At 46.8% G+C, this 60,948-nt stretch overlaps 1 protein-coding gene across 1 annotated transcript; it reads right to left on the bottom strand.

Moving 5' to 3' along the window:
* Positions 1–3,675: 3,675 nt before the first annotated feature.
* Positions 3,676–35,017, bottom strand: L3MBTL1 (L3MBTL histone methyl-lysine binding protein 1). The gene is given in 22 exon segments (XM_058287120.1): positions 3,676–6,416; positions 9,726–9,788; positions 10,230–10,387; positions 13,474–13,523; positions 13,613–13,810; positions 14,018–14,117; positions 15,151–15,265; positions 15,739–15,849; positions 16,033–16,118; positions 16,705–16,781; positions 17,234–17,385; positions 18,898–18,989; positions 19,320–19,455; positions 20,339–20,443; positions 20,954–21,042; positions 32,529–32,613; positions 33,260–33,380; positions 33,532–33,682; positions 33,943–34,035; positions 34,038–34,083; positions 34,403–34,629; positions 34,785–35,017. Coding segments are annotated over 22 exon segments (2,526 nt in total). The 5' UTR covers positions 34,921–35,017; the 3' UTR covers positions 3,676–6,281.
* Between the last annotated feature and the right edge of the window lie 25,931 nt (positions 35,018–60,948).

Genomic DNA, 60,948 nt, shown 5'->3' with positions numbered 1-60,948 from the left:
GTTTATTCTGCCAACTTACTCTCTAAAAAGTTGTACCAACTGACATAGCTACAAGGGGTGTTTGAATTTGCCCTTTCTCCTCAGTGATGCCCAGGAAATGACCATGCCACTCTTGCAGTGAGGCCACTGCGGATATGCCTCCCCTGCCCACCTTCATCTCTTTCTCTCCCCTTCTAGCCTCCCCACCCCCTCTGTCTCAGCTGGCTGGGTTCTGTTGTTTGGCAGTGAAGGTCAAAGAAATGTTCTCAGGGATGGGAAGAGACTGAACCCATGGGAGCCACCTTCACGAATAGTCCTTCCGCCTTGGCGTTCCGCAGCTCCCTTTTCTGTCCATTGTCTGGCCCTCATCCCTACACCCACGACTACTCCCACTGGCACATACCCCTCTCATACCCGCAGCTTCATCCACAGCAGGGGAAACTACAGGTACAGGGTCAGTGCAGTAAAATCTGTTGGGAGCAGGACAGACATGGGTACAGTCACAGGTCCCCAATTTTCTTTTTGAAAAAAAGGTAGATTATTTTTAGAAAGTGTAAAGGTTTAAAATTTTAAAAATCAAATAAGACTACTGGGTGGATAGAGAAAAGGATCAGTTCCTTGCTCCATTCTTCAACTCTTCTAGCTGTTTCCTTTGGTACAATCTCCATGTCTAAACAGCATGATTATATGACATTCCTTGATTTTTTTCGTTTTAAAACTGAAAGTGGCTTCCTTCCTACTATGGAACGTGAATATTTAGATCTAGCCCATCCAAACACATACTTGTATAGCCTTTTGATTTTCTTTAATAATGGCCTCATTTAATGGTTTTATATCTATATAAATTCTCTAATAGAGCTAAAGATATTCTTTTTTTAAAAAAAAAATTATTTATCCCCCCCCCCCCGACCCCCTCAAGGTTTGAGGTCACCTTCTGCTCTCTGTGTCCATTTGCTGTGTGATTTCATGTCTGCTCATCTTCTCTTTGGAGGCACCAGGAACTGAACTTGGGACCTTACATGTAGAAGAGAGGTACTCAATCACCTGAGCCACCTTGGCTCTCTCGTTTGTTGTCTCTCACTGTCTTTCCTCTTTGTGTCTCTTGTTGCATCATGGTGTTGCATCAGTTCCCCGTGCCTGCCTGCTGCACCCGCTTGCCTTCTCTAGGATGCACCAGGAACCCAACCTGGGACCTCCCATGTGGTAGGCAAAAGGCCAATTGTTTGAGCCACATCTGCTTTCCTAAACATATTCTTTTAATATGTTAATATATGTATCCAATTTGTTTTCTTCCTTTCTGGAAACTTTCATCCTCCTAGTTTCACATGGACAGCTGGCCAGGTATTCATCTGAACTTTCCTTCCCCCTTCCCCCTGGAAATTCCCTTTCTCTATCTCTTTGTTGGATCTCCAGCTTCCTGGATCATATGTTTTCCTCTTTAAAACCAAATTTTTTTAACATTTTATTTGCTCTCTCATTCTGATGGAGTGAAGCCTCCAGTGGCTTCCCAAGGAAAGGTGAATGTGATGTAAATTTCTGAGACCTTGTATGTTTGAAAATATTCTACCTTCACACTTGATAACTTGGCTAGGTTCAGAATTCTAGGGTGGAAATAATTTTTCCTTTAGAATTGTGAAGGCCGTGATCCACTGTCTTTTTATCCCATTGTTGCTATTGGGAAGTCAAATGCTATTCTGATTTTTGTTCCTTTGGATGAGACCTGTTTTGTTCTCTCTGGAAGCTTCTAGGATCTTCACTTTCTCCTGATTATTTTCTGACATCTCACAGTAATATAACTTGGAGTCATTCCTTTCACATCCATTGTGCTGGGCACTGTCTACCCTTCAGTTTGGAGACTAGTGTCTCTCAACTTTGTGAAATTTCCTTTTTTCAAAAAATTTCTTTTGACTTCGGTTTTCTTATTAGAATTCCTACTAATTGTATATTGGACTTCCAAACTAGCCCTCTAGTTTTCTTAACCTTTTTTTCCCAATTTTCCTTTCTTCTTTTCCATTTTTGATCTTTTTATTCTACTTTCTGTGATATCCTCAACTTTATCTTTCAACCATTGTGTTGATTTTATTCTGCAACCACACTTGAATTTCCCAAGAGCCCTTTTTTGTCTCTCAGTGCTTCTCTTTTACAGCTCAGGCAAGGCTGGTAGACATTATCTTCTGACAACTGGAAGGGTCAACTCTTCCACCATAACTGGAAGGAAAGAGGGAAGGGTGGATGTGGATGGGAGTACACCTGCAGATGTGGTGGCAGGAAGATGGGCATGTTCATCAGATGACTTCCATTTTCTCTATGACATAGATGGACAGAGCATCTATTGAAATGATAGGGGAGGCTCTCCACCGAATCTCCTCCGAGAAGGAAGCCCATTCTCAGCAAGCAGACTTCCGACCTTCCAGAAAATGTTGGCATCAGGCTGAAGGGACACAAAGATATTGTGAAGGGCCCAGAGGAACTCTGCAGAAGGACTTAAATCATGTCATTGTTGAACTCAGTCTACTTGGAAGAAAAAGAAGAGGTTTCCGTTTGACAAATGGTGGGGAAATAGAAAGGAAGGGGCTTCAGTCTGCAGTAGGTATAGTCATGTACAGAGCATGAGCCAGGGCTTTAACTGGGCTTTCATCACCAGATGAGGTCTGTGTCTGTTCAATTCCCCATCAATGTTGTTATTCAGGAGAGTGGGTCTCTGGTTGATATTAGAAATTTCTTGGGTGAAAAATACTCTCGCAGGGTTTGGATGAGGTCAGGTGTTGCTTGTTCAGTACCTCAAGCCCAGAAATATGAGTTAATTCTTGAAGGAAATGATGTTGAACTTGGATTCAGCAAATCACAAGTTAAAAACAAGGACATATGAAAAGTTTTGGATGACATCTGTCTCTGAAAAAGGAACAGCTCAGCAGACTGATGAGTAAGATCTAAGAGCTGTGCATCAGTAGAAACAACAAGATGCCAGACCTCCTATTTGTGACATTTTAAAGACGCAATAAAATTCATGTTAAAAAAAAAAAATTATGGGGGAGGTATTTGGGTAAGAGGCTTGAGAAGCCTGAACAGGAAAGTCAGTGCTGACCCCAAAAACAGCTGCTCCCTAGGCAGCCCTGAGGGTTCACATTGAAGCTAGGGACTCAGTCTTCCATGGTCTCACTCCACTGGGTCATGAAAGCAGCCGGTCAAGGTGTGGAAAAGATGGGCTCTTAGACAACTCCATGGCTGTTATTCTTACTAAGTAATCTAGAATGGCAGCAGTACAAAGAAGTTAAGGATATTGACAAGAAAGAGCTGATGTGATCAAAAGTAGCATTTCTGCCACTTTTCCACCTGTCCACAATCTCTAGGAACCTTCACAAATTCTGTCTGTTTAACTTGGTATTTCCCTACCTGAAAGTTTGTATTATTTTAAGAACTGGAGACTTCATTGAATTTTCTGCCCCTGACATTTATTAGTATGTCAAGGCCCATTTTCACCCTGATTTCTGGGGCACCCATTGCTGACACTTCTCAATCCAGACATGTATACCATTTACCCTTATCCTTCAGCTTCCTATATTTAAAATAGTATGACAATCAGATCCATTGGGACCCCTAATTAATAGCAAAGACAACTTTTCAGTCACTTCGGTATTGGCACTATCGATAAGCCTTTTGTGTTTTCTCCAGGAAAACAGAAACAGACTCTGCATATCATTTGATTGTTCAAGTTTATTCATGTTGTTTCAAAACACTGATGAAACACACATTTTGTTTGTAACATTTTCTCCTCTGTGTACCTAAGACACAGATTCACAACAGTCACTTTAGCTTAAAACAGGATTCTTTTAAAGCACACACATACACAGACACACACAAGAGGCAAATACAAAAACGCAACCCCACCAAAGTGCATATGAATGAAAGTGCAAGGAGGCTTCATTTCCAACTCTGGAAATCATTCTTTCAGCTTCAGAAATTAAACAAAAATGCTCCTCCTTGCCCTGGGCCAGGGCTGGGCAAAGACTGGGTGCGGCTGACAGCGGCCAAAGTGTAAGCGGTGCTTCCGGAGAACATGGCCACCAGGAAACGCCAACTCCCTTCCCTCGTTCCTCTCCCCAGGTCAAGGTGCAATGGTCACATGTGGGGACAGAGCAGGGGTAAAGGGGCAGTGAGGTGGACAGAAGCAGAGTTCTTTCTATCTTTTATGGTTTGGTTTATTTCCAGAGTTTGACATTGGTACAGAAAGTGCTGAGACCTCAAAATTTGGAGGCCTAGGGCCCCTTTTTCTAAGACCCATCTTGCCTATCCCATAGCCAAGCACCAACGAGTGGCTGGCAAAGCCCATCTTAGCCCTTCTCCTTAGAAGCTGGTGAGGGCCCACAGCCCCAGCTGGGAGTACTTGCAGCTTTTTCCTCTCACCACAAAGGAGATGAGCATTTCTCCTAATTTTGTAGAGGAGCAGACTACGGCTGAGGAATTGATGAGTTTTGCCCAGGAACTAAAGATAAGAGAGGCTCAGATTTGCTCAGATAAGGGGGCACCAGTGTAACTTCCGTAAACCCACCCTCGCCCCAGGACAAGGCTCTCAAGTTTCCTCCCAGAAAGGTTTGCTCAGAGCCACCTCTAAGGGGACAGAGAAGGATCCTCGGAAGCACTGTGGGAGTCCAGCTGAGGGGCTAAATGGACGCCCCAGCAAAGCAACTGGACCCACATAAAGGAGGGGTCCTACTGGGTTTTGGCGGGAAATGAGCAGAGCTTTGGGTTTCCTACTTCTAAGGGGAAAAAGTTTCCTATTTAAACAGTAATAGCCCTTGACATTGTCCCAACACTGAGCTTCCTATCTGCACCCTGCCCAATACTTCGGACAGTTCCCTCTACACACACAGACACAGACACACATAACTGAGAGGAGCGGCCTGGGGAGGGACCACCTGGCCCCACACCCCACAGGCCCTATCTCAGCACCTGGGGGTCCTGGAGCTTGGCAGTTACTCCTCACCTCCATGTGAGGCTGGCTCCTGCCAGGGGCTCTGGCCCTTCCCACCCAGACTGCTTCTCAGAAACAGAGGGCTGGGAGGCCGGTTTGGCAGTGGCACAGTGGAGCTTGGGCCCCCACTTGGACAGAGAGGTCCAAGTCCCAGAGCCCCAGCAGGGGCCCAGCTGGCAGTGCAAACAGATGGAGAGTGATAAGAAAAGGTATAAGGGACCTAGAAAATTCAAAGATAGTGAAGCTTACTTTCCTAACTCCTAACTTCAAGTGATCTTTGTGAGACTCCTCAAGAGCAAACAGTAGACTTCCAAGAGACAGGTCCTCTATGACCTCATGGTATGTGTTAGAGTGCGTGGACAGCACCTGGCTGAGATCCACAGCCATGGAGAAGGATGCCATGCCCAGCTCTGAGCATCACCCCGCTTGCTGGAGCTGCCCCCTGGCCAAAGATCCAGAGCTTGTCTGATGTGCCATTGGGTTGGCCTCCTGGCGTGTACCACCTGCTGGGCCAAGCTGCCTCCTCGCCAGACCTGACTGGGAAAGGTGTGCAGAGAACATCAGTGGATGCTCAACCTCCTTCAGGTATAAAATAGACTCTAACCATACTCACTCTGCCTGGAACTAGGACCTGGCATAGGGCACTAAAATGTCAGGTGGTCCAGAAGTGGGCATTTTCAAGAAGTCATCGTGGCTCAGAATTCCCCACTTCTGGACAAAAGTGAAAAAGGCAGCTGAAGACTCCCAATGGATCCAATGAAAACTTGTCTGAGGCTCACATGTCTAAGGGCTTTCAGCCAGTGGGATCTGTCTAGGCCACAGGGGCACTGTCTAGGAAACCAGGCAGCAAAACCAGCAGACAGAGAAAAGGAGAAGTGTCTTCATGAGAAAATATGTTTGCGGCAGGCTCATATCTTGGTAAGAGGAAAAGAGACGAGAAAAAAGTGTATAGAGAAGCCTATTCGATCACACTGTTCTTAGGTGCTAGGAAAAAGACCCTTTGGTGATAAAACAAAGTGGCTGCAGATGTGGGGTTAACCTCAGGCAGGGCACCTCCAGCCTATCCCATCAGGAGTGCTGCTCCCAGCCCAGCTTCCCCCTCATCAGTAGGCCTTGTGCCAAGTGAGCGCCTCGGCTCAGGAGCGAGGACTCCACCTTCCCCAGCTTCTCTGCTCCCATGCACTTTCTGGGAAGCAGTCCTGGAGGAAGAGGGATGGATATAGAAGGTAGTGGGGCACAGGTGGGGATATGAGGAACTCAAGTCAGATGGAAGCATCAGCTGGAGAGGGAGGCCTGGCTATGGCTGGAGGAGGGCCCAGCCCAGCGCCAGTCACTTTAAGGTGTCATCGGTGTTTTTGAACATGAGAATGGCGTTATAGATCTTCAAGGCTGGGCCCAGCTTGACACTCATGATCTTCACAATGTCCGCCTGTGTCAGCAAAAGGAAGGCCTCGCCGTCAATCATCTGAGGGGTTGGGAGGGGAAGGTGGAAAGTGGAAGAAGTGGAAAGGGTCAAGGGGAAGGGGTGAAGGAAAAGGTAGGGATGTGCATGGGGAATGGGAGGAGAAAGAAACAGGAGAAAAGGATACGTGAGGGGAAGGAAAGGAGAAGGGGGAAGGGAAGAGGAAGGAGAAGGAGAAAGGAGGGAGAAAGGAAAAAAGGAAGACAGCAATGGGGATAGAGAAGGAAAGAAAGACATCCACTGACTCCCCCATATTCACACACGCATACTCTCTCTCTTGCTCTCTTTCTGATGACTGGTTTGAAATTCACTCTTTTCATTTACAAATGTCTTTTGTGTCCTCATGGCCCCCAACAGTGGCTTTAAAAAAGCCCTGCTGCTGGCTGTCCCCCTACCAAGCCACTGGCCGATCCTGGTGCTGCTAATAGTGAGGCAGGCAGGTGTTGTGTGCATCCAGGGTGATGCAGTGGGAAGTCCACATTGCCGTGGATGGGACCAGGGGCAGTCCCAGAAAAAGCCTTAGAAAACCACACATGGAATGTTTAACACAGGCCAGGATAAAACCTAACCAATACTACCAAAACCTGACTGAGGATGGTCCACAAGGAGCCCAAGAAAAAATGAGCATTCAAAGAGCAAGAAGTTGCCAGTGCTTTCTTGCTGCACTCTCAGCCCATCTGTCCTCCTCCTCTCTGAGGCCACATGACCCCCGGCCCACACCTCTTCCAGAGCCCCTGCCACAATCACTAGTAGCAACAATTTGTGATTCTGTCTCCCCTCCTACATATGGATCCTTGAGAGCAGGGACCTCTTCTTGTTACTTCTTTGTCCTTATCACCCTACACTGAGCCAGGCACAGAGCGGACATCAATAATTATTTGCAGAATGAATTATACAAGTATATAAGGGCTACAAGAAGGGTGATAAGGGAGAACTGAACAGACTATCCTTAGGACCATCAGACTGGACAGACTACCCAGAAAACCATCTATCTGTTTTGCTCTAATTTCTCACTCAGGAAGCAACCCTCTAATGACTGGTCTGTGCCCTGGCAGGAAAACAGCCTGACCAGGGTCCCTGGCTGCTAGCTCATCAGTTCAGCTAGAATGCGTCCACTCCCTGGAGCATGGTCTTACCCTGGGAAATTGATGATGTGGACCAGATCCTGGGAGAAAGGTAATTCGCAGCCCCACAAGGGTTCTGTTCCACTCTGAGACCCAATTTAATGCTAGGCAGTCCACCGGCGACCCTCTTCTCCCTTCGGTTACTGTAATTTTTAATATCACAGACCCTGCATGGAGAGATAACCCTTCTCCAAAACCCTGGGAGAATGCAAAGGCAAGCATGGACCGGCTGACCAAACTCTTCTGCGACTATGCAGCTAGCTGAAAACTTGCTCACCAGGAGGGCTGATTTATGACCTGTCAACTTAAAGGAACGTCTCTAATGGGGTGCCGCATGATTCTGTTCTTTTTCATTAAACACGTGTGCTGAAGACTTGGATGAAGACACAGAAGGCTTAGTTATCAAATGCGCAAGATATGGAGGCTGGAAAGGCTTATTAACATCAAAGATGACAGAATCAAGATTTAAAACAATGAGACTATGAAATGAACAAGATAATATTTAATAGGGATAAGTGTAAAGGTTTACATTAAGTTTAAAAAACAGCCAGTGGTACAAGTACACACTGGAAAACTTGGTTTGACTGTAGTTGATGTGAAAAACACTTGGAGGCTTTCAGGAACCCCAAACTGTTGTTATGTGGCTATAATAAAGCTAGTGCAAATTAAAGTGTTACTCATGGAAGTACTGGGCTCAAATCCAGAGGAACAGAAAACAACCCAAATGTCCATTAACAGGAAAAATGTGGTAGATTCATTAAATGGAACACAGCTCAGCAATAAAAATGAAAAACTGCTGGTACATGCACCAACATGGATGAACCTCAAAAACATTACATTATTCAAAAAGAGACTTAGAAGAGTACCTGCTACATGATTCCATTTATAATAAGTTCAAGGATAGGCAAAACTAACCTACGGTGCCAGAAATTAGAAGAGTAGTTGTTTGTGGGGGTTGGGACTTATGAAAGGAACCAAGAAAAATTTTCTGGTTGCTGGAAATGTTCTATATCTTGACTAAAGTGTTGGCTTCAGGGTGTATACATTTGACAAAACTTGTGGAATTATCTGGGCACTTTTACTGCATGTACATTTTATCTCAACTAAAATCATCTAGGGAAGAGCAGCCCCATGTTTTCAGAGTTGATCATCTGGCGTCTGGAACATGGGGTTCAGCCCTGGACACACATTTAAAAACAGAAGATATCATTCCAGAGGCCAGCAGAGCACCCAGGATGGGGAAGAGTTTGGGAGCTCCACCAGGCCAGGCCAAGGTGAAGAAGCTGGCTGTGCTGGGCCTACCTAAGAGATTCCTCCAGGGAAGGAGGAGTAGCCTTCTTTCTTGGTGGCATCTAACCTTGAGGGGACAGCTCTGGGCAGCTAGGATCACACTTTCCCCGGATGGATGGGATGCACAGGAGCGAGGTTTGTGCTCTTTGGAAGGAAGCCCTAAACAAACCCAGAGGTCCCTTCCAAATTCTACAAATTAGGAAACTCATGATAACGTTCTTCTTTACTTGAGGACAACTATCTAGTGAAAATCAGAGCTACCTTTTGTTAAGCCCCTGCTACATCAGGCACTCGGGGACAGCAAAGTGATTTGTATGTTACTCTACAATATTGCTATGTAATAACATATTTGGTAGCGAGATAATTATCCTAGACATTCATTCATCCTAGCCAAAGATAATAATGACCTTAGAGGTCAATGACATACTCATTTTATCTCTACTTTATAGATAGGAAAATACAGGCTCAGGGGCAGTCAAGGGCTCAAAGGAGCAGAGCTGGGATTCTTTTATCTACAACTCACTATTTCTTATCTTTGATAAGCTCTTGGGTCTTGATTTTAAGTTATTTTAGCAGTTGCAGTAAATAGCGCTATTCAAAAGAAGCTTTAATTTTCTGATTATCACCGGTGAAGCTACGTTTTGAAAACAAAAGATTGGGCGGTGAGCAGCACAGGGAGAGGAATCCTGATTCCAGGAGGCCTTTTCCTTGCTGAGGATTGTCTGAGCACAGAAAGCTCCCAATGAGCCCCAGCCCATACTGGATTTTCCCAGAGCACAGGTCCCTCTGACTGGCCCCTCCCCGCGCTGGGGGGAGTGCTGGTGAGGTCACCTGCTTCCTGCTGGCTCAGTGACACAGTGACCCCTTCTCTGTCTCCCACTCTGCACGTGCACCTTACCTCATCTTTGAAGAGTCGTGCTTGGTCCTCACAACCTGTCAGGGTCTGAACAAAGCCGAAAACCTTGGAGACCAAAGAAAACATGCTAACAAGGCGACAGGGATTTGGGAGCACAGGGGAGAGGCTGGTCTATGCGCCTCGGTGCCTTCTGGGCTGCGACAGTGTTGCTTTCTTATGAGCCTAAGAGGACCCTTGCATCTCTGCTGGGCGTGTGAGGGAAGGCCCCCTGCTCCCGGGACCAAAGGGCTAAATGTGGACCATCCTGCAGGATCTCCAGCGGGACTAGCGGCACGTCCCCCTCCCCACCCACCAGCACGGACCTATCAAACAGGTCAGGCCACACTGGACAGTTTGAAGGGACAGTGGACAGGAAGGACGAGCAGGAGGTGGAGCTGGGAGTAGTGTCGGGCTCGGCCAGAGCAAGGCCTTCCTGAGCCCAACTCGGGGAGGAGGAAGAGGAGAGCAGGGAGAGGAAGGGGAAGAGATGGGGCGCTCACTCCTCACCTCATCGATGGTCCACTTGGCGACTGTGGAGGCCGAGATGCCTGCCACCCCGGGCAGGAGCTTGCAGTGTTGCTCCCAGCACACGGACAGTGAGCGGTCGGGGTGGGTGGACAAGGCCGACATGAAGAGGGACTGGCGCACGGCATCGGCAGGCAGTGCTGGGAAGCAGAGGACAGGCTTGCAAGCCGACCAGAAGACCAACCTGGCCCCCGAAGCCCGCTCGTTCCTGTGCCACCCAGGAGGCTGCTGGCAGAGAGGACAGGTGCACGCCCCTGTCCGACAGCCTGCAGAGCCGACAGGGTGATCCGTACCTCCTTTGAGCTGGTGGTCGCTTCTTCTGGTAAAGTGGGTCCCTCACTTGGACTCTCGGGCCAGCTGTTTGGAATGACCCTATCCCCACCCTCGGAGGCTACAAGCTTCTGGTAAAATGCCCCATCGCCCTGGACCCTCCAAGGATGCTCCCTAAAGGTACCACTCTCTAGATACTCTGCATCAAAATGGTCCCCAACATTCTACCAAGCTCAGTCCTGACATCAAAACTCCATTCTGTTGCCTTTGTTTTCCTAGGCCCTTCTGGACCCCAATTTAATCTCTCAGCGCCGACAATTCCAAAACAGATGCCTGGCCTGAAGCCCACCCCTCTGGCAACTGCCACTGGCCTTAAGCCCCAGATCCTTTCCCTGGTGCCATCAGCCTGATCTGGTCAGGCTACATACCGGCCCTTTGCCTACCCTGGTACCTGGAAGGCGATCCCTGACCCCTGCACCAACTCCACCTCGCCTGTCAACTTGCTTCCTGATCTGTTCCTGGAATCCCTGGCTCCTGCTCTCCAGCCTCAAAGCCGCTCCATGGATCTGACGGCTGACACTCTCCGTGGGACCCCCTCCTTGGCCATGCCTGGCACTTGCCCACTGGACCTCGTCTACCTCTGGCTGCTCTGATAAACCTGGTCCCTACCCACCTCTGCCATCTGTGGCCACTGTCCCATGGGGCTGGTCCAGCCTCTGCCCAGAGTCCAGGAGAGCTAGCTCTTTCCTGTTGAGTTGGTACTAACTCTAGACACTTGTAAAAAACAGCATCTCCACTGCCCTCTTCTCAAAGGCCCTCCCCTGCTCACCACAGATTGTCCTTCCCTCTTTCTCCTTGGCTGCACCTCACATCATACTCAGAACCTCTGTGATTCCATCACCAGCCCGACTGTTTTTGTTGCTGTTTTCCGAAGCTCTGTTTCCTCGCTGCCCCCTTGGCTCGTCAGTCCAAACCTGAGCTCCTGCCCACATCCCAAACAGCCCCACCATCAGTACCACCAAGGAGCCTGCCACCTTTGCACAGCTCTGACCAGCCCCTCACAGCCAGTTTGGGGTGCATCCATGACCTCTCATGGGAGGTACCACCACTAGCACTTTTTGTCTTCCTGTCCACAGGTTTAGCCTCCCACCACCCAGGTGCTCTCTCTTTGAAGCCCTGTACCTGGTCCTCCGCAAACCCTGGTATGGGGGTTGAGTTGTTGGGGGACAACATCAAGTTTTAGGCAGCTTCCTTTCTAATCTTTCTTCCCCAGAGCACAGGACAGGAGCTCTCACGGGCATTCATTTTCTCTTATCCAAATACAAACCACCTAGCTGCAGGTCAGAAACACTCCCTCTTATTCTTTCAAAGAGCTGGCTCGCAGGTGCCTCGAATGGCCCTACAGCCCTGTCCTCCTCTCCAGGTATGGGGGAGGCCCCCCGGGGATGTGTGAGAAGGTTCCTCTGGAACAGAGGCCAGGGTCCTCTGTGTGATGGGCAAGCTCCTGGGCCAGGGGAGGCCTGCACAGAGGTCAGACGCCGGGCTCTATCCCCGCTGGGTCCTCGAGAGCCTCGAGGCCTCCTGAGAGTTCTTGCTGCCCTTCTGTGGGCCGCAGCCTCAACCTGCAAGAAGGGTCTTAACTACAGCATAATTTTGGAAACAGCAGAGCAGGCAAGCGCCCTCCGGTGGTCAGAACCTAGCCGGCCAGCAGAAGTCGACCAGGTGTCCCATGCTCAAACTACAGTGGGACCCTCTGGAGCACCCTGAGGGTCCTGGAAGCAGGACAAGACCCTCATTGCTCAGGCCTGAGGCTGCAGGAATTGCCTTCTGTTTCCACCAAGAGGAAGGAGGGTGGAATGAGCGTGAGGGAGGGAGGCCAGGGAGCTCTGCTGAGCTCTTCACGTGGCTCCTTTCTGTTGAGCCTCGCCCCGCCTTCCGAGGGACATACCATTTAATACCCACACGCCATGGATGGGGAAGCTGAGGCACAAGGGGAGTCACCTGCCCAAAGTCTCACCGCCCGTAAGAGGTCATCTGATTTCAGAAGTGTCCTCTCGCTCACTAAACTATATTCTGCCCAGAAACACAGAGACTGTTCCTGAAGAGCTGGAGTAGCTTGGGTCCTGTACAACGAACCAGGCAAGGCGCACTCGGTTCAAATGAGGCAAGATACCCGCCTCCCCGCTGCGGGTCAGGTCCCATGCTAACTGCGGAAGACGTGAGATGAGCCGCCACCTAGTGGAGGGCTCAGGCGCTCTGCCCCTCCCCTCGAAGGGGGCTGAGAAGGGAGCAGACACTACACCAGCAGCAGTAGCAGAAGTCAGACCCGAACTGGAATCCCAGCTCTGCCCCTTACAAGGTGAATGACCTTGGGCAAGTAACTTTACCCTCTGAGCCTCAACGTTTCTCATCAGGAAGTTGACGGGAACAATATCCACATGACCAGATCTTGTGAGAGTTGAGACAGCACACAGAAAGCGCCTGCCCAGTCAATGTCAGCAGCAACCACCATTGTTTTAGGTAGCGGACTCTTAAAAGGCAGGTGTTACCCATGCTTTCAAATGAGGAAACTGAGGCTCAGAGAGGTTAAGTGACTTGCTGAAGGTCACACAGCTAGAAAGTGACAGCCACAGCCTCCCTCCCAGGAAGCCCAGAGTCAGAGGCTGGCAGAGCTAGGAGGCATCATCTTAGTAGAGAACCAGAAGCCCAGAGAGGCTCTGTGGCTTTTCCATAGACTCAAAGCAAGGCCACGGGTGAAATGGGGCTGGAATGCAGGCCACTCAAGGCTGTATCCCATGCTCTTGCCACCACTCTGTGCTCTCCAAGTATCTCAAATGAAAAGGCAGCCTCCCTCCCTCTTCTCCCCACTGGGCACACCTGGTTACTCTCCCCATCAATTATTAACACCCTGTGGACACTCTGTGGAGGACATGGGAGTAGATAACTGGGGACTCACTCTGGAAATCTTCCTGTAGGATTTTCCGGTACTTTGGAGGGCGTCCGATCCTGGAGAGAGAGGGACCAAGTTGGTGGCAGGGCATCAGTGACTGGCCTGAGCGCGGGAAGCCCGGGCCCTGGCTCCCTGCTCGCCGCACCGGCCATGATGGCGAGGCTTCTTCCTTGGAGAGAAGCCCGAGAGATTCCTCTTACGGGCCGAGGCCTCCGTGTCCGACAGCTCTGCTTTCAGCCGGCTCTGGTTCCTCTCAGCCAGGGGGCAGCCTGAGAGGCAATGGTGAGCTGTGAACTTGCCGGTCACGTGGCCAGAGCCGTCACAACCAGGCGTGGGGCACTTCCTGGGAAAGAAGAAGGCATAGGTTGGGCTGAATCCACTTGTGCCCACTGAGTCTTCCCCAGCCCTAACCATTAAGACAATGTCTTGGTGAACCCTGACTGGCTGGCACATAGTAGATGCAAAACCGTATCTGCAAAAAACAGTAGATGCAAAACAAACCCTCCTTTAACAGAGCCTGAGGGTCTCTCAGCATGGGTCCTCCACTCACCGGTGGTGAAAGCTGTACTTGGAGGTCCTAGTGTGTGGCAGGGTCTTATAGCTGAGAGGGGGACAGCCCCCAGGGGAGGCAGAGCTGGGCTCTCTGGGCCCTGGAAGAGCAGGGAGAAGAGAGTCAGCATAGGCTCTAGGAGTTGGGAAGGGAGGGCAGAGAAGGAATAGTCTCTTTGGGGAAAATCAACACCAGGAATTAGTTCCTCAGGCACACAGCCCCTGAGCTAGGCTGTGACATCATTTCCTGCTACTGGACATCTGCCCCTCTTTTGAGAATGAGGATTTGGCTTTTATATATATATTACACACATATATTTAAAGATTTATTTTATTTATTTATCCCCACCTCCCTCCCCCCCACCTTATTGTTTGTGCTTGCTGTCTGCTCTCTGTGTCTCTTCATTGTGTGCTGGTCTTCTTTTTAGGAGGCACAGGAAATCAAACTCAGGACCTCCTCCGTGGGAGCGAGGTGCCCAATGGCTTGAGCCACCCCCATTCCCTCATATATTTTGTTTGCCTTCAGTCCCTAAAAGGTGAATCTTCAGGGAGATCAACCCAGACTGGAATGGGCACGGCCGTTCCTTAGAAGCCATATCAGGCAGATTCATGTTAGTCTCTGTGACCCTTTTTGGTCTCTGTCCATGCTTGGAAGAGAACGTCAAAGAAGGGTGAATGCTCCAGAGGAGACAAACGTGATGGCAAGGGAATCCTGGAGGTGAGAATTGGGGTCGGGTATTCCAGTGACCTGAACTCCAATCCCTGCCTACACAGAGGACTGACATTTTATTTAAGGGAACAGCATTCTCTTACCAAGCACAAGTTCATGCTCTGTGTGGCTCTGCTAGATGTAAGAGAATCCCCCAGCACATCTCCTAAGCATATTCTCCCAATGAGCTGGGCCCCTTCCCAGTTCAATCCCCCAAACCCAGCAACTAGGGGAGCCAGAAACAGTGCTTACTGTAGCAGAGACTCCTGGGGTGGGGAGGATGGGGGATCCCAGAGCTCACTGTGGAGTGCCAGAACCCTCTGTGTCAGACCTAGGCCTGGTGGGCAAGAGTTCCCTCTGGGTGAAGCTACAGGAAGGGAGCTTTCAGAGGGGGGGAAGGGTCAGAGCTCCCCAGAGGTACACACGGAGAGGAGGCTGCAGGGGATGTCCTGTCTTGGAGCACCAGCCCGCGGGGTGGATGTCTGGGTGGTCAGCGTCAATCCAGAAGTCATAGGCATGGCTCCAGCCATCAAAATGGAGCTGGGGAAGAAAGGCCCTTGGAGGTCAGGCGTTCTTCATGGAGCCCAGCTCAGCCAGGAGGTCCTCCAGGCTCCAGGAGGCTCTCCCTATCCCAGAAGCAAGATCCTGGATTGGAAGAACCAAGGAGCCAGTCCTAGAATAAGCCCCCTCGGTTACCACATTTTCTAAGGGTTTCATTCATTAAGTCACTGGCATCTCCCACCAATCCTTTGGCAGAAGAAGAATTATTATATCCATCATATAGACGTGAAGGTTAAGATTCAGGGCAAGGAAATGATTTGCCCAAGTTCGCAAATGTAGGCCAGAGATGGGGCTGGAACTAGAACCAAGATCTTTGGCCTCCAGGCTACAGCTTTCTTCCCCACTGCAGCCTCCCTATGTCACCTCATGCTGTGCCCTTGACCTCTAACCAGTCTGCAGGTTTCCTGACCAACCAGCCTGGCCACTGCCCCAGCCCTAGTGCCCCAGGCCACCTTTATGCGGTGGTCCTCCACATCCTCCACGCTGGCCACGCGAATCAGGGCCGGGGTCCTGCGGTCCACGGCCTCCAGCTTCATGTTGACCAGGAAGCTGTGCGGGGGTCGCTGCGGGAGACAGCTGCTTTCAGGCCAAGGCCCAGCTAAGCAAGGCTGAGGCCCCACGGGTGGAGCCCAAGCGCTGTGCCTGGGGAAACTGCTGCTGTTGCAAAGGGGGAGGACCTATCCGGGTCGCCTGTATGTGCCACGTCTTCCTGAGCTCAGCTCTGGGTACAGGGAGAGCCAACGTACCACCTTGAAGGCCCAAGTGGGCACAGGAGAGGTGCTGGTTTCTTCCAGATACTTCTCCCAACAGAAGGTATCAGGGTCTGGATAGTCTGGAGGAGAGGATGAGAACAATGTCCAGCCACCCAGGTGCTCCTGGGGGAGCTCTACTCCCAAGCACGACCGGGAACAAAGAAGGGACAAAGATGTTTGGAGTCCACCCCTACCCCCACCCTCAGCCCCCTGCGCTGGGCTCCTGAAGCCGATGGGTGCTAGTCAGAAACAAGCAGCATCACTATCCCAGCAGTGCACAGGGCTGTACTAGAAATTCTGGCTCCCATCACCCGCCTGCCTTGTTGCTCCCATTCCAGTCCCAGCCCCACCAAGCCTTTATTGTACTTGGGCCAGTGTGATATTCCCGGCAAGGGAAGGATACGCCTTTCTTAGCTGGGGACTCCCTGCTCCCTTGCCAAGGTGGTCACCTAACTTTCTTCCCTTACATCTCGACATGGTCAGGCTGGACAGAACCCTTGAAAAACCTGAGGAGTTCTCAGCTCTCAGGCAGAGAAGCTGAGGCTCCAGGACTCATCTGTCCCCTCACCCTAACTCTAAAACCCGGGTCATGAAGTATGAGTGAGGGCTCAGGAGGGGTGGTGGGGCCAGGCCTGGGGAAGGGAGTCTGCTCAGGCTGCAGATCACCTTGTGGAGGGGTGAGGGGCTTTCCGTGCTGCTGGCACCAGCCCACCGGGTGGATATAAGGGCTGCTGGGATCACACCTGAAACCCAAGGATACCTCACTGTCCCAGGCGCATCTCTGAGGCCCTGGAACTGCCATCCCATGACAGCATGGCTGCAGGGCTCACTCTCCTCCTATTCTTAGTGAGAGTTAGACCGAGACAGCAGATGAGAAAGTCTGAAAATTGGAAGATTAACTGAAAACTGACACCACCACCATATCTGAGGAAAATCGCGATTCAGAGAGGTTTGCACCATCTTCATCCTGATGTTTTTAGACGAAATGTTTAATATTGAGCTGTATTTCTTAACATATACATCAAGTCCACAGGACTTGTCAGTTATCCCCACCCCATAGCCCCCCACCCCTCGGGAGCAAGCTCTGAACGTCAGGACGAGGCCAGGGCCACACAGTGGCGAGGCATGAAAGGACCTGCCCCTGGCCTCCTGCCACACCCTCACCCCCCAGGCCAAGTCGGGGCCCTCCCACTACCAGTAGTCATAAGTATCGTCCCAGTTGTCAAAGTGCACCAGGAAGCGGCTGTCCACCACGTCGGTCACGCTGGCCACACAGATGAGAGACGGGTTCATGCGGTCAACAGCCTCCAGCTTCATGCCCACCTGGAAGCCCAGGGGTGGGGGGCTCTGGGGGCAAGAAGAGGGGCTGCCATGGCTAGGGCCAGGCCTGTGAGGGCTAGCCCCAAGCCTGCCAGCAAAGGAAGGAGCAGGTGCTCTAGGGGTCATGGCTAGGGGGTAGGGGAGGGGGAAGGAGGAGCAGGCTGGGGGAAGAGGGTCTCTCCAGGACAGGACCATAACCCCCCAGCCCTGAACCACTCAGGAATGTCCGGCCACCAAGGTGCACATGGAGAAAGCCTCACTTGTGGCAGGAGATAAGTGACTGGCAGGAGGGAGGCTATAAGTTTACCCAAAGAATCTGGCAGGTGGAGCACAAGTCTCTCCTACCTGGACAAGCCTGGCTTAGCATGTGCTGAGGCAGAGAGCAATTGGGGAAGGAGGCAGCTGACATGTGCTGCAGGGAGGGGGGAAGGGCCAGGATGACCTAGGCCCCTGCCAGAGACCAGGTGTAAATTTCCCCTTCAAAAGGTATCACCTCACTTGATCTTACAACAACCCGATGAGATAGGGATTATGTTCCCATTTTATAAGGCAGATAACTTGGCTGGAACCATACTGCTGGGCAGTGGTGTGGCCAGGATTTAAATGGGGTGACTTAAAAGTCTGTAGTCTGGGAGTGGCTGTGGCTCAAGTGGTTTAGTTCCCGCCTCCCACAAGGGAGGTCCCGGGTTTGGTTCCCGGTGCCTCCTGAAAAAACAAAAAAACAAACAATAAGCAAAACCAACAAAAAACCCAACTCAGGAGAGCCACTGTGGCTCGGTGGTTGAGCGCCGGCTTCCCACATAGGAGGTCCCGGGTTCAATTCCTGGTGCCTCAAAAACCAAAAAAAAAAAAGGCTGTATTCCCCATCACAACAGCGAGTGGGAGCCCACCAGTCACCTGAGAACCTGCAAGGATGGTTTCTGGGGCCAGACTGCTGTGGAGAGTAATTGCCCTGGGCCGAACAGCATGATGGAGTTGGGGCTATAGGGTCCCTGGTCCCAGGGGACTCTGGGCCTTCAAAGTGTTAATATTCTTAATGGGAGTTTTTCATTTCTCCCCGTCCTTTTGCTTGGAATTATGTGAGGGATTTTAACTGCTGGGTAAAGCTGCCAGGTGCTTTGAACAGAGAAAAAGACAAGAGGTGAGGTTTGAGAATTAACAGGAGTGAAAAAAGAGAAAGTAGTTCCCAGAAGAGAGACTTTGACCTTACACCAGAGAATGGCAGAGCAAACCAAACCAAAGTGAGGACACAAGAACGACGACATCTCAGGGACCAGTGAGAGTGGGCCAGGCACTCTGAGGGGATGTGCTGAGGAGAGGATTTCTGCAGTATGGAAGGAGGGAGGGAACTGGGGGAAAACCCATAACCAGCTTCCCCTCTTGGCACTCGGCCCTGCCTGGCTGTGCTCCCATTTGTGTGAGACCATAACAAAGCTGAGAGTGCCGAGAGCTCTGTTCTCTTGTGATGTGTCAGATCCCTGGGCCGGCTGCAGTGACTGTCCCAGGGGCTGGCGTCCACTCTCACTCGGGGGCACTCACGTGGCTCTGGCTGGCAAACAGGTGCTTGGGGGCAGCCTGAGCTCTTGAGCTGCGCAGGTACTGGCTCCAGCTGAACTCCTCCTCCTTGTAACCTAGGCCCCTCGGGGGGGATGAACAGAGCGCTGTGCAGAGGCTGGGGAGGCACCCCACACTGAGGCAGCAGAACCAGCCTGAGGACCCCGTTCCCCACAAGCGCCTGCCCAGGGAGCCCCTGCCGAAGCAGGACTCAGCCTGGCCAGAGCAAAGCCTGCGGCTTGTGACCGTCGTGGCCCCGGGACAGAGGCATATCAAGGTGCAATGAGGAGCAGGGTCAGAAAACTCAGAGCTGCAAAGAGGGCTGCAGAGGGGAAGATGGGATGGGGAATGAGCTCTGGAGGGGAGGACTCACCGCCTCACCATGATCAGCTCCAGCGAGGCCTTACCTTTGGGGGGCTGCAGCTTGTGCCCAGTCTTCTCAAACCAGCCAGCGGGGTGAATGTCAGGCGAGTTGGCATTGATCCAGAAGTCATGGCACTCGGAATACCCATCAAAGTGCAGACGCAGGCGGTAGCCACACACCTGGCCCCATGAGGGGAATCACAGGGACGCCAATGCCAGCAGACTCCCCGCTCCCCATCCCTCCCTCTCCTGGCTCAGCCTGTGGTCTGAGGCTCCCTGCCCCCACCATTCTTCACTCCCGGGTTCCCCCATCCTGAGCTTTGCCTGGCTCTCACCCGCCCTGCAATGAGGACAGAGCTCAACAGTCCATGTACTCAGTGGACTCTCCAGGATGTCCTCCTGCTCAGGGCCCCCGATGACCTTCCCTTCTGCCCCCTTCCCCTACTCTACCCTCCCCCCCACACACACACACACTCTGCTTTGGTCTCGCTGAGCTAATTGCACCTCCTTGAATGTGGCAGCCTTTTCCTTGCCCCAGAGCCTTGGCTCACTTCGCTTCTTCTGCCCAGAATGCCTGACTCATTTCCAACTCATCTCTCAGAACTCAGCAAAGGAGGCCCTTCTAGGAAGGTTTCCCTGTCCCCTCAGCAGAGCTGATCACTCCTTTCCTGTCCCTCCCTGTTCACATCTGTCACCGTCCCTATGGCAAGTCGCCAATGTGTTTATCTAGAAGATTTCTTACACAACCATAACTAGAGAGCAAGGGCCTTGTCTGACTCAAGCCGTCTCCCCTGCCCTTGGGATCTCTCCCCTCCAATCTCTCCTAGCACTCACAGGACACCCTCATTCATAGCATTACCACCGGGACACTTGGTCTGGCTTTTTGTTTCTGTTTTTCAGCCTCCTGTGTTTTCCTGGCATTGTCCCCTACTAGACTGTGTGCTTTGGGAGGGCAGGGCAGTGTCTCCCTTGTCTGAGCCCGTGCCCTCCAGGCCCCCAGCAGGCTCCATCGATCTGCACTGCGAGATTATCATGGGAATAGTGGTACCCAGCCTCGGCTCACCTCGGCCACAGTGAGGATGAAGTACATGGACGGGTGCTGAGGGTCAAGGCCTTCCAGCTTCATGCCCAGTTTGAAGCCATTCTTGTTATGAGGGACTGCCTGGTACTGTCAACGCACAGATTGGAGAGGACCCAGGTTCCATCCAGGCTTATCCTTGCCTAATGAGCTTGGGGTGAAGGAGCTGCCTTTAGGCCCCACCTGCCTGGTACTGCCAAAGGGGTAGCTTATTGGGGGATCTTTAGTGCAGGAATCCAGGCAGGGATAGACGAGCTCCCAGACCCCTTGAAATGTGTGGGCTGAGTGAGGGTTGGACTTAAGGACCCCATCACCCGAATCATGGAAAGATCAGGGTACAGAACTGGGTAGAAGACACAAGAATTCAAAGGAGTGCAGGCCAGTGGGAGGGACAAGCCTGGCTTCCACCTCCCTATTCCTTCCCACCCTGGAGCCCCCGACAGTGTGGCCTCTTCTACTCCGGGCCCCTAACCAGTCTCTCCCCCATCTCTACTCTGCCAGTCCACTGAGGGACATCAGGCAAGAAGATCCTGAGGAGCTGGTGCTGAGTCCCTGGGCTGGAGAGCCAGGCTCGTCCTAGATGGAAAGTGTCCAACTCACGTCCTGGAAGAGGCTGACAGGGGCGGTGATGGCCTTCTGCTCCTCTAGGTAGGACTCCCACGACCAGCCTTCCTTCTTCTCCCCTGACGCTATGGAGGGGAGACAGACAGGCTGACCATCGGGCTGCCTGATGCGCGGCTTTCCTCAGATGCCCCTGACGGAGCTCTAGCCTGACCTCTACCATAAGCCTTTGTCTGTGGTCACATGGTGCCCTCATGACCCCATCCGGCATGACAGTGCCAGACACAGGGGGCTCAGAGCTGAGGCCACACCAAGACCTGTCCACCCCACCCCGGCCTCAGGCACTTCAGCAGAAGTCCTTTGGATTATACCAACTGCTGCTGGGTATGATCTGAGGTTACTCAGACATACAGGACACAGCTGAGTGACAAGTTCTGAGGGAGAGGACTTAGGGCCACCCAAGCACACAGGGAGAGAACAGGAAAGAGAAATGAGAGGGAAAACACAGAGAGAGAGAAATGGGGGAGGGGGACACTCAGAAATAATAAACCCTCTTTTGTCGATTCTTTTTTCCCTGAACACGTATAGGCACACAGAGACACAAATGATGTGTGCCTGGTGGGCCCAAAGAGCAAGCAAACTGATTCCACAGCCCTCCCAGCATACACTCTGTGCACACACATTCACTGCAGACACTATCATCAGACCCCCCAGCCCAGGTCCTGCCCGTACCTGGGAGTCTCGTGGTCCTATGACTAGGGAGATAAATTCTCCTGCAGGGCCCTCAACTTAGCCTGAGATGGAGCTCCAGCTAGACCAGTTGGCTACATGTGAGTTTTGATCAGGTCAGCCTGAGCTGCCTTCAACTGAAGGTCACAGGCAGCCCCAGACAACTAAAGAGGTAACAACTAATAAGAACCAATTCAGAGCCCTTGGCTATATAGCTCCAGCTTCTTCTAGAAACTTCCGAGGCTCAATTTTGCCATTTGTAAAATGCAGATAATTTTACCTCCCACCCACGGTCCTTCTGAGGATTAATGAGATGCTGTGTGTAAAAGATCCTTATGAAATACAATGTCTTGGACTTGTGATAATCCTCCTTCCTAGGCCTCAACTACGTCTGTCTGACTCAGGTATTAGTTCTGCCTTGCTCTGGCCCACTTGGCCACATCTGGATCATTCAGGCTTGCAGTGATTTGTCACTTGGAAAGAACCTTATCTCCTTAGTTGGAATCTATGTGGCTAGAAGCATCTGTTACTGTATGGAAACCTGAGATTCCATTGCCTGCCCCAGCTTGGCCAAAGCAAGTGTTTTTATCATCAACCAATCAACTGAGCCATTAACTCTCTCAGAGACATACAAGGACACATCAGCCTATGGCACACCTCTTCCTGCTATCCTTAGTCTTGGGTGAACCCTAGATTGCCCCTTAGAACAATCACCTACCATGTTCCCTTAAGAAAGCCTCCACTTGTCCCACTCATCTTCATCCAGACTTACTGAGCAGGGAGGAGAGATAATTCACGATGTTAGGCTTATCACTACTGTCTTCCTGTTTCTTGCCACTAGAGCTCCACATCATCCTGCATAATACTTCTTCACTTTTTCCAAATCTACTACCACTACCAAGTCCTTCATAATACCCATTTCCTCTTTCCTGGATGATAACATTCTTTTCTGTTATTGTTTGTTCCACCTTTTCCAAACTAAACTTAAGCTAAGGAACTGATCACTTGGTAGATATTTCAGGCACCTCTGGTCTTCCTTGGCTCCTCAACTCTGAATTCACCTCCCATGAGCCATACTCCAACATGGCCAAGCTCCAAGATCCCCTGCCACAGTAGAGACCTCTGATCAGCACCCTCTGCATCTGCCATCTCTTCCCCTCCCACTCCCTAACCCTGCCACTTCCCTTGTGGGCCTCTAATATCTCCATCACTCTCACTAATCACAATGGATAACAAGTATACAGTCTTTTTGGCTTACCACCATCCAATACTTTTTACCTTAACCATCGCTTTTATTTTGTGCTATGCCTGGTATCATGTGGAAAACAGAGATGCCTCAGATACTTCATAAACGTGGTCTCCTTGAATCCTTAACAATGCCTTGACATGATAGGTAGGACTTGTAGCAACACTGTCCACAGATGAGAAAACAGATTAAATGCACTATATAGGAGAGGCCTGACCTGTTTGTGTAATTCTGGATTCTCCCCCTGATCAAGCCCCCAGCCTCTAGTTTCCCGCATTCTCTTTCTTTGATGAACACTGGGTTGGACCTTCAGGCATGTCCCCAAGCCTGAATAAGTTCCAAGGTTCCTTTTGGTGTGTGGTTGTGCAATTCATGCACTATACATAGGGGTGAATGGAGGCTGAAATCTAGCCCAGGCTCCTTGCTAAGCCATGTGCCTGAGTCTACCATGAAAAAAGGTGGCCTTTTACTAACTGGTCTGCTAAAAAGAGGAACCATTTTACAATCTGTACAAAGGCCATGTAGGGTGGCTGTGGCATGTGCCTTTCTTGCCTTTCTTGACTTCTAGAAACGCTCTTTTGCTTAGATTCCTGTCTCCTTAGACCAGATGATCTGGGCTAGCACTCTCCTCAGCAAACTCAGTGTGTCTAAAACCAAACTCATAACTTCTCTGCCAAGCCTGCTCCCTTTCAGTATTCTCCATCATAGTCAATGGCACCACCATCCATCTACCCAGTCACACAAGCTAGAAACTTGGAATATGATACTTTACTCCTTTTTACTCCCCAGGATTCTACAGTCACTGAGTCCTACTGACTCCAACTCTGAAATGTCTTTTGAATCTTTCTCCAGCTCTCCAAGTCCACTGTCCTTCTCGAACCTAGTCCAAGAGCCTGTTTTTAAAAGGCTACTCATAACATGGCAGCTTGCTTCCCCCAGAGCAAATCAACTGAGAAAACGAGAGTAAAAATGCCCAAGGCAGAAGAAGCCTGAGGGTCTTTTATAACCTACTCTTGGAAGTGATGTGCCACCACTTCTGCTCTAATATTGGTTATACAGACCAACTCTGGTACAATATGGGGGTGGGGGGGGGCTACACAAGGGAGTGAATATTGGGAGGTGGGGATCATTGGAGGCTGGCTACCACAATGATCATTAGGCTGGCTGCCACAAAAAATTTTCTTCTTTTATTGTTTATTTTCATAAAAAGTCTTTTGGGGGGAAGTGGATGTGGCTCAAGTGTTTGGGCTCCCGTCTACCACAGGGGGGTCACTGGTTCTCAGTGCTGCCTAAAGAAGAGAGTGAGCTGGCATGATGAACAGGTGTGGCGAGCTGACGCAACAAGATGATACAACAGAAGACACGAGGAAAACATAATGAGAGACAACAAAGCAGGGAGCAGAGGTGGGTCAAGCAATTAGGAGCCTCCCTCCCACATCAGAGGTCCCTGGTTCAGTTCCCAGTGTCTCTTAAGGAAACAAGGAAGATGAACACACTCAGCTACAAAGAGTGGGTGGGGAGAAAGAAATAAAAATAAAATAAATCTTAAAAAAAAAAGTCTTTTGGGCCAGTGAGTAAATGGGCCAGCATTTGCTTACATAATCACATCCTTCTGAATTATACAAATAATAATCGCAGGAATTCTGGGGCTGGAAGGGACTGTAGAGAAGATCTAACTCATTGCCTCAATTTCTACTAAGATTCTTTAGGATAGTGTGATACTTGAATCATGCACCCCAATAAAAGGCATAATCTTAATCTTACTCCGCATTCCTGTGGGTGTAGCACCCATTGTAAATAGGATCCACTGAAGATGTTGTTTTTAGTTAAAGTGTGTCCAACTGAATGAGGGTGCGCCTTAACCCATATCCCTGAAGGCCTTACAAAAGCCAGGAGGCAGAGAAGGCCACCCAGGAGGAGCCAGAAGTCAGCAGAACCCAGAAAAGCAGACAGGAGGAGAAAGAGATCGCCACGTGATGGAAGACAAAGATGCAAGCCAGGAGCCCCAGCGATGGTGGCAAGTCAGCACCAAGACACCACAGATCCACAGGAGAAAGCACAGCCTTGCTGACCCCTTGACTTTGGACTTCTATCCTCAAAACTGTGAGACAATAAATGCTTACTGTCTAAGACAACTCGTTGTGTAATATTTGTCATAGCAGCCCTGACAAACTAAGACAGATGGAATAGGGAAAATAAAGCTGATTCAAAATTTTATCTTTTGAGTTATCAATACCTTTTTATTAAAAAAAAAAAACTGAATCCACATCATTTGTTATAATTTACAAGAACCCAAATGTTGAGTTAAATTTAACTTTCACAGGTGGTCAGTATTCCTTCAAGTCAATATTCTTTTTCTATTTTTGAAAAAAGTGTTGAATACTATTTTGTGCCAAGCATGTGTTAGACACTGGTACACTAGTTAAATAAGAGAAATAATCCCTTTCTTAATAATCCTATAGTCTACTGAGGGAAGGAGAAGACATATTTTGCCAAGCACTGAAATAAGTGCTATGTGAAATATAAAAATGAGGAAAATATGATTCTTGCTGTAAAAAAGTGTAAACTCTATATAATTAATTTTTAAATTATGCATGTAAAATGTTAACTGGTATAATTTACCTTTTCATATGACTGGTCTCATGGCCCAAGGGCCTCTTAATTGATCTCTCTCAGACTCATTCTGCTGTCAGAACGTATCTAAAATAAAAACTTGCTTATGGTATTTCTTTGCTTTAAGCTGCACAACGGCTTCTTATTGTCAAACAAAACCCAAAAATTCACAGCCTTCCTACAGCATACAAAGTCTCCTGTGAACTAGCCAGTCCCTATCACTCCAGCCTCATCGTCCTCGCCCCTGCGCTTCTGAGCCTTTGTGCAAGCTGAACGCTCTGCCTCAAAGAGTCTACCCTCATCTCGTCACACTCCTGACTATCTTTTTCTCATCGTTCAAGACCCAGCTATAGTCTGGCACTTAGCACAGGGCTTTACACAGAATGGATGCTCAACAAATAATTTGTTAAATGAATGAGTGGGAGGGAGGGAGGGAGGGAGGAAGGAAGGAAGGAAGGAAGGAAGGAAGGAAGGAAGGAAGGAAGGAAGGCCACTCACCTTCCCCATGAAGACTTCTCTGACTCCATGAGGCAATTTATGCTGTGGCTGTCATTTTATCTACATTCTGCAAATACAACACTTACAAAATAATTATTTAATAACTATGTCTTTACATATTTAACTCTGCAATTAGACCATGAGCTCTTTAAATGCTGGTATTGATTACCCTGAACTCTTAGCATTTAGCACAGTGCCTGGCATACAGTAAGCACATAGTATTTGTTAAATGAAAGAACAATAGGAAATACTACATATTGAAACTGTGAGACACAGTAAACAGTGCCTCAAATAATGGGGCTTCTGGGGGCTCTAGAGACATCTAGAAACTATAAGCAGGACAGACAGCTCAGGAATTCAGCTTCCTGTCAGTGGGCCTTACTTTGGAATTTATGCTCCCCAGTGTGAGAGAGTTAGTCTCATTTATAGGTTCTCTATACATGGCTCTTCTGTGCCTTTTATTTAAACCCATAATTAGCACTATACTTGATTAATCTATGTCCCAGAGACTTAATCTTTGGTCTGGCCACGTGCCAGTTGAGCCCTGAATTTCAGCAGAGTTGCAACATCAACTCTGCAGTTCATTGGACTCACCCAGGACAACTAACAAGGAGATGATGATGAGTAACACCCATCCCAAGGAACAGAGAGTGTCTGCAATTGCAAGCAAGATAGTTCATCCATCTGCCCCATGTGATCTAAGCTCCCTCTCATTTAGAAGCAGAGTGGGCATCATCACCCCAAAATCCTTGAGATTGGGGAATGAACAATGGACTAAAGTAGACATTATTATTCTACTATAGACTTATTAATATTATAGCAATGAAAGAACTTCTATCATTGATATAAAGGCAGTGGCCACAAGAGGGGAGGGAGAGGGCAGAATAGGTGCAACTAACATGGGGGTATTTTGGGAACATTGGAGTTGTCCAGTATGACACTGCAGTAATGGATAAAGGTCCTTGTATATTTTGTTATAACCTACAAAGTTATGTGGGGCAAAGTATAAACTATAATGTAAAACTGTAATCCATGGTTAGTAGCAATGCTTCAATATGTATTCATCAACTATAACAAATGTATCTCAGTAATGAGAGATGTTGATGTGGGAAATTGTAGGAGGGGGTAGACGGGGGCAGATGGGAATCCCTTATATATATATATTTTTAAAGATTCATTTATTTATTTAATTCCCCCCCTCTCCCCTGGTTGTCTGTTCTCTGTGTCTATTTGCTGCGTCTTGCTTCCTTGTCCGCCTCTGTTGTCATCAGCGGCACAGGAAGTGTGGGCGGCGCCATTCCTGGGCAGGCTGCACTTTCCTTCGCGCTGGGTGGCTCTCCTTACGGGGTGTACTCCTTGCGCGTGGGGCTCCCCTACACGGGGGACACCCCTGCGGGGCGCGGCACTCCTTGTGCGCATCAGCACTGCGCATGGGCCAGCTCCACACGGGTCAAGGAGGACCGGGGTTTGAACCGCAGACCTCCCATGTGGTAGACGGACGCCCTAACCACTGGGCCAAGTCCGTTTCCCCCCTTATATTTTTTATGTAACATTCAGGTAATCTAAACCTTCTTTAAAAATAAAATAATTAATTTTAAAAACTGTGGGAGGTAGTCAAAGCAGCATTTAGAGGGAAATGACAGCCATAAAGGAACATATTAGAAAAGAAGAATGGCTGAAAAGGAGCTAAGCATCTGTCTTGTGAAACTGAAAAAAGAAAAGCAAAATGAACCCAAAGAAAACAGAAGAAAGGAAAATAAAATTAACAAGCTTCCAGCAAGATAAAGAAGAGAGAGAAGGTATACCTAACAAAAAGAGAAATAAAAAAGAGGATATCAAGACATTAAAAAGGTAAGAGATTATGAGCAACTTTACTCTCTTTTGACAAATTCCCTTCCTAATCATCCACTTTCGTGCCTGTACACACTACTGAAATTGCTCTCTTGAGTCACACCAGTGCCAAAATCCAATGACCTTTGCTCATTCCTCAACCTTCTTGATCTCCATGTACCACCAACCATCTTAAAATTATCTTCTTGCTGCACTCTCCTAGCTCTCTTCTTCTATTTCTATCACTGCTTTCTTCTTTATTCCACCCTAACCCTGTTCCTCAATGGTGGATACCCCAAAATGGTGACCATACTTTTCATCCATTTTCTCATCCCATTCACTTTGTTAGAAAGCTCCTTCAACATAACTTCATTTATTTCAGTATAGTTGATTTGCAATTAACATGTCTAGCCTATACCTGTCACTATAAGGAGAGACAAATTGTAAAGAAAAGAAGTGAATACCAAGGTTCCAAAATGACTACAAACAATCATCAGGGAACCACAGGGTGCTGGGCTTTTCTGTATTAAATTTCCTACACAAATGTCTCCATATTTGTCTGTCTATATTGGTTCATTTTATTATACAGAAAGTTTAAACAAGAACCTAATAACTTGCATTTAGCATGTGTCTCAGAGTGATCCATGCCTGAGAACCACCAAACTGAAGAGGATGGGCTCCACATGCTACGGTCTATTGTTTACCTGGTGTCAGACATTAAAACTGCCATCATGGTTTCTAGGAAGTATTAGTGGACTTTTTTGAATATCTAATAAGAGTCATGGACCACTTCCCTAGAAAAATAAACAATTCATGGAAATTTGCATGTAAATTTAGACTCATGGACCTCAGTTAAGAAAGTCTTACTGTAAGAGGCATATTGACCAATACAACTTATACTCTTGAACTCAATCACTCATATTCTCAACTTGTTTCTTACCTCCTAATATTTCCATAGAAAATCTGTGTCTTATAAAAATATACATGTAAAGCACTAACCATAAAAAAATTGATAAACTGGAAACAAATGGAAATTAAAATGTTCTGCTCTTCAAAAGACATTGTTTGGGAAGTGGTTGTGGCTCAACAGATAGAGCATCCACCTACCATATGAAGGGTCCAAGGTTCTATACCCAGGGTCTCCTGATCCGTGTGGTAAGCTGGCCCATGTGCAGTGCTAATGTGAGCAAGGAATGCCATGCCACGCAGGGGTGTCCCCCACATAGGGGAGCCCCACACGCAAGGAGTGCACCGTGTAAGGAGAGCCGCCCTGCGCAAAAAAAGCGCAGCCACCCAGGAGTGGCACCGCACACACGGAGAGCTGATGCAGCAAGATGATGCAACAAAAAAGAGACACAGATTCCTGGTGCCACATGACAAAGAATGTAAGCAGACAGAGAAGAATATACAGTGAATGGACACAGAGAGCAGACAATGGGGAGGAAGGGGAGAGAAATAAATAAACAATAAATCTTTTAAAAAAGGCATTGTTTAGGAAAAAAACAAAAGGCAATTATGCATGATTTTTCTATAAACCTATAATTTTGCTAATTAAAAAAAAAGGCGATCTACAGCCTAGGATAAAATATTTGCAATATATATACCTGACAAAGGACTAGTATCTAGAACATATAAAGAAATAATAAGAAGATAAACAACTCAATTAAACTGGGCAAAAATTTACTTCTGAAGTAACTTTAAGGAAAGAAAACAGGATACTTGTAAGATTTTTCTGAATCTGAAAAGGTTATGAGAAGTTGGTCCTGAATATTGCCAGTATGGTTACTTGATTTGGCTGTAGGCAGAACAAGAGACAGCATGAGAATATCAGGAATTTTCTGTAAATCTATAACTGCTCTAACCAAAAAAAAGTTTTAAAAAGAGAATCAGAATAGGTTTTATGAATAGACAAATTGAAAAGACTTTTGTGATGGTGTGTTAGCAAATGACCATCCACACAAAAGGACCATTGACATGGTGAAGGAGATATATGAGTGGCTCTCAGCATATATGAGAAGTACATGAGTTGTCTGACATCAACCAAATGATGAAACAAAGACTTCGCTCATCACAGGACACTACCTTGCAGAGCATTTTCTGCAGAGTTCCATCAGAGGCAGAAATCCCAAGAAACAAGAAAAAGTACCCTGTAGTATACGTTTCTAACTGCTAAACTATTGGAAGACTCCATCAGGACCAGATCCTGCAGGTCTGTAAAACATGAATCTGATAGCTGGCTATCAACTTACCAAATAGAGAATAGATGAAACAGATTCTCCACACACACAGGGAACTCAAGCAATCCCACTACCTCCATCCCAGTCTCAGATACTTCTGCTCAAAAGAACCATGCAGGATATCTGAATCTCTGGACTGACAATATGATAGCCAGGCCCTGAGCCTCAACAGACTTCAGCTCCTACACTCTGGTTTATTGGACTTACCCCACTCAGCTAACATGGAGTTGAAGAATGTCAACCACCACACCATGGAGCCTAGAGTGCCTACAACTGAAAGCAGGAGGATTGCATCCAGTATCCATGTGGAATCTAAGCCCCCTGTTGACATAGATGTGGAATGGACACAACCAAGCCAAGGTCCACAGGAAGGAGGAATACAGTAAGGATTAGAGTGGACTTACTGATATTCTATTCATGAACTATTGTGGTTAGTAATCGAGAAAATGTGGCATTGGCGTGGAAAAAGTGGCCATGGTGGCTGCTGGGTGCGGGGAATGGGAGGAGGAGATGAGATGTGGAGGCATTTTCAGGACTTGGTGTTGTCCTGGGTAGTGCTGCAGGGACAATTACCGGACATTGTAGATCCTCCCATGGCCCACTGGATGGAACGTGGGAGAGTATGGGCTATGATGTGGACCATTGACCATGAGGTGCAGTGATGCCCAGAGATGTACTCACCAGATGCAATGGATGTGTCATGATGATGGGGGAGAGTGTTGCTGTGGGGGGAGTAGAGGGGTGGGGGCAGTGGGGGTGAATGGGGACCTCATATTTTTTTAATGTAATATTTTTAAAAAATGAATAAAATAAAAAAAAAAAGAACCATGTAACCTTCTAGCCACTGATAGTTTTTCTTCCCTTGAGAAGGAAAAAAAAAGTGGAGAGGGGAAAAAGCCTAGAAGCTAATGTCATATTACTGTTCACGGTTGAGATGGTGAGTGGTAGAAATCAAATGATAATTTGCACTGGTCAACAGAACCCAACTAAAAGAATGTTGATTTATGAATCTACTTCCCTAAATAAGATAGAGCAGTTGAACCAATACTAGTTGGACATCATCTCCTTCTTCTGCTCAAGTATTAAGAGCCTATAACCCATGAGGGTTAAGCCCTCAGCTTCTGATGTGACAACCTTGGGAGAGAGACAGTAGTGAAAATCTGACCTGGCTACTGTGATGGGCAGAAGTTGGAGAGGTACTAAAAAGTGAGCCCTGGAAACAGATCGGGCTCCTCCAATTAGATCCATCAGGCAGGATGATGTCCTGAGAACTGATCTCACCTTTCTGGCTCTCAATGGGACAGGAAAGACAGTGACTCACACAGTTCACCTATGGTCTAAGAGGAGCTATCAATATTCAACTCATCCATTCATCTACTGAACAAGTTTTTATTGTGTGTGTCTAGTCTACACTAGGCTCTTTGCTAAGCATCAGGGATACAAGGATAAATAAAACAGATTCCTGACTCTAGCAATGGAAGAAACCGTATCAGATGTGGAGACAGTGGCCACTGGAGTTGCTGAGGGCAGGGAGAGGGAAGAAGAGGTGTGATATGGGGGCATTTTCGGGACTTGGAGTTGTTCTGAATGATATTGCAGGGACAGGTGCAGGACATTATGTACCCGACCATAACCCACTGAATAGACTGAGGGAGAGTGTAAACTACAGTGTGGCAGTGCCCCAAAATGTATTTATCAAATGCAACGAATGTGCTACACTGATGAAAGAGGTTGTTGATGTGGGAGGAGTGGGGCAGGTGAGGAGTAGGTTATATGGGAAACTTTTATATTTTTTAATGTAACATTTTGTGTGATCTATGGATCTTTAAAAAAAGACAATAAAAAATTTCAGTTTCCAAAAAAATTAAAACAAAATAAAAATAAAATACTGAGAGAAAAAAAACAGATTCCATCTCTGTGTTCATGGAGTTTAAGTCTTGTGGGAGGTAGACAGACGGTAAACAAAATATTACACAGTAACTAGGTCATTACAAGTGTGATAAATGCTACCTAGCTTCAGTTGACAATCATATGGGAATGTGGAGATGGAAATGGAGAAGGCTGGCAGGACAGAGTTGACTATGACCTCCCTTCCATTTTGCTTAGAACCAAAGAGTCAGAATGGGAGCCCAAATAGGAAAGTCTGGTGTGGGCTTGCCCACCCACCAGAGGGGAGCAATGGCATGTGGTGCCAGTAAAGTCTGCTTAAGTCTTCAGATACTGAGCAATGACCTCCCTACTCAGAAGTGGGTAATAGAAAATATACAAACACATGATATAATTCCAAGAACACACATATACTAGTGCACAAACCAGAAACCCTGTCTCTCTGTCATGTGCACTAATCTGTGCTCATCTACATATGCACAACATGCCATCACCACCATAACCCACACTCCCAGGCTCACACCTTTGGGTGTATACACACCTCACATGAACATACACACACAGGCCACCATACCAGGCTGGCTGCTGCTCCACTCCTCACTCTCTGGGGTGCTAGCAGTGGGTTGTCCCTCTGGATCCTTTCCTTCTTCTTGCTTCTCCTGTAGAAGGCAAGCCTGATCCCAGCTTCCTGGCCTGGTGGGTTGAGTTTAAGCCCCAGCCTCTGACTTTGATCCCTGCTTGGTTCTCTTGTCACATGGTATTCTGCCCAAATGGGTAAAATTTCTTCTAGGCCATTGGCAGGAACATAGCTTCAGGAGACAATCCCCTACCACCCAGGCACAACTCACATGAGCACCTACATCCTATTTACACAGCCTGCCTATAGTTCTCATTCTCAGATGGAAATGAAGACATCTGAGAGTTTAACTGCCCACTGAAACCTTCAAGTTTTCTTCCACTCTCTTTGCAGCTAGAACCCTGTGCTCCCCAGCCTCTAGGACCAGCCACCGGGCTCTGGTGATGGAGCTTTCCACCTGCTGGCACATCTATCTGGGGTGTGAGTTCCCGGCAATGAGTCTTAGCTCTGGTACTAGATTGAGATGGGAGCTTCTAAAAAGCAGGGGAGTGATAGTATGCATTTCCCTTCAACTAGGTACAGGACCTGACTCAGAATGGGCTGCTAGAATATGATGAACGGGTCACTCTGTGTCTTCTCTTGGATAACCTGGATTGATGGAGGGGGGCAATGGGAATTGCAGCATAGTCTCTAGCCTCCCCTTTCCCTCCCCACTGCCGCCTTCTTACCATGGACTCTGGCTCTGACTCCTCTTCGGATGGACTCTGGTACTCCCTGCGCTTCCGCTTCTTCATGGGTTTGAGCAGCTCAGAGGCGCTGGCACAGCTTGAGTTCTCCACTATGACGGACCTGAGGGAGGGGTACCCTGAGGGAAAGAGCCACCCACCCTGCACCACCACACCTCACTGGTAAGTCCCGGACAGGAATGGGATTTCGGACAGGAATGGGACTTCGAGGGGATGAATGGAGGGTAGACAGGGCTGCAACCCCTGCCCCTTACCTCTCCTCGAACAGCTGGGGGTAGTTATCATTGGAGGAACCAAGACCCGGGCCGGCGCCTCGCTGAGGCCCGCACACCTGGCACTGACAGGAGGCGCCATCCTCTGGGGGGTCTTCAGAGGGATCCTCCGGAGGGTCCTGGGGGAGGTCCGCTGTGGGGACCACGGGAGCCTCAGGCCTCCCACATCGCCACAGTCGCTCAGGCCCACGCCCCCTCAGGCCCTGCCTCCACCATGGTCCCATCTTTTCAGGCTCCGCTGCTGGACAGGCTCCCGCTGCCCTCAAGTCAGGACCGACCCCACCGCGGCGCGCCTGCAGGCCCCGCCCCCTCGGGCCCCGCCCCCCGGCCGAGACACCTCCGGGAGCTCAGGCCTCGCACCCCCAGCTCAGCGCCTGGGGAGAGGGGTCCCACCGGGCTGCTGGGTGGCCGCGTCGCCGCCGCCCGCCGGCGCCTCGCCATCTTCGCATTCGGCCACGCCTTCCCGCCGCAGTTCGGGGCTCCGCGCTGCTCCGCTCCCACCATATCCAGCGGCGCGTACTCGCTTATCCGGAACTGGACGGGGGAGGTTTGAGCACCCGACTCGTGGACCCGCCCTCGACCCACCTGCGAGTCCCCTCCCGCCACTCCATCCCAAGCCACTCCCCTAGAGCCCCGCAGCCCTCACCCCAAGCTACGCCCCCAGACGCCCGCGGGCCAGGGCCCAGAACGCCTCACTCCAAGCCACGGTCCCAAAGTCGCTCGGGTCCCAGCCCCAGAGTCCTTTACTCCAAGCCTCACCCCGAGCCACACCCCTAGAGTCCCTCCCTCAGAGCCCCATCCCCGCGACCCCTCATTTCAGCGTCCGGCCCCGCCAATCCCCGCAGACACTGACCCGCAGGCCGCCCCCAGGAGGCGGGGCCGCGGCCTCGCTCCACTCCAGGAGCCGCAAGGTGCTGGCGCTGGAGCTGGCCGCCGGCCCTGCGCTCAGCTGCGGCAGCACGGTGGCCAGGACCGGTTCGCTGCTGGCCACCCGCTCGGGGGCGCCCACATGAACTGGCTCCCGGGGGAAGCAGGACACATCCAGGGCATTGCTGGGCAGGCCGAGGGTGGCCGAGGTGGCTGCGAACAGACACACGGACAAACCAGGACACAGGTGAGCCTGGTGGCCCTGTCCCAATCCTGCCATGCGTGACTGGGCAGGCGAAAAGAGTCATCCCCTCTCCCTTGAGCAGGCATGAGGGTGCTGCTCCTCCCAGACCCCCAGCTTGGCCCACCTGGGATGATGAAGGCAGTAGCCGGCAGGTGAGGGCCCGAACCTGGGCTCTCTCTGGCCACCAGGTGCACGCTGACGTCCCCTGTGGCAGGCCCTTTCAGTGTCCTCAGCATCTCCATTTTGGCGTGCCCCTCCATGCTGGTAGGCCAATGGGAAAGGGCCTGTGCCACCAGAGCAATGGAGATGGGAAGGGAGGGGGCTTCTCTGAGGTGGAGCCGGGCCAGTTCCAGGGCAGCAACCTGCAGAGAAAGGCAGCCCTGAGGGCGGTAGGGTATTCTCAGGAGACCAGCCACAGGTCACTGGGAGGGTTCCAGCCAGGTCCTGCACGTCCCCCAGGCTCCTTAGTAAGCTGGGGGCAGTGGTATGTGTGAGGGTGCTTGGTAAACTGGGATGTAGAGAACTGACTCCAGGGAGTGGCTCAGGACAAGGTACTGTCTGGCCAGCTGTCCTTAGGCCAAGCCCAAACTCATGTTTCCTGGCAACCACTCTCATCCCCACTAGAATCACTCCCTTCTCCTGGGATTCAGAGCCCTTCAGTACCAGGTACTCCTACATCTGTACAGGGTTCATCTTGCTGGGATGTAGGATCTTTTCTGAGCATTCCTTCTATGTCCCTTGCCCACTGCTCCCTCCAACCCCAAGTACAGACTGGGTACTCAGACATCTGTAGAGCAAACGTGTGCATCTGCAGAGCAGAGAGGGAGTCAATGAGAACCCAGGCAGACATGATTTTGCTTTAATAAAGCAAGGGCAGTAGAGGCATTTAATAAATAGTTGATACATTTGATAAGCAAATGTGAAAAAAGACCTCATGACACAACAAATATACTTAATATGTACTGTTTACTCAACTCTTAAAATGTGTGGGCCACTGTGCTAGATGCCTTACCAGCACTGTCCAGTAGAATCTTCTGTGAAGATGTAAATGTCCTATATCTATGCTGTCCAATACAACAGCCACTAGCCACATGTGGCTACTGAGCAACTGAAATGTGACTAGTGTGACTGAGGACTGGAATTTTTATTATAATTAAATTTAGATAGCAACAGTGGCTAGTGGCTACCATACCCAACAGCCCAGCTTTAAACATATTATAATTGGTCTGTCGGCTCTACCTCCAAGACACAGCATTTCTTTCCATCTCCACTGCCATCCTGCTATTGCTGATTGCCACCAGCTCTGCCTGAACTTCTGAAATTGCCCCCTAACCCATCTCCCTGCTTTCTCTTCTGCCCTCCTAAAGTTTTTTCTCCTGTTAGAGAGACCTTTAAAAACAAATTAAATCACATCATGTTGCTATTTAAAACTCTTCAACGGCTCGGCCTTGCCCCTAGAATAAAATCAGTGTGCTTTACCCTACAGAATCTGACCCATCTTCCTCTCTGACCACATCCTCCACCACTCTTCCCTTGTTCTCCACACTGGTTTCCTTCTGTTGCTTGCCCAGCGCTCAAAGCCTTTGCCCACGTCGCTCTCCCTACCTGGAATGCTCGTCCCCAAGCTCTGGCTGCACTCCATCGTCCAGGCCTCAGCTCAAGGGTCACTCCCCCCTACAGAGGTCTTTCCTGATCACTCAATTTAAAGCAGAGTACCCCCACCACCACTGTCCACGTATTGTGCTACTTCTCTCAGGTCCTACAATAGAATCCACACAAATGACATTTTTTTCCCTGTATTTGTCAATCACCTCCCCATGAGTATAAGTTCCACGACAGCAAAGACCTTATCTGTCTTGTTCACTGCTATAATCCCAATGCCTAGACAGTGCCTGGCACACAGTAGGGGTTCAAGAAATAGTTGTGTTGAATTTCAGTAATTTGAGAGGAAGGAAGGAAGGAAGGAAGGAAGGAAGGAAGGAAGGAAGGAAGGAAGGAAGGAAGGAAGGAAGGAAGGAAGGAAGGAAGGAAGGAAGGAAGGAAGGAAGGAAGGAAGGAAGGAAGGAAGGAAGGAAGGAAGGAAGGAAGGAAGGAAGGAAGGAAGGAAGGAAGGAAGGAAGGAAGGAAGGAAGGAAGGAAGGAAGGAAGGAAGGAAGGAAGGAAGGAAGGAAGGAAGGAAGGAAGGAAGGAAGGAAGGAAGGAAGGAAGGAAGGAAGGAAGGAAGGAAGGAAGGAAGGAAGGAAGGAAGGAAGGAAGGAAGGAAGGAAGGAAGGAAGGAAGGAAGGAAGGAAGGAAGGAAGGAAGGAAGGAAGGAAGGAAGGAAGGAAGGAAGGAAGGAAGGAAGGAAGGAAGGAAGGAAGGAAGGAAGGAAGGAAGGAAGGAAGGAAGGAAGGAAGGAAGGAAGGAAGGAAGGAAGGAAGGAAGGAAGGAAGGAAGGAAGGAAGGAAGGAAGGAAGGAAGGAAGGAAGGAAGGAAGGAAGGAAGGAAGGAAGGAAGGAAGGAAGGAAGGAAGGAAGGAAGGAAGGAAGGAAGGAAGGAAGGAAGGAAGGAAGGAAGGAAGGAAGGAAGGAAGGAAGGAAGGAAGGAAGGAAGGAAGGAAGGAAGGAAGGAAGGAAGGAAGGAAGGAAGGAAGGAAGGAAGGAAGGAAGGAAGGAAGGAAGGAAGGAAGGAAGGAAGGAAGGAAGGAAGGAAGGAAGGAAGGAAGGAAGGAAGGAAGGAACTCTATACACAGATTGATAATTTGGTTGTTTTAAGGCATTAGCAGTACTTGACAATGACTTCTGGCATACAGGTTAAAGGAAAGAGCATGGGTTTAGGCTTAAGACAGACCTGAGTGTGCATCTCAGCTATTCCACTTAATATCTATGTGACTCTGAGCAAGTAGCTTACCCTCTCTGAACCTGTTTTCTCATGAGTAAAATGGACATGGTAAAGATATCTAATCTACCTCAAAGAGCTGGGGTGAAGGTTAAATGGAAAATGTATGTAAAATCTTGATACCAGCATAGCCTTGACAGATATCAATTCACTTTCTTTTAACAGATCCCAGGGAGCTCAGTAGCCTCTGGTCAGTATATGTGTTTGAAAGCTGTTGGCTTGCAAAATCGGCTTACAATGGTTGCTGTCTCCCCTGCTTGCCTTGTTCTAGCCTCACTCTCTCTCTTCCTCCCTCCTGCTGTTTTTGTTGTATTCATTTATTTTCTAGCTTCTCCTCCTAACACACAGATATTTAGAGTTCATTATCTATATTACAGAGTCTATAATCAGGTGAGCAAAAGCTAGACATATAAACTGGTTAATTAAGTCAACACTCAGCAAAGTTTGCTTTCCCCTTTTTAAAAATTATGTAAAATAGAATTCCCTGAATTTCAATTCCAATTGTTTTGCTTTACACAGAAGTACTTGTACCTTTTTAAATTCTTTTAAATAGAGTTAATATTTTTATTAGAAACATTGGCAGTCATTAAAGGATGAGTGTGATTACTCCTGAAAGAATTCCAGTCTGTCTGGAAACCCATCACATGTTTCAGGTCTACCAAGATGGAGTGACCGAGGGGATTAGTCTTTCTGTTCAGATCTGTCACCTTTTATTCAGCAAAGGACCTACTAGGTATCATCACCATTCTGTGCTCTGTGCTCTGGGGACACTGTCTCAAACAAAACAAAGTGCTCTCATGAAGCTTATATTCTAGAGATGAGGTTGGAGCTGGAAATATAAATGTGAAAGTCATCATATATAGATGGAATTTAAAACCATCAAACTGGCTGTGGAATATTAAAAAAATGGTGAGAGTTTTGGAATACACCAACATTTATAGGATGGGAAGAAGAAGAGGATCTAGCAAAAGAGACTGAGAAGACGCCTGCAGTGAGATGAGAAGGAATTCAGAAGAGTTTTGGGTTCTGAAAGATAAGTGAAGAAACTTTTCAAGAAAGTGGGACTGCTCAATGGTGTTAAATGGCACTGACGCTCGAGTCAGGTGAAACCTGGGAGTTGACCCTTTCAGCAAACAAGGATGTCCTCAATAACCTTGACAAGAGTCACTTCAGAGGTGTGGCAGACAAAAAACCTGAACGGAGTGGTTCTAGGGAGAAATCACCATTCATTCCATATTTATTGAGCACTTACTATATAACAGACATTGTTTTAGGCAAAGCAGATTTGTCAGTGAACAAAACTGACACAAATCCCTGCATGGAGCCTACATGCCAGTGGGGGAAACTGAAAAGAAGGGTTGGTCATTGTGGGAGAATGACAGAAAAGGAAGTCAAATCTTAACATGAAGGAAATCATGGAAATGGGGTGATGGTATTTGGAAAGTGGTGTCTCAAGGAAGGGCTTGTTTTTAAATTGAAGATGTTATAGCATGTTTATAAGCTGATGAAAATGAGCCTCTTATAGAGAGGGAGAAACTGATGGTACAGGAGAAAAGGAAAAGGCAAGTCGTTCAGGAGCTCGAGACCCGTCTCTTGGTTTGTGTCTTTCTCCCCAGCAAGAACATACATTTTCCTGAAGCCCAGAACTGCCTTCTTTGTTATCTGAATTCACTCCTCCTCGATGCCTAACAACCTCCCCACTCTGTGCAGCTGGCAGAGCATTTTCATAAGCATGGTCCTACTTGATCCACATAGCAGCAGCTCAAGTCCAGTAGGGCTCCGAGGCCTGAGCCAAGTGCAAGGAGTCTGCCCCCTCCTGCCGCCACATCCTGGTCACACTCTCAGAAGCCCCTGGTTCCACCGGGACCACAGCACATGCTGTTCCTTCTGCTTGGTCCCCCTTCCACATCCCCAACTTCTGGAAGATGCATAATCATCCTTCAGGCTCAGCTTGAGTGACTCCTCTTCTCTGAAGCCTTCCGAGAATTCACCCCCAAAGCAAAGTTAATCAGTCCCTCTTCTGTGCTCTGTTTCACCACAAAAATTTAACCATGCTTCTACGCATCTGTCTTCCCCAGAAACAGGAAGCACCTCCTGCAAGTCTGTAGCAGAAGCACCTGGTGTGCTAAGTGCCAGATCCACAGACTACTCAACAAAGTCACGGAAAAATGAATCTAAGAAGCGGGAGTAAAGAATGGTCAATACTATAAAGAGAAGAAACAAAGGGCACTGAAACCATATATGGCTTAGCCTTTCTCCCCTCTGGGGCAAGAGCCCTATTTACTCCTTCTGTTCAGAAGTTGGGGGCGGGAGGCAATGAGGTGGGAGGGCCTAGCTACCTGGAAGCTTGCCCCTGGCAGCTCTTAGCTCTCAGTGCTCTGGGAATTGCCCCGGGCAATGGGGTTGCTTGGCCAAGTGTCCTCTCCTGGAGGTAGCCATTCAATGGCTAGAAGATATGGGGTTTAAAGAACACGCCCCCTTTTCTCAATTTGGGACCTCACTAAGCAGCCATCCCAGGTCCAGAGCTCACTCATCTTGGGACAGGCTGAGGCCTCTGTTCAACTCCTCCCTCTGCTCAACCCTGGCGTCCACACTTTTCTACTTGTGGTGGTCCCAAGGACACCCTCCGGTAAACCTCCCACACTCAAATCTCCCACGCAAAGGCTGTTTCCAAAAAAGCAGACCTAAAATAACTACTGTATCCCCAGCACTGAGAGAGGTGCCTGGTACATAGTTGGTGCTCAATAAACATTTAGTGAATGAATGTGTATTTAACTGTCTTGCTCTGCCAAGCTTTCCCCGACCCCGTGCCCTTCAAGGCCTTGTACACAACAGATACCCAATAAATGCCCTCGTTTTAGGTGTTGGGAGTGGGGAGCTAACGCTCCAGGAAGATACTCCCCCAACCCCAGCACCCGGAGATCCCCAGTGAGACTGAGCACCTCAGACTCTGCCCTGGCTGCAGCTGCTTTCCTCCCCACCCACCCGAGGGGCGGAAGCGGCCAGGCCAATACGGTCCAGGGGTTCGAGGTTGGCCACCCGCCTTCAGCCTTCGAAGTCCTTATGGGACTAACACAGCGGCGGGCAGGGCGGCCACGGCTCCATCAGTTCCGCAAAGCGGTTACTTTTTAAAAAGCCAACATGGCGGAGTTCTTTTAATTATTTCCCTTTATTTAAAAAAAAAAATCCCATTTTCCGTTATTAAAAAATCGAAAATTAATGGTAGGAATGAGAAAGTTTGCTAAATGACCCATTTCCTAAGAAATCCGAAACCCCGCCCTCTCCACCCTCCGCTCCATTAATGAAAAACTCTTAATTGATTGCATTTCTCTAAAAACGAAGCCTCCTACCTCCCCCGCCTTCCTGACCGCAAGCAGCAGCGGCTCGGCGGGATCGACTCGCCCGCGAGCCCCGCACCCCCCGCGCTCTGCCCAGATCCCTTCCACTCCGGTTTTCTGGACCCTCCTCTCCAGCCTGCGTCCCCCGCCCGAGGCGCTCGCTGGGAGGAGGGCACCCAGGCCGCGGACCCCAGCGCGCGCCGCGCTGGGCGGGGCCGGGTGGCGCGGCGGACCCGCGGGGGATCCCTACCTGCAAGGCCAGCCGGTGGCAGCCCCGCGCCGAGCTGTGGGCCGAGCCCTGCGTGGCGCGCGCCTGCGCGCACAAGAGGCGGGTCCGCCTCCCTGCAGGACGCTCCCGCGCGGAGCTCGCTGGTGGTACAGGTTTGGAGCGCGCGGGCCCTAGGGTCCCGCGACCCTCGAGCCCCTTCGCCTTCCTGCGAGGCCATGGCCGCGTGGGCCTAATGCCTCGCCAGCCCCGGGGGCCGGTTTGCTCCACGAGCGAGTTGTATCGAGATTCTGCCTACCCCCCCCCCCCCCCCCAATACACTGCAGCACAGCCAGCAGCGCACAGGGACCACCCAGCGGGAAGAGAGAGCCCGGGGACACCCTAGCCCCAGAGCCAAAGGGTGGCTGACGAAACTCGGGGCTTGCGCCCAGCCAGGTCACTTCGCTGCCCAAGGCCTTCCCACCGTGCCTCCCCACCACCTGGAGAAGAGGAGCTAAGGAGCGGTAGAAAACTGCTTCAGGCAGGGTGGGGAGTGTGCGACCAGAGGACACGAAGCCCCGCGCCGCTTGGGTTCTGGTCCTGGCCCTACCTGGCATAAAAGGCGGCACCAGCCGCATCTGGGGTCTAGTGACCCCTCTGCCATTGGTCTGGGGCATGTCATCTCATCCTGCCCGTCCTTCATTTTCCATTTGTAAAGTGGGGTTGACTGTCACCCACTTCACGGCCTGTGGCTTGTTTTCAGTAATGGTTCCTGTTGCCGTGTTGGCTTGAGCAAGTCAATGTTCCCCTGTGTTTGTTTCCTTAATTGATCTCTCTGCCTCCTCATGACCTATCTAGTCAACTTTCCAGGTTATTGGTACGTGTAGTACAAAATGCCTCTCTGTCTTACATATATATCACAAGGGCGTGGGTCATTCAAGAGGTTAGGAGACTGCAAGCTCCAAGAGGGAAGTAAGCGCATTCGTTTTTGTATCCCTAGCTCCTAGTACAGAACTAGATGCGGAGTGGGTGCTCAGTAAATACCTGTTGCTGGATTAAGTGATGTACTGCATGCAGGTAGAAAAGAGGGCAGCTCTTGGTACAGCCCAGAGCCCCAGCCCCCTCTCCTACACCAATGATTTAATCTAATCCCTTATTTTACAGATAAGGAAATTGAGTTCCTTTTGGTCAAAGGTGGTGGCCACAGGTAAGACTTCCAGACTGCTGACTCCCAGCCTAGATAAGAACAGGGTTCCTAAATATTTGCAGGCAAATTCTCCAAATTGCCGTGATCATCAGGTTTAAATTTATGCAGAATTTAACTATTTTGATTGCCACACCAACGCATTACATGTGTTCTTCCTTGCTGCAGTGTCAATTTTTAATCACATCTCATATTATTGGGAACAGGATTGCATCAGTTGAGGATACTGGTTGCCATAACAATGGAAGCCTCTTTATACACATCAATACACACAACCATCCACTCATTTTTCTCTCATCTCTACCCAGACTGTGCTTGTCCTGGATTCCAAAAGGTTTATTTTAGAGATTCAGAAGATTAAAAGAAAGTGGCAAACTTACACAAACACATGACTTCTCAAAGCCAAATGCATCTTTTAGATAGTGATTAAGACAGACAAGTGGATTTTGAGCTGGTAGGACCTAGGGGCAAACAACTAAGACTGATATGAGTTGCTGAGACATTATTTTCTACTTCGGTGGTTTGGAGTTTGTTTCCATGGCTGCTCAAGCAAATACCATGCAATGGGTTGGCTTGAACAATGGGCTATTATTTTATTGGCTCATAGTTTGAGGCTAGGAGAATTTAAAAACTGAGGCATCAGTAAGGCTATGCTTTCTTCCCAAAGCTGGCATTCTGGGGCTGCTGCTGGTGATCCGGGCCTGAGAGTTTCTGTCACATGGTGGCCTCTCTTAGCCTCTCTCTTCTCTTCAGGTTCCACTGATATTCAGCTTCTTTTTGCTTCCTCAGTGGCTTTTTCTCTATCTGTCTGAATTTCATTCTGCTTATAAAGGGGTTCTAGTAATAGGACTAAGACTCATCCTGACTGAGGTGGAACATACCTTAACTGAAGTAGCCTCATCAGAAGGTTCTATTTACAATGGGTTCACACCCACAGGAATGGGTTGCGTTTAAAAACAAGCTTTTCTGGGATAAATAGCTCCAAACTACCATATCTGGATCCTTGGCTTGCTTGCTTGAGCACCTTCCAGTATAGAGAGCCCCTCCCAAGTTTGGCGTGATTTTGAGAAGGTTTGGCATTCTATATAGCCAGAGTTTTCCCTTCTCATTCCAGTCTGCCCTCAGGAGCAAGCAGATAAGCCAAATCCTTCTCTCTAGTGACAGCCCCCTCTTCCATCCCAGTGTCTTTTCCAGATGATTAACCTTCTGTTCAACAGAGGACCTCAAAATGTTTGAAATGCTAATGAGTAAAGCAATGAGAAAAGTGCTGTTTGTAAGTAGATCACACCTTTCCATTCTTGTAGACTTCAAGTTACCATTGTGGCAGTCTATAGATTTTAGGAAAATCATCACAAGTCCTCTTTATATAATTTCAAAAACACTTTTGGATCCATCACCATAGGGGACTTTGCTAATATGGAACCCTTTCTAACACAACCATCTAAAAATCCTGAATAAAATATTACAAGAAAGGAAGTAAAGTAAATTCATTACTGAACTTGCAAGAGGGGAAAATCTTCAGGAGCCAGATACAAGGAGGGCAGTGAAACAACAAGAAGGAGATAGCCTGGTCTCTCTTGTCCTGAAGGAAGTAATTGGATAGAGACAGGGCCCACCTGCTAGGGATTTGAGCTTTACCACACACGTGGCAGAAGATGGGACCTTGGTTCCATGTGATACTGGGAGCTGGAACTGAAACCTATGTAGAAAGACTGGGTACCCCAATTCCTTCCCCAAGACTATGACTACTCAATGAAGAGAGTTCTAGAAAAACTCAGTACCAGTACAGCAAAACAGAAAGGAAGCTTGTTTATGTCTGGGATGTTCAATATATAGGGGTGGGGGTAGGTGGAGTGGGGGTGAGTCACCCATGAAAATCTAAAACCCCAAACCTACACTTAAGGGCAGGATGGGAATCCGAGTTTGTACTACCTCCTGGTGAAGGTATCTTCAGGCTAGGGAAACAATACAAAAATTGGTCCTAGGCAAGTAAATGCACAACTACTCTAAAGAGCTATTGCTGCAACTCAGGTACAATGAGATGTTCACTATAGAAAAATATAAAATACCATTTGCCATATTCAACAGTCAGCAGATTGACAAATAGGAAGATTAGCACTGAAAATGACTTGAGATAATAGTACAATTCAAAAGAGACTTTGAAATAAATATCTTAAAATTATTACAAAAGAAATAGAAATTACATTAAAAAAAGAAAAGAAAAACAAGGCTATGAAATGGAAATATTTTTTAAAAGAACCAAATAGAACATGAACATTATAAAAAACTATAATCCTGGGGAGTGGATGTAGCTCAAGCAGTGAGTGCCTGCTTCCCACATGGTAGGTCCCAGGTTCAATCCCTGGTCCCTGGTACCTCAAAAAATTCTAGATAAACAAAATTATAATCCTTCATAAAAAGCTCTTTATTTAAAAGCTGATGTGAAAAGTGCTCTATAGTATGTTGTGAAGTGTACAATATACGAAATTACTGTACAGTAAGTATTAAAATACTTTAATTAATTATATATTTGCACCCAAATATCTTTGGAAAGATACATGCATACATGTACACAGACATACGCATGTACAGCTTAGGAAGAACACTACTGATGGATGGTGCACCTTCTGATGGTTCAGGTGGCACAGTGGTCAGAGAGGTAGGAGAAGAACTGAAAAAGGCCCAGAGACCAAGAGATGAGAGAATTCCATGAAAGAAATTGTGATCAACAGAATCAAATGCTGCAAACTGATTAGGCAAGTAAAGGTCTGGAAAATGCAGAGGCAGTAGGGGTTTAGAGTATAGATTCTGGGGCTAACCTTCCTGGACTTGATTCCTAGCTCTGACAGTCTGCCGAAAAGAAAAAAACCACATCAAAGGAATATGTAAAGTGGTACAGGAGTCAATTGAAAGAGCTCCCAGTACTGAAAAGAATTTGAGCAACAAAATAAAGTAGTATTGGATTATAATCCAAAGTATAAAATAAATACATGAATCCATACTGATAAAATGATTGACTAAATTAGTAAATGGGAAAGAAGACACAAATCTCCCATGCAAAATGGGATAATGGATGCAAATACTCCACCCAAAGGTAAAGGGTATAACCCCCTACTCTTTAAGTGTGGGCTGTGCTTAGTGACTTTCTTCCAAAGATTACAGTAGAAAGGAGGGGATATTGAATAATTCTGTAGTGGAGAAACCTGGTAAACACTACTTCAGCCAGGTGATCAAGGCCAATATTAACAGTCATAAATTGTATGAATTCTTGATATGATTTGATGAAGATGGCACTTTGTCTCTGTGATCTTCCTCCCCAAACCCTTAACCCCAAATTAATCTAGAGAAAAAATCAGACAAATTCCAATTTAGGGGCATCCTGCATTTATAACTGACAAGTACTTCTCCAAACTGTCAAGGTCATCTAAAATAAGGAAAGTCTGAGCAACTGTCACAGCCAAGAGAAGCCTGAGGAAAAATGGCATAAATGTACCATGGTATCCTGGATGGGATCCTGGAACATAAGGGTCATTAGGTCGAAATTAGAAATCTGAATAAACTATGGAGTTTAGTTGATAGTAATGTATCAATATTTTTCCCTTTTACAAGTCATTCATTTTTATTGTATTTTTTAAACAGAATTTTATTGATACATGTTAATAAAGCCTACAATTCATCTAAAGTGTACAATCAATGATATCTGGTATAATCACATAATTGTGCATTCATCACTTCAATCATTATTAGAGCATTTTCATTATTTCGATAATAATAATAAGCAAAAAACAGACAAACGAGAAAATTCTTCACCTCTCAGTCTCTCTATATTTCCCCTGCTGTACATAGCTGCTATATCTGGCTATTCTTGCACAATTATTTATTTATTTATTAAGCAGTTTTATTGAGCTATATTCACATACCATATGATCTATCCAAAATGTATAATCAATGGTTTTTAGTATAATCACAATGTTGGGCATTCATCACCACAAAAAATTTTTAGAACCATTTTATTACTCCAAAAAGGAAAACTAGGGGAGTGGATGTTGCTCAAGTGCTTGATCATCTGCTTCCCATGTATGAGGTCCTGGGTTCAATCCCCAGTACCTCCTAAAAAAAAATGAAAACCTCCACCCTCCTTAGCATGCCTTCCCCAGGCCTACATGACCACCAATCTAATTTCATCTTTATAAATTGATTTATATTTGCATTTTATATAAATGAAATCATACAATATGTAACTATATTTAGTTCATAGTAATGCAGTCATACAATATTTATTCCTTTGTGTCTGGCTTAGTTCACTCAACATAATGTCCTCCAGGTTCATCCATGTTGTCATATGATTTATGACTTCATTTCTTTTTATAGCTGCATAATATCCCATCATGTGAGTACACCACAGTTCGTTTATCCATTCAGTGGTTAATGGACATCAGCTTGTTTCCAACTTTTGGCAATCATGAATAACACCACTATGAACATCAGGGTGCAGAATGCTGTTCGTGTCACTGCACTCAGTTCTTCTGGGTATATAACCAGCAGTGGTATTGCAGCGTCATGTGGCAAGTCTATATTCTACTTTTTAGGAACTGCCAAACAGTCCTCCAAGTGGCTGTACCATTCTCATTCCCATCAACAGTGAATAGGCTGTCCTACCTCCTACCTCTCCAACACTTACAGTTCTCTGTCTTTTTAATAGTGGCCATTCTGATATAGGCATGAAATGAGATCTCACTGTAATTTTCATTTGCATTTCCCTAATCATTTATAATGTTGAACATTTTTTCTTTTTTTTTTTTTGCCATTTGTATTTCTTCTTTGAGCAAATGCTATTCAGTTCTTCTGCCCATTTTTATTTGGGTCATTTGTCTTTATTTTTGAGTTGTAATATCTCTTTATATATCATGAATTTTAAACCCTTATTGGACATGTGATTTCCAAATATTTTCTCGCATTGAGTAGGCTGCCTTTTCACCCTTTTGTCAAAGTCCTGTTTGGTACAAAAGTGTTTAATTTTGAGGAGGTCCCATTTATCTATTTTTTCTTTTGTTGTATGTGCTTTGTATATAAAGCCCAAGAAACCACTACCTACCACAAGGTCTTTAAGATGTTTCCCTACATTTTCTTCTATTAGTTTTATGATCCTGGCTTTTATATTTAGGTCTTTCATCCATTTTGAATTGATTCTTATATAGGGAGATAGGGGTCCTCTTTCATTCTTTTGATTTTAGATATCCAATTCTCCCAGAACCATTTGTTGAAGAGACTGTTTTGTCCTGTTAACATTAACTTGGTAGGTTTGTCAAAAACCGGTTGGCCATAGAAGTGAGGGTTTATTTCTGGACTCTCAATTCTATTCCACTGATTGATATGTCTATCATTATGCCAATAGTATGCTGGTTTTTTTTTCTTTTTTCTTTTATTTAATTTTAAAAATGTTACATTAATTTAATGTTACATTAATGTAACATTGAAAAAAGATGAGGTCCCCATATAGTCCCCACCCCCCTCACCCCTCACCCCACTCCTCCCACATCAACAATTCATTGCATTTGGCGAATATATTTTGGAACACTACTGCACCACATGGATAGTGGTTTACACTCTCACCTAGTCCACCCAGTGGGCCATGGCAGGACCTACAATGTCCAGCAACTGTCCCTGCAGTACCACCCAGGACAACTCCAAGTCCTGGAAATGTCCCCACATCATATCTCTTCTTCCTCTTCCTACCCTCAGCAGCTACCATGGCCACTTTCTCCACATTAATGCTACATTTTCTTCCATTACTAATCACAATAGTTCCAGAATAGAATATTAGTAAGTCTACTCTAATCCATACTCTATTCCTCCATCCTGTGACCCCTGGGATGGTTATGTCCCTCTACCTCTATATCAAGAGGGGGCTTACATTCCACATGGATGATGGATGCAATTCCCCTGCTTGCAGTTGTAGGCACTCTTGGCTCCCTGGTGTGGTGGTTGACCTTCTTCACCTCCCTATTAGCTGGCTGGAGTAAGTTCATTAAACCAAAGGGTAGGAGTTGCAGGTCTGTTGAGGCCCAGGGCCTGGCTATCACATGGACAGTCCAGAGATTCAGGTCCCCTGAGCATACACCAAACCCCAGTGCCAACCACAGGTCCAGTAAAAGTAACAGGAGAGGCTTGTGAACAAAGATCACATCTGAGTCCAACTCCATCACACTCAGGACCACAAACTCCAAAGTAGGGTCAATTGATGGCACTGAACTCCATCTGCCATGACCATAGAACCTGTGGGTCTCAGTAGCCCTCAGAAGAACTAACACCTAGACTTGTATCTACTTTGGCTCTCTCTGGGACCCTGCCGAGGTATGCGTAAGAGCGAACCCTCTGATGACCTCCTGACTCCTTTTTGGAGACTCATAGCCATATAAACTCATTTGTCCTTTCCATTTCCCCCTTTTATTCAAGATCAAAAAGCAGTTTTGGGGAAGTGGACTTGGCCCAATGGATAGGGTGTCTGCCTATCACATGGGAGATCTGCGGTTGAAACCCCGAGCCTCCTTGGCCCGTGTGGAGCTGGCCCATGCACAGTGCTGATGCATGCAAGGACTGCCATGCCATGCAGGGGTGTCCCCCATGTAGGGGAGCCCCACACACAAGGAGTGCACCCCATAAGGAGAGCCGCCCAGCGCAAAAGAAAGTGTAGCCTGCCCAAGAATGGTGCCACACACATGGAGAGCTGACACAAGAAGATGATGCAACAAAAAGAAACACAGATTCCTGGTGCCGCTGATATGGATAGAAGCAGTCACAGAAGAACACACAGCGAATGGACACAGAGAGCAGACAACTGGGGGTGGGGGAGGAAGGATAGAGAAATAAATTAAAAAAAATTTTTTAAGCAGTTTTGACGCCTGATATTACATGTCTGCTGAGATATTCTGCTGGTCTGAGTAGACTCTTTTATTCAAGGTCATTTTCTAGTTACATCACCAGCAGCTTGTACTTGGTAGTAGTCCCTTGGCACTAGGGAGGCCCATCCCCAGGAGTCATGTCCCACGCTGTGGGGAACGTAATGCATTACATGCTGACTTTGGCTTTGAGACTGGCCACATTTGAGCAACATGGAGCCTCTCAGGAGGTAATTCTTAGTTCATATTTCAGGTACACAGGCTCACAAGCATAGTCATAAATATCAAGGGCTCATTGTTGGACCATCCTTCTTTATTGGCCTTAGCCATTGTACTTGCGGCATTGTTGCTGTTCCTACCATGCTGTTTTGGCCACTGTAGTTTTGTAATATATTTCACGTTCAGACAGTGAAATTCCTCCCATGTTGCTCTTCTTTTTTAGAGTGCTTTTGGCTATTCAGGTGCACTTTCCCTTACAAATGAATTTGCTAATTGCCTTTTCTATTTTTGTAAAGTAGGTTGTTGGAATTTTTGTTGGTATTGCATTGAATTGATAAATCAGTTTGGGTAGGATTGACATCTTCATGATATTTAGTCTTCTAATCCATGAACAAGGAATGTCTTCCCATTTTTTAGGTCTTCATTGATTTCTGTTAGCATTGTTTGGTAGTTTTTTTCATATAGGTCCTTTACTTCTTTGGTTAAATTGATTCCTAGGTATTTGAGTCTTTTTGTTGCTATTGTAAATGGAGTATCTTTTCCTGATTTCCTCCTCAGATTGTTCAAATATTACTGATTTTCGCAGGTCGATCTTGTATCAGGCCACTTTGCTGAATTCACTCATTAGTTCAAGTAGCTTTGTCATAGACATTCCAGGGGAGGAACACTGGTGTGGGGTGTTATTGATGGGGGGCACATGGTTGGAAGGGAGCTCTCCAGGGCATGTCTACAGGGTACCTAAAAATGTTGGATATTTTCATAGTAGTTACAGTTAAAAACGACAATGGAGGGAGTGCTGAGTTCTTAGCCAGGGGAGCTCTATCACATTTTCCAATGGAACAGCAACAATCCCCCAAGTGCAATGGCAAAGACCAATAAAGAAGGATGGTCCAACAATGAACCCTTGGTACTGATGGCTATGCTTGTGAGCCTGTGCACCTGAAATATGAACACTAGGCTTAGAGCAGCAGTATGCTCAGATGTGGGCAGTCTCAGCCTACATGTAATATCAGGCGTTAAAAACTGCTTTTTGACCTTGAATAAAAGGGGGAAATGGAAAGGACAGATGAGTTTACATAGCTATGAGTATCCAAAAAAGAGTCGGGAGGTCATCAGAGGGGTCATGCTTACGAAAGCCTCAGCAGGTCCCAGAAACAGCCAAAGTAGACACAAGCCCAGGTATTAGTTCTCCTGAGGGCTACAGAGACCCACAGGTTCTATGGTCATGGCAGATGGCTCTGGAGTTCAGTGCCATGTCAGTTGGCCCTACTTTGGCGTTTGTTCCTGAGTGTGATGGAGTTGGAATCAGATGTGACCTTTCTACACATGCCTCTTCTGTCACTTTTACTGGACCTATGGTTGGCACTGGGGTGGAGTGGACATAACTATCCCAGGGTCCACAGGATGGAGGAATAGAGTATGGACTAGAGTGGACTTACTGATATTCTACGAAAATGTGGTAGAATTGTGATTAGTAATGGAAGAAATTGTAGCGTTGATGTGGAGAAAGTGGCCATGGTAGCTGCTGAGGGTAGGGAGAGGAAGAAGAGCTATGCTGTGGGGGCATTTTCAGGACTTGGCGTTGTCCTGGGTGGTATTGCAGGAACAGATGCTGGATACTGTATGTCCTGCCATGGCCCACTGGGTGGACTGGGTGAGAGTGTAAACTACAATGTAAACCATTATCCATGTGGTGCAGCAGTGGTCCAAAATGTATTCACCAATGCTATGAATGTTCCACAATGATGAAAGAGGTTGTTGATGTGGGAGGAGTGGGGTGAGGGGGGTGGGGGGTATATGGGGACGTCTTATAGTTTTTGAATGTAACATTTAAAAAAAATAGTAATTGGTTTTTTAAGTTCTTGTATTTCTCATAGTGTCAGTGTAGTTTGTGCATTTCTAGGAATTTGTCCATTTAATCTAGGTTGTTTAGTTAGTTGGCATATAGTTTCTCATAGTATCCTCTTATGACCCTTTTTATTCCTGTGGGGCCAATCATAACTTCCCCCCTCTCATTTCCAAATGTATTTATTTGCATCTTCTCTCTTTTTTCCTTTGTTAGTTTAGCTAGCGATTTGTCAATATTACTGATCTTCTCAAAGAAGCAGCTTTTGGTTTTCTTGATTTTCTCTATTTTTTTTTGTTCTCAATTTCATTTATTTCTGCTCCAATATTTATTATTTCTTTCCTTATGCTTGTGTTGGTTTGCTGTTCTTTTTCGAGTTTCTCCAGTGTTCATATAGATCTTTTATTTTAGCTTTTCTTTTTTAGTATAGGTATTTAGACCTATAAATTTCCCTCTCAAGACTACCTTTGCTGTATTCCATAAGGTTGTGTTCTCCTTTTCATTTCTCTCAATATATTTATCATTTCATTTGCAATTTCTTCTTTGATCCACTGATTAATTAGCAGTGTGTTGTTTAGCCTCCACACATTTGCAAATTTATTTTCTATCTATTATTGATTTACAGCTTCATTCCATTATGATCTGAGAATATGCTTTGTATAATTTCAGTCTTTTTATTTTTATTGAGAGCTGCATTGTGACCTAACATCTAGACTATCCTGGAGAAAGAACTTGGGCACTTGAAAAGAATGTGTAACCTTCTGAGTTTGGGTGCAATGTTCTGTATATGTTTGCTAAGTTTAATTCATTTATCATATTGTGTAAGTTCTCTGATTCCTTGTTGATATTCTGTCTAGTTGTTATATCCAAAGGTATGAGTGGTGTGTTGAAGTCTCCAACTATTATCATAAAGATTTATATCTCTCCCTTCAGCTTTGCCAGAGTTTGTCTCATGTATTTTGGGGCACCCTAATTTGGTGCATAGATATTTATGACTGTTATATCTTCCTGGTGGATTATACCCTTTTTAAATATATAATGGCCTTCCATGTATCTGTATTAGTCAGCCAAAGGGTTGTAGGCAAAATACTAGAAATCTGTTGGGTTTTATAAAGGGTATTTATGTAAGGTAGAAGCTTACATTTACCAGGCCATAAGTTGTAAGTTACTTTTCTCACCAAAGTCAGTTGCCATGTGTTGGAGCAAGATGGCTGCTGATGTCTGCAAGGGTTCAGGCTTCTCTTAAGGCTCCATGGTCCCAGCTTCTTCTAATATTAACTGTAGGCTGGGACAAGTCTCGTCTCTCTCCCTTGGCTCGTTTCTCTCTGGGCTCAGCTAATCTGCTCTCTCCACAAGGCCAACTGTAGACTAACAGGCTAATGTCTCATCTGTCTTCCTGGGGCCTCTGCCTTGTCTAATGAAGCCTTCTCTCTTTCCTCAAGTATCTGCTTCTCTTGTGTATTTATTTCCTGGGGGTCTAGCATTAAAACTCCAACTCTCTTCTCTGCCATGTCATTTTCTCTGTGAGTCCCCACCCACAAAGGAAGTGGGGACTCAACATCTTACTAATGTGGCCCAACCTAGCCCTAATCATAAATTAAGCAAGTAAAAGTGAAACCTCTGAGGTTAATACAGTCTAATATGCCAGATATCATAACATTTTTGCATTTAAAGTCTGTTTTGTCTGATATTGCTCTTTTGCGGTTACTATTTGCATGGAGTATCTTTTTTCAACCTTTCATTTTCAGCTGGTTTGTATCCCTGGGTCTAAAATGAGTCTCGTGTAAGCAGCATATGGATGGCTTATGTCTTTTTATCCATTCTGTTAGCCTATATCTTTTAATTGGGGAGTTTAATCCAGTCACATTCAATGATGTTACTGTAAATGCATTATTTACTTCCACCATTTTATTCTTTGATTTCCATTTGTTATATCTTACTTTTGTCTGTCTTTTTACTCTTTTGGTTATCCTTTCTGCTATTCTTTCTTCTATACTCTCCTTCAAGCCTTTCTCCCCTTTTTCTTTCAGAAGCTAAGGATTCCTTTAATGTTTCCTGAAAAGATGGATTCTTTTTTATCAACTCTCTTAGTTTCTGTTTGTTTTAAACTCACCTTTATATTTGAAGGACAATTTTGCTGGATAAAGAATTCTTGGCTGGCAGTTTTTCTCTTTCATTATCCTAATTCTATCATACCACTGTTTTCTCCCCTCCATGGTTTCTGATGAGAAATCCACACTAAGTCTTACTGGACATCTGCTGTTTGCTTCTCCCTTGCCCCTTTCAGAAATTTCTCTTTATCTTTGACTTTTGATATTCTGAGTAGTATGTGTCTTGGACTAAGTCTATTTGGTTATGCTGCACTTCTTGGACATGTAAGTTCTTTTCTTTCATGAGAGCTGGGAAATTTTCAGCTATTATTTCCTCAAATACTCTTTCTGCCCCTTTTCCCTTCTCTTCTCCTTCTGAAACTCCCATGACACATATGTTATTGCATTTCATGTTGTCATTCAACTCCCTGAAATTGCTGTTTTTCCGTTCTTTTCTCTCTTCAGTTTCAGTGTTCTATCTTCAGTATCCCTTATTCTTTCTTCTATCATTTTTAAGTCTGCTGTAGTCTTTGTTCTCACTTAGTGTCTTTTTGATGTCATTTATCTCTTTAGCCATATTGTCTTTCAACTCAATTTTGGAAATTTGTGTGCATCTCATTAATTATTCATCTCAAATCCTTCCTCTCTTCTGGGGCTTTGATATATTCCTTTCCTTGAGCCATGTCTTCCATTTCCTTATTATGGCTCATAATTTTTTGCTGCTGTCTAGGCATCTGATTAGGATGGTGAGTTTACTCAGATGATGCTCAATTTCTTTCTCTTTCATAGGGATTTAGTGGTGGAGGATTTTTATTACTGCTGTTCTTTGATTCTTGGTTCAACTTGAGTCTTTAGGATTGTCTCTGTTAGTTGCTCAAAACTGGGCACTAGGAAGCAGTTGTAGCTCAACTGATAGAGCATCTGCCTACCACATAGGAGGTCCAGGGTTCAAACTGAGGGCCTCCTGACCTGTGTGGTGAGCCGGCCCATGCACAGTGCTGATGCGTGCAAGGAGTGCTGTGCCATGCAGGGGTGTCCCCCGCATAGGGGAGCCCCACGTGAAAGGAGTGCACCCTGTAAGAAGAGCCACCCTGCACGGAAAAAGTGCAGCCTGCCCAGGAGTGGTGCCGCACCCATGGAGAGGTGATGCAGCAAGATGACTCAAAAAAAGACACAGATTCCCAGTGCTGCTGACAAGAATGCAAGCAGACACAGAAGAACACACAGCAAATGGACAGAGAGAGCAGACAACGGGGGGGGTGGGCAGAAGGGGGAAGAAATAAATAAAAAACAAATCTTTAAACAAACAAACAAAACAAAAAACTGGGCACTGGACCCAGTAATGAGTTGCAAACCCACTTCCTAGGGCCTTGGAGAGGGAGGCAGTAAAGGCCAGAAAAGCCTCTCTTACTTATTTACTTTTAATTTCCTCATGTGCACTTCCTTGGTCTGCCAGCAAATGGCAGGCTTTGGCAATCCTCTCAGTTCAATGCCTGGTCACAGCATGTTTGTTACAACATGGACTAGGTTAGTGTGATACAGGTTCTTGCCTGGAGGCTAAGAGCCTTGTAATTCTAACATTCTCAGAGACAGTTCTCCAACCTTCACTGGCAGCTGGCTCCCTTTTCCCAGGTTGGAAATAATTTCACTCCCTCCTGTGTCCCAAACAATCAATCCTGGTTAGTAGAAAGGGAGATTGAGAGGGTTGGATCTCTTTAGTTCTGGATCTCTTTAGTCTCGTGCTGGCTCCAAACACAAACAATGGTGCATCCCCACCTGGCCTGCGATGGCTCGTGGGACACAGCAGACCAAATTTGTGGGTCAAAAGTTGAGTTAGCCTTAGGCTCTGTCCCTCTCTCTCCCCCTTCCTGGGGAGGTGCACCCTCATCAATCAGTCCCAGTTAGTAGAGAGGGAGATTGAGAGGGTTGGGTCTCTTTAGTCCCTGATCTCTTTTGGATCCCTGGGGCCCTCTTTGTCTGTAGCTACAGCCTCAAACCTGAGAAATCAAAAGTGCCTTTAGAGCAGAAAACAGGAGGGTAAAGATGGGAAAGCTGAGGTTTAATCTGTGCAGAATTGGTATAAACTTTGTTCGTAAATCTCTCGAAATGTATAGAAATGGTTAAAGCATATCATGGTGTTTGTAACTAGCAGTGCTATTGTATGGGTATGACAGTGCTTAAAAGGGAAAGACTGGGGAGGCGGACTTGGCCCAATGGTTAGGGCATCCGTCTACCACATGGGAGGTCCGAGGTTCAAACCCCGGGCCTCCTTGACCCGTGTGGAGCTGGCCCATGCACAGTGCTGATGCGCACAAGGAGTGCCCTGCCACGCAGGGGTGTCCCCTGCATAGGGAAGCCCCACGTGCAAGGAGTGTGCCCCATAAGAATAGCCGCCCAGCGCGAAAGAAAGTGCAGCCTGCCCAGGAATGGTGCTGCACACATGGAGAGCTGACACACGAAGATGACGCAACAAAAAGAAACACAGATACCCGTGCTGCTGACAACAACAGAAGTGGACAAAGAAGACGCAGCAAATAGACACAGAGAACAGACAACCGGGGTGGGGGTGGGGGGAAAGGGGAGAGAAATAAATCTTAAAAAAAAAAAAAAAGGGAAAGACTAGGGAAATGTATGTGGCTCAAACAATTGGGCTCCTGTCTACCATATAGGAGGTCCAGGGTTTGATGCCCAGGGCCCCCTGCTGAGGGCAAGCTGGACCATGTGGCGAGCTGGCTCGTGCAGAGTGCTGGCCCATGTGGAGTGCCGGCTCATGCGGGAATGCGGCCCCACACAGGAGAGCTGCCCTGTGTGGGAATGCCGCCTCGCACAGGAGGCTGGCCGACGTGGAGAGCTGACACAGCACTATGATGCAACAAGAGACACAGAGGAGTGAAAATAAGAAGATGTAGCATAACAGGGGAACTGAGGTGGTGCAAGAGAGTAATCGCTTCTCTCTCACCCCGGAAGGTCCCAGGATCGGTTCCCGGAGCCGCCTAATGAGAATACAAGTAGACACAGAAGAACACACAACAAATGGACACAAAGAACAGACAATGGGGGGAATGGGGGGAGAAATAAATAAAAAAATAAATCTTTAAAAAAAATTAAAGAAAGGGAAAGTCTAAGTTCATGTATATTACTAGAAGGAAAGCTAAAAAATGTTACATGGGACTGTATACAATAGTAAAACTTCATGTGAAATATGAATATGGGTGACATTGCATATATGAGATTGTTTTTACAAAATATACATATCAATCAATATACCAGGGAAGCAAGAGAGATGGAGAGGTGAGATTTTTGTTTGTTTATTATTATTACTTTTTATTATTGGAATAATAAAAGTGCTGTAAGAATGATTGTACTGATGAATGCAAATATGTGATTACTCTGGATACCACAGATTGTATACTTTGGATGGATTTATGCTCTATTAATGTGTATCAATAAAATTGATTTGTTTAAAAAAGAATTTTAAAAAGTGCCTTTAGTGTGGGGAAGGGTGCTGACAGTAGCAGCTGCCACTTTTAACCCACAAATTTGCCATTGCAATTCTTTTCCTTTATCCCTCTCTCTTCTGGGTGGTGTACACTCTTCCTCTGGTGTCCTAAACCATAGAAGATTTTTTTCCAGGCTGTTTCTGCCTGTCCTCTAGCTATTTTTGTGGGATAGAAGAGAGTCCTGTGTCTTTCTAGCCTGCCATCTTCCTGGCTGTATCAATATTTATTCACTAATTATTATAAATATGCCATGCTAATTTAAGATATTAATCATAGGGTAACTTGTTGGGATATATAGGAACACTTTCTGCAATCTCTCAATTTTTTTGTAAATCTAAAATGGTTCTAGGGAAGCATATGTGGCTTAAGTGATTGAGCTCCCACCTACCACATGGGAGGTCTCTGGTTTGGTTCCCAGTGCTTCCTAAAGAATACAGTGAGCTGGTGCAATGGGCAGGTGCAGCAAACTGACACAACAAAAGACACAAGAAGAAAAAACATAATGAGAGACACAACAAAAGCAGTGAATGGAGGTGGCTCAAGCGACAGCGCCTCCCTCCCACATCAGAGGTCCCAGGTTTGGTTCCTGGTGCCTGCTAAAGAAACAAGGAAGATGAACAGATATGGCAGGTGCAAATGAGGGGAGAGGATATACATTTAAAAAAATAAATCTTTAAAAAAATGTTTTAAATGGGTCTAAAAATTCAGAAAAAGAAGAAAAAACACTGGGTGATATTAGCAGTAGATTAGATATGGCAAAAGAAAAGAACAGTGAACTTGAAGCCATAGCTATACAACCCATCCAAAATGAAACACAGAGTGAAAAAGAAATGAAAATAAAATTGAGAAAGTATTGGGAGAGGATGTGGCTCAAATGGTTGAGCACCTGCTTCCCACATTGGAGGTCCTGGGTTCAGTTCCTGGTGCCTCCTTAAAAACAAACAAACAAAAAACAAACAACAAGCAAACTATGAAAAAAACAATTCAGTGTAGCTGATGTGGCTCAGTGGTTGAGCATCGGCTTCTACATACAAGGTCCTGGGTCCAATCCCCGGCCCTGGTACCTCAAAAAAAAAATTGTTGAGCTGCCTGTAGCAGTTTGATATTGATGAATTCCAAAAAGAAATATTGAAATATGTATGTAAACTGGTCTTTTCTTCTGGGTATATTAGATTATATTGGACTCAGGGTATTTCTTCTGGGTTGGAGCTTACAGTTACCAGGCCATAAAACAGAAATTACTTCTCTCACCAAAGTCTATTTGGAGCAAGATGGCTGCCAATGTCTGTGAGGGTTCAGGCTTGCTGGGTTCCTCTGGGCTCAGAGCCTCTAGTATCTCCACAAGGTCAGCTGTAGACTATCAGGCAAATGGCTCTGTCTCTTTCCCTGGGGCTCCAGCTTAAGACTTTAGCATCAAACTCCAACATCAAAACTCCAACATTAAGAACCCTCAACTCTGTCCTTTGCCAAGCCTTGTATCTGTGAATCCCCACCCACCAAGGGGCAGGGACTCAACACCCTAGAGACGTGGCCCAATCAAAGCCCTAATCATGCCCAGGTACAGACCAGATTACAAACATAATCCAGTATCTATTTTTGGAATTCATAACCATATCAAACTGCTACACCAGTAATAAAGAGAAAACTATAAAAGGGGAAAAAAGACATGTCATATACAGAGAAGCAAAGATAAGGATGAGGACATATTTCTTATCAGAAACAACGCAAAGCAGAAGAGAGTAGTGTACCATCCTTAAAGTACAAAAGGGAAAATACCTGCCAACCCAGCAACTGTCTTTATTCAGAACAAACAAAAACTTTCAAAAATGAAGGTGAAATAAATAACATTTCAGATATATAAACTCTGAAAGAATTCATTCCCAGGGACTACACTATAAGAAATGTTCAAAGAAAGAAAATAATAGATGGAATTATAGATTATGCAAAAGAATGAAAAGTACTGGAAATGGTAAGTGTGGATAAATACAAAGAAATTTTGTATTATTTAACTATCTTTAAAAATAATCAGCTGTTTAAAAAAAATGAATAAAAGAGTATTGTGGGGTTTCTAACACAGGGAGGAGTAAACTAGAAGACAACAATAGTACAAAGGACAGGTAAGGAGAAATGGAAGTATACTGCTCTAAAGGTTTTATATTATAGAGAAGTGGTATAATATAACCTGAAGTTAGAGTGAGATAATATAAAGATATATGCTATAAGCCCTATAGCAATCACTAAAATAACACAGGGAACTATTATAGCCAAATGCCAATAAAGGAGATGAAATGAAATCATTAAAAAAAAGTTTAATCCAAAAGAAGTCAGCAAAAGAAGAAATCATGAACAAAGAACACTTGAGACAAATAGAAAGCAAATAGCATGGTGGATTTGAACCCAACCATGTAAATAATCACATAAACTATAAATGGTCCTGTTCCAAACCAACTCCTGAAGGACACGAGTTGGGGCAGCTGCGAGACCAAAGAATGAACCAGGTACTGAGTGCACATAAGCTTTGTTTGGACATAGAAACAGGAGAGTCTCCAGTGGTGGCAGTGGGGAAAATGGAAGTAGTGCTCCACAAAGAGGCATGAAAATGAGGGGTAATATAACAGTTTCAGAACAAAGACATTCCATAGTGCATGAGCACAGAGCTTCTGCTGTGGTGCTATGATGGGCACATATGGAATTGGGTGATGTCATCACTATGTATGCAGGAAGGAAGTTTACTGCTCTGAGGAGATTATAGTTTACAATATTATCTGTATATTCTTTCCCCTCCAGGGAGGGTTGTTAACCTTTAACTTATGTCCAGGCCATATATTTAATTACATGCTGTGGACTTAGGAGGAGCCTAGGCCCTCAGTTCCCACAGGTCCTAATACCCCAATTAAAAGGCAGAGCTGGGAAATGGATTTGGCTCAACTGATAGTGTCCGCCTACCACATGGGAGGTACAGGGTTCAAACTCAGGGCCTCCTGACCCATGTGATGAGCTGGCCCATGCACAGTGCTGATGCACGCAACAAGTGCTGTACCACAGAGGGTGTCCCCCACGTCGGGAAGCCCCATGCGCAAGGAGTGTGCCCCTGCAAGGAAAGCTGCCCCGTGCAAGAATAAGCCTGCCCAGGAGTGGTGCCACACACATGGAGAGCTGATGCAGCAAGATGATGCAACAAAAAAGAGACACAGATTCCCAGTGCCACTGTCAAGAATCAAAATGGACACAGAAGAACACACAGCAAATGGACACAGAGAGCAGACAACTGGGGATGGGGGAAAGGGGGAGGAAAAAAAAGGCAGAGCTGCGAGTGGATGTAGCACAAGTGGTTGAGTACCAGCTTCCCATGCATGAGGACCCAGGTTCAATCCCCCCTGTCTCTTAAAAACAACTCTCATTGGGGAGAGAATGTAGCTCAGTAGTTGAGTGCCTGCTTCCCATGTACAAGGTCCTGGGTTCAATCCCCAGTACCTCCAAAAAAAAGAGGCAGAGCTTGTCAGATTTGGATTAAAAAGTAACACCAATATATATGCTGCCTAGAAGAGCATGCTCTCTCTTTTTTTTTAATTTTAAAAATTTATTTCTCTCCCCTTCCCCCACCCCCAGTTGTCTGCTGTCTGTGTCTATTTGCTGTGTGTTCTTCTGTGACCACTTCTATCCTTATCAGTGGCACCAGGAATTTGTGTTTCTTTTTGTTGTGTCATCTTGTTGTGTCAGCTCTCCATGTGTGCAGTGCCATTCTTGGGCAGGCTGCACTTTCTTTCGCGCTGAGCGGCTCTCCTTACGGGGCGCATTCCTTCCACATGGGGCTCCTCTACACAGGGGATACCTCTGCGTGGCAGGGCACTCCTTGTGTGCATCAACACTGCACATGGGCCAGCTCCACACGAGTCAAGGAGGTCTGGGGTTTGAACCGTGGACTTCCCATGTGGTAGGTGGACGTCCTATCCATTGGGCCAAGTCCGCTTCCTGAGCATGCTCTCTATGTAAAGACACCAATAGTTTTAATGGAAAAGGATGGAAAAAGATGTACTATGCTAACGCTAATATTAGAAAAGCTGAAGTGGCTATGTAAATATCATACAAAGTAGATTTCAGAGTGAAGAA

This window comes from Dasypus novemcinctus, chromosome 24, assembly GCF_030445035.2.
Source record: "Dasypus novemcinctus isolate mDasNov1 chromosome 24, mDasNov1.1.hap2, whole genome shotgun sequence".
NCBI lineage: Eukaryota > Metazoa > Chordata > Mammalia > Cingulata > Dasypodidae > Dasypus > Dasypus novemcinctus.
This window is presented reverse-complemented; position numbering and strand designations above follow the sequence as displayed.